This window comes from Papio anubis, chromosome 11 (genome assembly GCF_008728515.1).
Source record: "Papio anubis isolate 15944 chromosome 11, Panubis1.0, whole genome shotgun sequence".
Lineage (NCBI taxonomy): Eukaryota > Metazoa > Chordata > Mammalia > Primates > Cercopithecidae > Papio > Papio anubis.
In genome coordinates this window covers 33398410-33470498 of record NC_044986.1, presented here as the reverse complement: position 1 = coordinate 33470498, position 72089 = coordinate 33398410, and the positions used below count along the sequence as shown (strand labels likewise).

The 72089-nt window shown below is 40.6% G+C and overlaps 1 protein-coding gene across 6 annotated transcripts; it reads right to left on the bottom strand.

The window, feature by feature from the left end:
* Window positions 1-11794: 11794 nt before the first annotated feature.
* On the bottom strand, window positions 11795-71185 carry ERLIN1 (ER lipid raft associated 1). 6 transcript variants are annotated; one of them, XR_002524405.1, is made up of 13 exons: window positions 71067-71185; window positions 70623-70746; window positions 68851-68932; window positions 64318-64364; window positions 63260-63321; window positions 61029-61154; window positions 58984-59057; window positions 51412-51470; window positions 48373-48464; window positions 40513-40602; window positions 39577-39656; window positions 18449-18609; window positions 11795-11829 (listed from the first exon to the last, which is right to left on the bottom strand). XR_002524405.1 is itself a non-coding variant. In XM_017944203.3 (13 exons), exons 2-12 carry the CDS (start codon window positions 70733-70735, stop codon window positions 28687-28689), a joined length of 990 nt encoding a protein of 329 aa, XP_017799692.3. In that variant the 5' UTR covers window positions 70736-70746; window positions 71067-71185; the 3' UTR covers window positions 18523-18609; window positions 28660-28686. The 6 variants fall into 6 exon arrangements, 5 of the variants coding, with proteins under 5 accessions (XP_009213408.1, XP_017799692.3, XP_003904166.1 ...); XM_017944203.3 differs by lacking the exon at window positions 11795-11829 and adding an exon at window positions 28660-28851 and having other exon boundaries at window positions 18523-18609; XM_009215144.4 differs by lacking the exon at window positions 11795-11829 and having other exon boundaries at window positions 18425-18609.
* Window positions 71186-72089: the final 904 nt, after the last annotated feature.

The following is a 72089-nucleotide window of genomic DNA, read 5'->3' as shown; positions in this document are numbered from 1 at the left end:
CAGGAAAAATGAAGGCTGGGTCAGGTATGTCCTCAGCCTCCTGGCTTAATTGGTTGTTCTCCTGTAGAGGCGAGGAGAGGACCTGGGTAGCAGGGATTCTGACTTATTCCACATTACCTGGCAATGCTGCTGTTGAGGGGAAATGTTTAATCCTCACTCTAGTGGGGCCATCTTCCTTGTCAGCTTCACCCACTCTCCTGCATGTTTTGTGAAAATGGCAAACACCATTTTGTTGAGCAATACAAACACTGGCTTCCTACAGGCGTATCTCTGAGCATGTGCTTGAGATAATCCAGCGACTACAATTTCATTTTTGAATTTCAATTCAAAATTATATTAGAGCTAAAAGTCCCCTTTGGGGAATTTGGTCCATTTTCAAAGTAGGAAAATAGAAGTCTGCAAGATGAAATAACTTGCTTGAGGTCACACAGTCAAGTACTGGCAGGCTGGGGATGAGAAGCCAGCATGGAACCCATGTGTCCTCCATTCCATTAGCGCTCACTCCTGGGCAAGCATCTCATATATAAAATGTGGGGTTCAGAAGCTCCTCTCCATTTTTAAACTGAAATGAAAGCCTTTGAGTTCTTAAAGGCCTCTCTGCTTATCAGCATCATTAGACATAATTCTGACCTATAAAAGCAAAACCACAATGAATGGCCCTTTGCATGATGTTCTACGAAGCAGCCAAGAGAAAACGAAGCATCAGGTGGAAGTTAGACTTGACACGAAACCACGTCTATGTCTAACTTTTCCCCCTTCCTGTCCTGTTTCTCTCATCCACATACATACAAGTTTCTCCTGATTGCTTTGCCTTGATAAATCACTCATACAAATGTCTGTTTCAGGCTCTGCAACTAGGAAACTTGCTCTGAATTGACTCCTAGCTGCTCTCTCTGAATCCACAGTTGATAGCTCCAATTCACGTCACAAATATGATCATTATTTACACAAGGCTTAGATCCTGGAAATAATTTACATTGCTACTGGGATAAAAAGGAAACATTGCTATGGCCTCCCAGGTCTTTGGCAGAGGTCTGGCTGCTGACCTCCTGCTGTTCTGGTCTGAGTCACGCTGGCTTTCTTTCTCCCCCTCTTATTCCCAGCTTTCTTCTGCCTTGGGGCCTTTGCACATCTGGTTCCCCTGCTTGGTGTATTTTTCTCTGCCATCTTCACACCACTGATCCCCACTTACTCTTCAGCTCTTAGTTCAATCACTGCCCATGGAGGGATGTACCCAGTGGGCCTTGGGTTAGAAGTCCCTCCTGGCTCACATTAGTTCCTGCCACATCCTCCCATAGCAGCTTGTACTCCCTCTCTTAGCATTTCATTGTTATCGCTTGTTTGAATGATCTTTGCATTAGACTATAAGCTCCATGAAGGCAAGGACTGTATTATTATTAATCTTCTCTTTTATTAGCTTAACATTCTGACGAACTGTATCATTACTAATTAATAAGTAAATTTCTTTTATTGTGCACCTGTAATGTTCCATGCATGCACTAGTTGTTAGTAATACACACTGTGGGAAATTGACACTGTCCCAGGCCTCTGGGAGTATAGAGTATAGTGGAGAATATAGAAGTAAATTAAATAATATTTCATTAAACAGTGACAAGTGCTATGAAAGACAATTGCAAGGTATTATTATTATTATTACTAGTTCTTTTTTGAGACAGAGTCTTGCTCTGTTGCCCAGGCTGGAGTGCAGTGGTGCTGTCATGGCTCACTGTAGCCTCAACCTCCTGGGCTCAAGCAATCCTACCACCTTAGCCTCCTGTGTAGCTCAGACTACAGGCATGCTCCCCCATGCCTAGATAATTTTTTTGGTACTTTTTGTAGAGACGGGGTTTTGCCATGTTGCCCGGGGTGGTCTCAAACTCCTGGGCTCAAGCAATTTGCCCACCTCAGCCTCCCAAAGTGCTAGGATTACAGGCATGCACCACTGCACCTGGCCAGTATTACTATTTAAAAAAATTTTTTTCATTGCCAGTATTGGGAGATAATTTGTAGGGTATTATCTGACTCATCATTTTATTCCCTTTACCAAGCAAGTCTGATGCACAATGGATGCTAAATAAAAATTGTGAAGGATTAAATAAACAACCTGGCTATGGTTTTTTTTCTCCTTCCCAGATTCACATCTAGTCTTCTGAGAGTCCATCAGAATGAATAGTACATTTTCATGTACCTCCTCAGTAAGTAGAATGATTTTAAGTGCCTTAACTGATTCCAAGGAAATCTGTGAGAAGTAACTGCAAAATCCTGGCAAGATTTCTGCCTTAGACAGAGTTTCTAAAGGAACCAGCCCTCCGGGAGCTTAAGGTTAAACAGGTTATTATGAATTAAATGTTTGCTATAATTTGCATATATATGATATAATTGAGTGGTAGTTTTCTTTCATTTATGTATATTTAGGGGAATTTTATATAAATAATGCTAATTTTACAGAGCTCAAAGTATAATTTTCAGATTCTGAGTTGTTACATGTGTTTATACATTAGCATGTTTTTCTTCTGTCCAGCTGGTGTTTAATGCTCAATTGTATTCTAAGGACCGGTGACTGTGCTATAGTTGTTGTTCGATACATTTAACAACACCTATGATTAATGTATAATGTATTTGCTTTAGAATCCTTTATCCAGGGCCAGTTTCAAACAACAAAATTGTTTCTATGTGAAAACGTAATCAACTTTTTATAATGTATTGATCTATGACATGCTATCTGAGAAGGCATTATGGCTAAAGTGGCTATGGCCTGGCACAGTGGCTCACACCTATAATCCCAGCACTCTGGGAGGCTGAGGTAAAATAATCACTTGTGGCCAGCCTGGGCAACATAGTCAGACCCCATCTCTACAGAAAAATTAGCCAGGTGTAGTTATGTATGCCTATAGTCCCAGCTTCTTCGGAGGCTGAGGTGGGAGGATCGCTTGAGCCCAGGAGTTCAAGGCTAAAGTGAGCTCTAATCATACCACTGCATTCCAGGCTGGGTGCCAGAGCATCACCCTAATTCTAAAAGAAAAGAGAAAAAGAAAAGGAAAAAAATGACTTTTTTTTTTTTTTTTTTTTTTGAGACGGAGTCTCACTCTGTTGCCAGGCTGCTGGAGTGCAGTGGCACCATCTTGGCTCACTGCAACCTCCAACTCCCTGGTTCAAGCTGTTCTCCTGCCTCAGCCTCCTGACTAGCTGGGATTACAGGCACGTGCCACAATGCCCAACTAATTTTTTTTGTATTTTTAGTAGAGACAAGGTTTCACCATGTTGGCCAGGATGGTCTTGATCTCCTGACCTCGTGATCTGCCCACCTCAGCCTCCCAAAGTGCTGGGATTTCAGGCATGAGCCACCGCGCCTGGCAATAAGTGCTATATAAGCGTAAATGATCTATAGAGAAAATGCATGTGTTTTACACACTCCCAGATAAACATATGTTCAGAAACAAATTGTGTGTGTGTGTGTGTGTGTATAATATATATCACTCAGCTCATCTGAAATATATATTGAAAATATTTAGGCCAGGCACAGTGGCTCATGCTTGTAATCCTAGCACTTTGGGAGGCCGAGGTGAGTGGATCACCTTAGGTCATGAGTTTGAAACCAACCTGGCCAACAAGGTAAAATCTCATCTCTACTAAAAATACAAAAATTAGTTGGGTATGGTGGCGGGCACCTGTAATCCCAGCTACTTGGGAGGCTGAGGCAGGAGAATCACTTGAACCCAGGAGGTGGAGGTTGCAGTGAGCCAAGATGGTGCCACTGCACTCCAGCCTGGGTGACAGAGTGAGACCTATCTCAATAAATAAATAAATAAATAAATAAGCAAGCAAGCAATCCTGGGCACGGTGGCTCTTGCCTATAATCTCAGCACTTTGGGAGGCCAAGGCAGGCAGTGCCTGTAATCCCCGCTACTCAGGAGGCTGAGGAAAGAGAATTGCCTGAAGCCGGGAGGCAGAGGTTGCAGTGAGCTGAGTTCATACACCTGCATTCTAGCCTGGGCAACACAGCAAGACCCCATCTCACAAAAAAAAAAAAAAAGAGTTTACTTTTTTTTTGGTTGAGATGGAGTCTCGCTCTGTGGCCCAGGTTGGAGTGCAATGTCACAATCTCGGCTCACTGCAACCTCCGCCTCCTGGGTTCAAGTGATTCTCCTGCTTCAGCCTCCCGAGTAGCTGGGATTACAGGCGCCCGCCACTGCGCCTGGCTAATTTTTTGTATTTTTAGTAGAGATGGGGTGTCACTATGTTGGCCAGGCTGGTCTTGAACTCCTGACCTCAGGTGATCCACCCGCCTCGGCTTCCAAAAGTGCTGGGATTGTAGGCATGAGCCACCGTGCCTGGCCTCTTTTTTTTTTTTTTTTTTTTTTTACACAGCTCCTTGTGGAGCATGGCTAACTCATAAGCAGTATGCCCAGAATTGGCCTTAAAATTTTCATTTAACCCATCAGGGAGAGGAATGTCTCATTCTTGTACTGGAAACACTCCTTGAAGAGGAAGGAGCAGGTAAACTGCAGGGAGCAGAGGCAAGGATGAACGTGGAGTTAAAGGGCTGAGCTGATGTGAGAAAATAGCGGCCCCCACATTTATAATTTAATCATCTTGCATCAGGATTTGAAGACCTGGGCTTCCCTCCTGTCAGATTTATATAGAGAGTTCATTTTCCTCTAAACTTCTCCAGTCTAGGATGTAATAATAAATATAGTACTAGTATTATATTATAGCATAGGATATGAATTGCTGTGTAGTATTATACTATACTGCTAATAACATTATTATATGGATGCTATAATCGTAATCATAGCAACAACTAATATTATGGAGCATTTATGATATGTTGGATACTGTGTAAATGTTTTACATACTGTATTATTTCATCTTCATTCTGAGGTTTGGTTTTTAGCCCCTCATTTTTAGATGAGCAGAATGCATCTTAGAAAAGTCAATTTGGACCGGGCATGGTGGCTCACGCCTGTAATCCCAGTACTTTGGAAGGCCGAGGCAGGGGGATTGCCTGAGGTCAGGAGTTCGAGACCAGCCTGGCTAACATGGTGAAACTCCGTCTCTACTAAAAATATAAAAATTAGCTGGGCATGTTGGCAAGCGCCTGTAGTCCTAGCTACTTGGGAGGCAGGAGAATCGCTTGAACCTGGGAGGCAGAGGTTGTGGTGAGCTGAGATGGCAATACCGCACTCCAGCCTGGTGACAGAGCGAGACTCCACCTCAAAAAAAAAAAAAAAAAAAAAAAGGAGAGAAGTTAATTTGTCAGGCCGGTTGGCAGTGGCTCACACCTGTAATCCCAGCACTTTGGGAGGGCAAGGCAGGCGGATCACCTGAGGTCAGGAGTCCAAGACCAGCCTGACCAACATGGAGAAACCCCCTCTCTACTAAAAATACAAAATTAGCTGGGTGTGGTGGTGCATGGCAGTAATCCCAGCTACTTGGGAGGCTGAGGCAGGAGAATCGCTTGAACCCGGGAGGCGGAGGTTGTGGTGAGCTGAGATCTCACCATTGCACTCCAGCCTGGGCAACAAGAGTGAAACTCCGTCAAAGAAAGGAAGGGAAAGGAAGGGAAAGGGAGGGGAGGGGAAGAGAGGAGTGGGGAAGGAGGGAGGGAGGGAGGGAGGAAGGAAGGTTAAAATTTGTCCAAAAAAGCAAACAATAAAAATTTAAAAACTTTTAAAAGGTCGAAACAGAAAAGTTAGTTTGTCCAAATTTACACATCTGGTAAGTGCTGAAGTTGGGAAATGAATCCAGACAAAAGGATTCCAGGGTTAGGGTTACGAATAGCTTTGGAGATCATCTTCCTCCCATCCCTTTACTCCTTGCTCCCTCCGTGATTCCGTGATGGAGAGAGCAGATCTTGGGTAATCATAACGTCACTTCCCAGGGAGGAGTGTGGACGGGGTGGTGTGTGTAAGAAGTTCCCGTGTCCCCAAGGGCACGGTCAAGGGAATTCTCCCTCTGCTTTTCTGAGTTCCTCCACCCGGCCCTGGGCTCCCTCCTGCACCCTCTCCTCTCTCTCTCTCTCTCTCTCTCTATATATATATATATATATATATATATATATTTTTTTTTTTTTTTTTTTTTGGATTTGAGTTTGGCTCTGTTGCCTGTGGCTGAGTGCAGGTGGGAGTGCCTTCGGTTTCACTGTAAGCTCAGCCTGGTTCACGCTATCTCCTTCTGCCTCCAGCCTCCCAAGTAGCTGGGGACTACAGGCCACCACTACACCCGGCTAATTTTTTTTTTTTTTTTTTTTTTTTTGTATTTTTAGTAGAGACGGGGTTTCACCGTGTTAGCCAGGATGGTCTCCATCTCTTGACCTTGTGATCCGCCCGCCTTGGCCTCCCAAAGTGCTGGGATTACAAGCTTGAGCCACCGCGCCCGGCCTCCTCAATGTTTTTCTTCCCATCCCAGAGTTGCTCAGGATCATAACAGGGAGAAGCGTCGCGATTGTTTCCACTTCTCTCCGTTACTGAAAAGCAGTCCTAGGAGAGAAGCAATGAGCAAAAAAGTACTTTGTATCATAGAGCTCAGCTGTCCCTCAAGTTTCCAGTGCCCCTTATCAGGGATTAAGAGCTGGGAATTTAACAGCGGATCTGTGGTTTGGGCTGAAATGTTAGTTATAAAGAAAATAAAATCCAAGTTCTGGTCAAAGGAGGCAGAGAAGGTGGAACTGGACAAGGGGGATGGTTGGCAGGTGGAGAAAATTCCCAAGAATGGAAGGGACCTCTGTCTAGTTTTGTTAAGAAGAAAAAAAAAAAATGTTGAAAGTGGTATATGATCTCACAAACCCACTTCCTGGGTTTCTTTTTTTTAAACCTTTAATCTCTTTCTAACTTCTGCTTTAGTTCAGTTCTATATGTGATTTTTCTCTATTAGAGGATAAGCAACTTTGAAGCAAATCAATATGGGGTTTATGTTTCTATAGTCCTCAGAATTTACTATAGCTAATGTTACCCTCATCTGAAAAAGAAGAAACAGTGGAGCAAAGGAATACTTATTTCTTCCTTTGAACAATATATCCTAAATTTCCTATTTCTATTTTTTTCTTTCTTTTAAAATTGTAAATAAATTTTTTTAAAGTTGTACTTTTTTTGGGAGACAGGGTCTCACTCTGTCACTCAGGCTGGAGTGCAGTGGTGCCATCATGGCTTACTGCAGCCTTGACCTTCTGGGCTCAAATGATCCTCCTGTCTCAGCCTCCCAAGTAACCAAGACTACAGGCACACGCCACCACACCTGGCTAATTTTTGCAGAGACGGGGTCTCACTATTGGCCCATGCTGGTCTCAAAATCCTGGACTCAATCCTACCTCAGCCTCCCAAAGTGCTGGGATTACAGGTGTGAGCCACTGCGGTGGGGCCTCCTATTTCTCTTAATGCACCATCAATATCTAGTGCTCTCAAATCCAAATCTTAGGGGCATCTTCTCATCCTTCTTGCCCTTCACCTTACATATTTGCCTTTGCTAAGTTTTATTGATTGATTCCATCTCCAAAATGTCATTCTCATCTTTCCCTTCCTGCCAATCCATACTACACCACTATACTTCAGGTTCTAACATTTTCAGAAATCTAAAAAGTTACACTTGTCTCAGACAGGTTTCCTCTCTCAGCCCTCTAACTCCACAGAGTTGCCAGATTATTCAAAACCAAATTACAGGAACAACACTGATGTCTTTAAAAACTCAGCCTTTCCGCCATCACTGCATCTCTCTCAACTCCCACTCTGTGCGTGATGGGCCAAGTACAGCTGTTCACTAAACTCATCTGCGCTGTTTTGCGTCCTCATTTTGCTCATTCTTTCCCTTGTGCGTACAGTTGTGCTCTTGCTCTTTTTGCTTGAGTTTCTAGCTATCACTTTAAGAGCCATCTCAAAAACCTTCTCTTTGAAGTCTTTCCTGTACTTCTCCACTGGAGGTAATCTCTCCTTTAACTTTACTTTGTAATGCTTTAATGCAATTTATATTTCTCCCTTGTTTTAATTATTTGTTTACTTGTGCAATTCCTTATTCTAGATTTTGATCTCCTATAACCTAGTATGAGGTTACAGGATTGGCTCACCCCTCCAGATACTTCCTGTGACACATGATAGTCTCTTACCTTCCACATAGAAGATGTTCAATACATAATTTTTAAAATATTCATCCCTAACCCCGTCTCTACTAAAAATAACAAAAAAAATTAGCCACGCATGGTGGTGCATGCCTATAGTGCCAGCTACTCGGGAGGCTGAGGCAGGGAAATTGCTTGAACCTGGGAGGCGGAGGTTGCAGTGAGCTGAGATTGCACCACTGCACTCCAGCCAGGTCAACAGAGTGAGACTCTGTCTCAAAAAAAAAAAAAAAAAAAAAAAATCATCCCACATCTACAAAATTGGCAAGCACTTAAAAATTATAGTACCCAGAGAAATCAAGCTTGTGGTAAATTTGATGCATTCATTTGGTCACTTTGCATATCACTATATATTTTGGAAATTAAAGCAACATTTACAGCAAAAACCATTAAAATTATCTTTAATCCATTAATTGCTGTCTTAAGAATTTATACAAAGAAATAATTCAGGCCGGGCGCGGTGGCTCATGCCTGTAATCCCAGCATTTTGGGAGGCCAAGGTGGGTGGATCACAAGGTCAGGAGATCGAGACCATCCTGGCTAACATGGTAAAACCCCGTCTCTACAAAAAATACAAAAAAATTAGGCGGGTGTGGTAGCAGGCATCTGTGGTCCCAGCTACTTGGGAGGCTGAGGCAGGAAAATGGTGTGAACCTGGGAGGCAGAGCTTACAGTGAGTTGAGATTGCGCCTCTGCACACCTGCCTGGGCGACAGAGCAAGACTCCGTCTCAAAAAAAAAAAAAAAAAAAAAGAGAAATAATTCAACAAAAGGTATAAGATGTACACTACAATGCTATTATCAATCAAGGAGAATGACTGAAGCAAGTCTCAAATCATTCCAGCAGGTTTATTTGCCCAAGTTAAGGAGGTGTGCGCAGGAGACAGGTCTATGCCTTTCTCCAAAGATGATTTTGAGGGCTTCAGTATTTAAAAGGGAAAGAGCAGTGTATTCGTCTGTTTTCACACTGCTATAAAGAGCTATCTAAGACTGGGTAATTTATAAAGAAAAGAGGTTTAATTGACTCACAGTTCCACACAGCAGGGGAGGCCTCAGGAAACTTACAATCATGGTGGAAGGCAAAGGGGAAGCAAGGCACATCTTACATAGTGGCAGGAGAGACAGAGCAAAAGGGGAAGTGCCATACTTTTAAACCATCAGTTCTTGTGAGAACTCACTCACTATCACAAGAACAGCAAGGGGGAAATTCGCCCCCGTGATCCAATCACCTCCCATCAGGCCCCTCCCCTGACAGGTGTTACAATTGGACATAAGATTTAGGTGGGGACACAGAGCCAAACCATATCAGGTGGGATATTCAGAAATACACAATTTTCATGTGGGGGGAACAGGGGAAAATAGTCATTCATGCCTTCATCTGGCTCAGTGAAACTGTATTTTTACATAAGATAATGTAGACAACAGGTCAGAGGAGACAATCAGATATGCATTTGTCTCAGGTAGGCACAGGGATGTGATTATTTGAGTTCTGTCCTGTGTCTACCATCTGTGAAGATAAGCTATCAGTTTACATTGCCATGGTGAATTTTAACAGAAACGCTTTAGGGTAAAGACCTTGGAACCCATAAGGAATTTCCTCGTGGGCAGAATGTGAGGGAGGGATGTAGCTGTTCATCTTTGTAGCTATCTTATTTAGGAACCAAAATGGGAGGCAGTTCCCAGCTTGACATTTCCCTTTGGCTTAGAGAGTTTGGGGTCCCAGGATTTATTTTCCTTTCACACCATCAATACTAATTTAAGAAATCTGTGAACAATCTAAGTTCTAATAATTGGGTAACAGTTTGCATTGTTATAATAAACCAATATTAGGAAAACTTAACCAACTATGAAAATGATAATTATGAAAACTATGTAGAAATATCAGAAATGTTAATAACATTTTAGAAGAAATCAGTATGCAAAAATTTCTGGGCTAGACATGGTGGCTCACACCTGTAATTTCAGCAATTTGTGAGGCTGAGGCGGGCAAATTCCTTGAGCCCAGGAGTTTAAGACCAGTCTGAGCAACATAGTGAGACCCTGTCTCTAATCAAAAAAAAAAAAAAAAAAAGAAAGAAAAGAAAAAATGTCTGTATACTATAAATACAACTGTGTAAAATATGCATGTATATGGACAATATCTGGGAGACAGTAAATAAAAATAAAAATAAATGTGTTAGTGTGTTGAGGCAATATGCTTAGTGGTATGGGCTCTTGAACTAAGCAAACTACATTCAAATCTTATCTCCAACACTTTTTTCTTTGGGCAAGTTACTTAACTTTTGTTTGTTGGTTTGATTGTTTTTGAGACAGGGTCTCACTCTGTCACCCAGGGTGGAGTGCTACAGTGTGATCTCGGCTCACTGCAGCCTCAACCTCCCGGGTTCAGGTGATTCTCCCATCTCAGCCTCTCGAGTAGCTGAGGCTATAGGCACACACCACCACGCCCAGCTATTTATTTATATACTTATTTATTTATTTATTGTAGTTTTTAGCAGAGACAGGGTCTCACCACGTTGACCAGCCTGCTCTCAAACTCCTGGGCTCAAGCCATCTGCCCAAGTCAGCCTCCCAAAGTGCTGGGATTACAGGTGTGAGCCACTGAGCCCGGCCTGTTCAACTTTGATTGCCCCAATAACTTCATATGAAGAATGAAAACAAAAAGTAGTATCTTCCTCATGGGACTACTGTGTTGACTAAATATGATAATGCATGCAAAATCCTTAGTAAAATATCTGGCACATAAAAGGTACTCTTAAATGTTAGCTGTCATAATAATAATGAGAATTGTTATTTTTTCAAACTCCTGAGATCAAATGATCCCAAATTCCAAAGTGCTGGGATTACAGGTGTGAGCCACCACTCCTGGCCTGAAAATTGTTAGATGTGGTTGGAGGAGTATTTTTCTCCTCATTTTTTTTTTTTTAGAGATGGGGGGCTCACTATCTAGGCCAAGCTAGTCTCGAACTCCTGGCCTCATGTGATCCTTCCACCTCAGCCTGCCAAAGTGCTGGTATTATAGATGTGAGCCACTGTGTAGCCCTACCTCCTTTTATTAAAGAGATATAGTCTCACTCTGTCGCCCAGGCTGGAGTGCAGTGGTATAACCCTAGCTTACTGCAGCCTTCAGCTCCTGGGCTCAAGCAATCCTCCCACCTTAGCCCCCCGAGTAGCTGGGATACAGGTGCATGGCACCATACCCAGTTATTTTTAAAATGTTTTGTAGAGAAAAGGTCTTGCTATGTCACCCAGGCTGGTCTTGAACTCCTGGGGTCAAGCACTCCTCCCATCTCAGCCTCTCAAAGTTCTGAAATTATAGGAGTGAGCCACTGTGCTTGGCCTAAATATTTAAAACCGAGGAAACTCAATCCAGGGAACTGGCATAAAGGAGATGGAAGCACTGAGAGGCCACATCAGGGGCAGCAAGCCAACCTGGTGATTATTAGCAGCGGAAAGTGGCCACCACCGCCCAGTGGAGGCACGAAAGGAGGAGTTGGCATCCTTGGAGCTCAGGGGCTGGGTTACCTGACAAGAGCTGGAACCAAAGCAGGACAGCCTGAAGGAGCTGGAGCTGCAGGGGATATACAGCCTTGGAGGAGATGCCAGCCCTGGCCTCCTCTCTCCTCCACTCCTCACTCTCTTGCCATTGCCTCCCTTTGGTTGATCCTACCAGAAGACAGCTGGTAAAGGAGTGTAGGAAGTCCAGTCTGCAGCACCCTAAAACTGTTGAAGAACAAGGGCCCATGTGAGACAGGAGAGAAATGGAGGTCAAGCCCAGAGAAAAATGGATCATCCCTGAGGGAGACGGCATTACCCAAGAGGTCAGATTCTCAGGCAGGTGAGATGCTGCAGGACCTAGGGCACAGATGGAGCTTCTCCCTGTCAGGAGAAGGTACACTTTTTCAGTTGCAATTAGAGGAAAAAAGGAGAATACGGGTGTAGAGGCAGCTAGACCTATAGATAAAATGTTGAAGAGGAGAGAAGGTTCCTTGGTGATGCCTCTATTTTTTTTTGAGACAGAGTCTTTCTCTGTTGCCCAGGTTGGAGTGCAGTGGCGCGATCTTGGCTCACTGCAACATTTGCCTCCCAGGTTCAAGCGGTTTTCCTGCCTCAGCCTCCCAAGTAGCTGGGATTACAGGCATGAGCCACTGTGCCCAGCCCAGACTACAGCTTTGATGCCCTTTGTCCAACCGATTAAGCCTTTTTGCCCCATAGGGCAAGTAGGAGAGACAACTGTGCCTGGAATCGGGGGAGTTCCAGCAGTGGCCACTCTTCTTCCCCAGCAAGCACCATGGCAAGCCTCTCAGGGTTGTCCCTGATCGTCCCAGTGGGAGTCTGGTAGTGCGCACAGAGGAAAGGGCTACGAGAGGAGATAAGCCTCTTCTGTTTCCTTAGGTTTGTTCTCCTGCCTAGGGCTTCACATATTCTTGCCAGCCCTCACTTGGCCGTTAGCAATTCATGAAACATTTTTAGCTGAATCACCTTATACTGTGCGAGGGTGCTATTTTTCCCAGGCCAGCACGTGTTCCAGCCCTGTGTCACCTGTCTTTCCTAGCAGGAAAAACCTAATTCAGGTTACACCTTTCCCTGAATCCTCAGTTCTCTGATGAATTCAAGAAAAGTTAATTTACTGTTGAGGTTTTTTTTTTTCTTGTATGGGTAGAGCAATGCTCTTCTAGCTTTTTACTTCTCCAAGCTAAAACTGGAAGTCCTCAAATTATATTTCTTGTAATACTTATAAATATTAAAGGTTTTCTGCTTGAGCTGGGTGCAGTGGCTCATGCCTGTAATTCCAACACTCTGTGAGGTTGAGGTGGGAGGACAGCCTGAGGCCAGGAGTTTGAGACCAGCCTCAGCAATATAGTGAGACAGCAGCTCTAGAAATAATAATAAAAAATTAGCCAGGTGTGGTGGCACGTGCTTATAGTCCCAGCTCCTCAGGAGGCTGAGGTGGGAGCACGGCTTGAGGCCAGGAGGCCAGGGCCACAGTGAGCCATGATTGCACCACTGCAGCAGGGGGCAATAAAGCAAGACCCCATCCCAAAAGACAAAAGAAAACAAAGTTTTCTGCCCATGGAAAGAATATTTTATCCAAATGTAATAGTAGTTTCAATGAGAAAGTCATTCCGCCATTCGTTGTGCATGGGAGCAGAAGTCCTCCCATTCATTCTTCATCCCACTGCAGCCCAGCTCTGCCCTCTCTCTACTGACATGGCTCCTGCTAAGGATGTGAACACTACCTGCTTGGCCAAATCCACACCTATGGTCCATGAACCCAGCTGACAACTCTTCTTCCTTGGCTTCTGAGTCTCCCCGTCTCCTGGTGTCCTTCCCACCGCTGGGGCTGGTGTTTCCTAGGCTGCTCAGAGGGCCCCTTCATCTGCCTGGCAGCAGTATCCCCTGTCCCTCCTGCTCTCCTGCAGTGTGGACACCACCTACCCATCAAGAGGAGAGGCCTTACTCCTGTCACCGTGAATTTGGGTTGGCTGTTGGGAGTTGCTTGCAATGAATAGACGGTGGCCATACATTCTGAGGTTTGGTAGGCAGAAGCTTCGTAGCCTCTGCCTCGCTCTCTAGATGTCCCCTAGGAGGCTCCCTCCTGGGTTCCAGGCACCAAGCCATGAGGTGGGCAGGCCATGAAAATGCTCGGGTTGATGCTCCCAGCTGACCTCAGCTTTGAGGTCATCCCCGCTCAGAAGCCAGACTTGTAAGTGAAGAAGCCTCAGTAGGATTCCAGCCCTCAGCTATTTGAATCCATGCAGCTGTTCAGGGTGGAAAAAAATTGAATGTCTGCTGAGGCCCCAGGCTTAGTGGATCAGGGAAAAGCCATTTGCACTACCCCGTTTAGACTCCTGATCCACAGAACTTACGAGGACAAAAAATGCCAGTTGCTTTACATCACGGAGTTTGGGGAGGTTTGTCACATAACAAGAGATACCTGGAAGGCTCTCCCGTGTCTCCTCACTCTTTATGGAGAAACTTGTGAATATATATGTATACATTTAAAATATATTTATTTAGCTGGGCGCAGCGGCTCACACCTGTAATCCCAGCTCTTTGGGAGGCTGAGGCAGGGGGGCCACTTGAGTCCTGGGGTTCGAGACCAGTGTAGGCAATATGGTGAAACCCCGTCTCTACTAAAAATACAAAAATTTGCTGGGCATGGTGCCTGTAGTCCCAGCTACTCGAGAGTCTGAGGTCGGAGGATCACCTGATGGTGCCACTACACTCCAGCCATGGTGACCCTGTCTCAAAAATAAAATTTATTTATTTATGTAACATATACTTGTATATCCTATATTTATATTATGGTTATTAATATATAATATTTATAATATTTATATATTACAAATTGTAAATTTATGCTATATTATGTATTTATGTAAATATATCTATTTTTAAGTATATTTACTTCTCTCATACCTGCGTCCCTGTAATTCTGGTGCTTTTCGAGGAAGCAATGCCCTCCACACCCCAGTGTGTCTGTGTGAGTGCGTGGATGGGATGCATCATTGCATAAAGGGTTGTTCCTATTTATGTAAACCAGATTCTCCCATAGGTCTCTACAATTTATATGTCAATAAATACTACTAGATTCCTTTCCAAAAATGTTATAGTATCTGTGCTCCCTCAGGTAAGGCATGAGGGGCTGTTTATCGGTGCCTCTAAGAACACTAAGTTATTTTAAACTTTGCATTTCAGTGAATGAACAATAGCATTTAATATTGGTATGTGACTCAAATGAATAAAATAAAGTAAGAGTTTGATCTGTTGCCATCTGTCAATGAGATAAAAATGTAAAGATTAAGAAATGAGACCAGGCGCAGTGGCTCACGCCTGAAATCCCAGCATTTTGGGAGGCTGAGGCGGGCGGATCACGAGGTCAGGAGATCGAGACCATCCTGGCTAACATGGTAAAACCCTGTCTCTGCTAAAAATACAAAAAATTAGCCAGGCGTGGTGGCGGGCGCCTGTAGTCCCAGCTACTCCAGAGGCTGAGGCAGGAGAATGGTGTGAACCCAGGAGGCGGAGCTTGCAGTGAGCCGAGATTGCACCACTGCACTCCAGCCTGGGCGACAGAGCGAGACTCCGTCTCAAAAACAAAAAAAAAAAGAAAAGAAAAGAAATAAGAGGTCGGGCATAGTGGCTCACACCTGTAATCCCAGCTCTTTGGGAGGCCAAGGTAGGAAGATTGTTTGAGCCCAGGAGTTCAAGACCAGCCTGGGCAACATAGTGAGACCCAATCTCAACTTAAAAAAAAAAGAAATGAGGCAAAATATCGAGTCAATAGTTACCAGGAAAGGTTTCAACAACTTGATTAGTTAGATATATATTCCAGGAATATGGAGCACTATGTTATAGCTGTTTAAAGATGTCAGAAAACAGGGCAGGCATGGTGACTCATGCCTGTAATCCCTGCACTTTGGGAGGCCAAGGCAGCAGGACTGCTTGAGCTCTGGAGTTCAAGAGCAGCCTGGACAACATAGTAAGACCCCATTTCTACAAAAATTAGCCAGGTGTGGTGGCACTTGCCTTTAGTCCCAGCTACTTGGGAGGCTGAGGCAGGAGGATTTCTTGAGCCTAGGACTGTGATACCAGCCTGATCAATATAACAAGAGCCTGTCTCTTAAATAAATAAATAAATAAATAACAAAAAATAATAAAGATCTTAGAAAGCTATTTAGTATTTTAGCAGTTATTCCATTTACTAAGGTATTATTTATTGAATTGTTTCCCCCCAAAATAATGTTGGTGCCCTGACCCCCAGTATCTGTGAATGTGAACTTATTTGGAAACAGGATCTTTACAGAGGTCAGGTTGAAACGAGGTCACAGGTGGGCCCTAAGCCAATATGACTGTCCTTATAAAACAGGGACATTTGGGCACAGAGACAGACATGCACACGGAGAGAATGTCACATGAACATGAAAGCAGAGCTCAGGGTGATGCCCCTACAAGCCAAGGAACTCCAAAAATTGCCAGAAAGCCATCAGGAGCTAAGGCAGAGGCATGGAACAGCTCTCAGAAGAAACCAAGGGTGCCGACACCTTGATCTCAGATTTCCAGCCTCCTAAACTGTGACACAATCAGGTTCTGTTGTTCTGAGCTGCCAAATTTTTGATACTTTGTTATGGCTGCCCTAGGGAACTAATAGAGAAGGAAAACTGAAATATCAATGAATGGCACTTTTCTCTGTTATTTTCTAAAATAGAAAGGTTAGTGGAAGGAAGGGCTGAATTATCTATTCCCATTACAGGCTAGTAAGGAGTGGTAACAAGAATTTTATGGAAAGTTTGGAAACCCATTTTTTCAGAGTTACCAAAACTGCGAGTTTTAGACCAACAATTTTCCCCAGCTTCAGCGCAATCCAGCCCCGTGGCCTCCATCTCCAGTTTTAAAATTAATATAAAAGGTCATGCACACCCAATATAATCAACTTGTTTTTCAAAAAGGGAGGTTGTAGAAGGAGAGCTTGGTTACTTCTTCTTTTTTTTTATTTCTTTTTCTTTTTTCGTAAACTCAGTGGTAAGAATTGGTTGCTTCTTTAGTAAACAAATGTACCTTGATCTTATGTGAGAGAGACCAAAACTCACTTCTCTTGTAGCACTAAATACACTGCATTGTATTTAACTAACGATTCATAAATATGCTTTGAAAGAATTTAGTTTCTACTTTTCCAGGACTTGCAATTTTATAATTTTAAGTGGTTTGGAGGAGACTTTCAGACTGTCCTAAATTTTTTTTATTGTGTGTTACTTGATACATCTAAAGGAATATATGTAACACATCTAAATTTTGAAGCATAACAACAAAAGGAATTATTTGTGAGCCTATTATCCAACTGAAGAACTAAAACATGGCTGGTACCATTATAGCTCCCTGTGCGTGACACCCCTGATTTGACCCTCCCTCCTCTCCATTCCCCTAGTGCCCAGGCTATCATTGAAAGCACAGTTATTTTTATGTCTAGTCATTGTCTTCTGTTGTGGCCACGGTGCCACTGCATCCTGTATGTTGTGGGAAACTATACCCCAAGCATGACTGCTCCAGCTCCCTCAACCCTGAGACCTCTGGGTAACAATTCTTATTTCAAAGGTTATCAGATTGTTTTCATCTCAATTAGATTCACAGCATTAACTTGCAGGATACTTGAGGTCTGTTTCTGATGTTCATCTCAGTGGAGCTACCAGAGCATCTGTTGTCATATAATTAAACAAACAAACATATTATATATATTTTGTTCATAGTTTGTGGGAGCTTCTAAACCCTTGGAATTTCCTGAGTGTTAGAAGTGTCATTGGTAGGCTGGGCGCAGTGGCTCACACCTGTAATCCCAGCACTTTGAGAGGCCAAGGCAGGTGGATCACTTGAGGCCAGGAGTTTGAGACCAGCCTGGCCAACATGGTGAAACTCTGTCTACTAAAAATACAAAAATTAGCATGGGGGCAGATGCCTGTAATCCCAGCTACTTGGGAGGCTGAGGTAGGAGAATCACTTGAACCTGGGAGGTGGAGGTTGCAGTGAGCGAGAGTCCATCTCAAAAAAAAAGTGTCTTTGGAATATAGTGGATCCCTGGGATCACACCTGAGTATGTGCCAATGAGATGACTCAGGTGGACTCCAGGATAGTTTTAAGATGGAGGCCAGCCATGCCAGAAAGACCAGCCATATGTTTAGAGGGTTTGGGCTTTGAGCCAAGTGATATCAGCCTGAACTCTCAACCTCCATGGAGGAGAGGAGGCTGGAGACTGAGTTCATGAGTTCAATGACATGGCCAATGATTCGATCAATCATGCCCATGTAATGAGGCCCTAGTAAAAACTCTGGGCACTGAGGCTCAGGTGAGCTTCCTGGTTGCTGAATACATTAGTGGGTCACGGGGGGTAACACATTATGTTTCCAAGGTGGAGGATACAGAAGCTCTGCATTTGAGAGCCTCCCAGGCCTCACCTTATGGGATTCTTTATTTGTATCCTTTATAGAATAAAACTGTAAGTATAGCACCTTCCTGAGTCCTGTGAGTTGTTCTAGCAAATTATCATACCTGAAAGGGTCATGGGAAACCCTGATTTGTTTTAGTTAGTTGATCAGAAATATGGGTGACCTGGGGACCCTTGAACTTGCAGCTGGCATCTGAGGTGAGGGTAGTCTTTTTGGGGACTGTGTCCTTGATCTGTGGAGTCTATGCTAACTCTGGGTAGTTACTGTCAGAATTGCATTGCAGTATGGTAGCATCTAGTCAGTTGCTTAGTGCAGAACAGACACCGTTGAATTAGTTGATCAAAATTTTTTGCTAAATATTCAGGTGCAAAAGAAAACCTGTATTTTGATTTGAAACATACCGTATCTTTTCTGGGCATCAACAATAATTGGAATATGTCCTCTGCCAAGGGATTTATCACCCTGATCAATCAGAGCTTCCTTCACTGCTTCATATCCATGGAAGACCATGGTGGGCCAGGATCCAAAGTACAGGGTGTAAACAGAGCCGTACTCTGGCCAGCTGGAAAGAGATGCAAGCATCTGTGTAAGTGCTAGCGTGAAATCTGTTGAAGGTTTGGGGAGAAATTAAGTAATAATTATACATGTGGCTTAGCCTTTGCTCCATCAGTTCCATTTTAGGAGTTCAACCTGAGGTATCGACATGCATTCCTTCTTTCCTTCATTTATATATGCAATCACTCAGCAAATATTTACTAAGCATCTATGCTATGTCAGACACTGTGCACAGCCCAGGATTCCTCATGGAAAGTCTGGTGAAAGTGACAGGAAATAAACAGCCAAAAAAACTACATTTGCAATACAAATTGAGCATAATTCTATAAAGTGATAAAGAGTATATTGTGTTGGATGACAAAGGGAGAACTTAATAAAATAGAGAGGTAAGAGAAGGCATTTATGAGGAGGTAGTATTTAAGTTAAAACTAAAGATGAGGAGGAAGCAGCCAGGATAAGGGCTTCAGGGAGAGCTCACTATGCAGGTATAAACTCTTTCAAGGATGATATCCATATATTGGCTGGGCACAGTGGCTCACGCCTGTAAACCTAGCGCTTTGGGAGGCCAAGGTGGGAGGACAGCTTGAGCCCAGGAGTTCAAGACCAGCCTGGGTAACATGGTGAGATCTCATCTCTAAAAAAAAGAAAAAAAACCCAACATATATTTATGGTGGTGTTGTTCAAGGAGGAAAATGTAGTATTAAAGTATCCAATAACTAGGGGTTGGTTTTCAAACTTATTTTACATTCATGCAATTAAATTCAAAGCAGCCACTTGAAATTCATTACAGGAGGTTATATAATGTTATGGAAACATGCCCTCCAGCCCAGGTGACAGAGCGAGTCCTTGTCTCAAAAATAAAACATAAAAATGTGCAAAAGATCTGAAGAGACATGTCACCAACAAAAGATCTACAGATGGTACTACAGCTTGAATGTCCCCTCCAAAACTCAGGCTGAAATTTCATTGCTATGGTAATAGTGTTGAGCGGCAGGACCTTTAACACTTGTGATTAGGTCATGAAGGCATTGCCCTCCTGAAGGAATTCGTGTTGTTGTGGGCTTGGGTTAGTTATCACAGGACTGTACTCCTGATAAAAGGGTGAAGTTCAGTCCTTTTTTGCTGTGTCTCTCGTGTGTGCTTCCTGGCTGCGTGTTATGATACAGCAAGAGGCCCTCACCAGATGTGGCCCCTCAATCTTGGATTTCCCAGCCTCCAGAGCCATGAGCCAAAAAAAAAAACGCTTCATTTCTTTCGAAATTACCCAGTCTGTGGTATTCTATTACCGCAGCAGAAAACAGAATAAGACAGATGGCAAATGAGCATATGAAAATATGCTGTACATCATATATCATTAGGAAATTGCAAATCAAAACATCAATGAGATACCACTACACATCTATTAGAATGGCCAAAATCCAAAACATGGACAACTGCAAATGCTGATGAGGATGTGGGGCTACAGGAACTTTCCTTCATTGCTGGTAGGAATACAAAAAATGAAACTGCCATTTTGGAAGACAATTTGGCAGTTTATTTGTTTTGTTTTGTTTTTCAGACAGGGTCTTGCTCTGTTGCCTGGGTTGGAGTGCAGTGACTTGATCACAGCTCACTGCAGCTTCTAACTCCTGGACACAAGTGATCCTCCCGTCTCAGCCTCCCAAGTAGCTGGGACCACAGGCATGTGCCACCACACTTGGCTAATTTTTAAATTTTTTTTGTAGAGATGGGGTTTTACTATATTGCCCAGGCTTTTCTTGAACCTACGGCCTTAAGCAATCCTCCCACCTCGGCCTCCCAAAGTGTTGGGATTACAGGTATAAAAAACCACACCTGGCCCAGTTTGGCATTTCTTACAAAGTAAGCATACTCTCACCATGTGATCTGCAATCACACTCCTACCCAAAAGAGTTGAAAACTTATGTCTGCACAAAAACTTGCACGTGGATGTTCGGAGCAGCTTTTTTACAATTGAAGCAACTAAGATGTTCTTCGGTAAATACATGAATAACTAAACTGTGGTGCATCCAGATAATGGAATAGTATTCAGTGCTAAAAAGAAATGTGCTATCAAATCAAGAAAAGACAGGGAGGAAACTTAAATGCATATTATTAGGTGAAAGAAGCCAATCTGAAAGGGTGATAAATGGTATGATTCCAACTATATGACATTTTGGAAAAGGCCAAAGTATGGAGACAGCAAAAAAGATCAGTGTTTGCCAGGGCTTGGCAGGAGGGAGGGATAAATAGGCAGAGCACAGGGGATTTTCAAGGCAGGAAACTATTCTGTTTGACACTATAATGGTGGGTACCTGGTCATTACACATTTGTCCAAACTCACAGAATGTACAACATCATGAGAGAACCTAAGTAAACTATTGTCTCTGGGTGATGATGACATGTCAATGCAAGTTCATCAGTTGTAACAAATGGACCCTCTGGTGTGAGAGGTCAGTAGTGGCGGACATGTGTACATATGTAGGGGCAGGAGGTACATGAGGACTCTCTGTATTTTCCACTCAGTTTGGGTGTGAACCTCAAAGTGTTCTAAAAAGTAAAATCTATTTTTTAAAATGTTACCTCTGCTCCCCTTCTCTGCATTATTTTTCTATACAGCATTTATAATACTATGATGCTATATATATATTTATATATATATAACAGGTTGAGTATCCCTAATCCAAAAATCTGAAATCTGAAAAGCTCCAAAATTCAAAACTTTTTGAGTGCCAACATGACGCCACAAGTGGAAATTTCCACACTTTACCTCATGTAATGGATTGCAGTCAAAATGCAATCAAAACTTTGTTTTATGCACAAAATTATTAAAAGCAGTGTATAAAGTTTACCTTCAGGCCCATATAAGATGCATATGAAACATAGATTAATTTCATGTTTAGACCTGGGACCCTTCTCCAAGATATCTCATTATGTAAATGCAAATATTCCAAAATCATGGCCAGGTGCGGTGGCTCACACCTGTAAACCCAGCACTTTGGGAGGCTGAGGCAGGTGGATCACCTGAGGTCAGGAGTTCAAGACCAGCCTGGGCAACATGGTGAAACCCCATCTCTACTAAAAACACAAAAATTAGCCGGATGTGATGGTGCACCTCTGTAATCCCAGCTACTCATGAGGCTGAGGCAGGAGAATCACTTGAACCCAGGAGGCAGAGGTTGCAGTGAGCCAAGATCACATCACTGCACTCCAGCCTGGGTTACAGTGAGACTCTGACACACACACACACACACACACACACACACACTCCAAAATCTTAAAAAAATCTGAAATCTGAAACACTTCTGGTCCCAAACATTTTGATAAGGAATACTTAACATGTGTTGACTTGTTTTGGTTTTGTCTGACTCTCCTTATTAGAATTGTTTAAGTTATACAAGGTCAGGGTTTTTTCCCATCTTTTGTTCATGGCAATGCTCCTAGACTCAAAAGGGCACCCTGTCAAAAAGTATGGCTCATAGAATGTTTATCTAAGAAATTAGGGCTAAGGCTTACCATCAGATAAATGTCCTATACTGCTTCTTGTGTACTAGATAATATGTTTTTGCAATGAATTTATGGAGATAATATCTTTCCCCCAAACAGCACTTCCAAAGGTATGAGTATCAGCCAGGGTAGCCAAGCTGGCTGCATCAGAGCTGGGTGTTGGGGAGAGGAGTGGAGATCACTCTCTAGAGAGGATCACAAAGCCTCCCATGGATCATTTAGTGTAAAATAATAGTAATCATATCCAAGGGCATTTATTACTTTTTTTTTTTTTTAAGCAGAGTCTTGCTCTGTTGCCCAGGCTGGAGTGCAGTGGTGCAATCTTGGCTCACTGCAACCTCCACCTCCCAAGTTCAAGCGATTCTCCTGCCTCAGCCTCCTGAGTAGCTAGGACTACAGGCATGTGCCACCACACCCAGTTAATTTTTGTATTTTTAGTAGAGACTGGGTTTTGCCATATTGTCCAGGCTGGTCTCGAACTCCTGATCTCAGGTAATCCAATTTATTGCATTTTTACATTTCCATGTCTTGCTTTTTGGTGTTATATGCTGGGGGCATTGGAAGCCTTCCAATTGAAGTATGTTCTGACCCCAGGATTTTCTCATTCACTAGAATTCAACCAATATCTCAAGTTAGGTCAACATCCTCACTACCTGCTCTGTAGTGCTCCAGTCCTAAAGCAAGAGGATATCTGTCTTGTACGACAGGAATAAACAACCAAAAGTGGCTCCATGATGTGAAGAACTAAGAAAGGCCCAGGAGAGGCTGCTGGCCCGCAGTGGTCTGAGACGCAGAACCTGGCCTAGAGATGGCCAGCCTCGGAATCAAAGCCCCTTATCTTGGAGAGAGATGCAAGGGCGTCCTTGGGGTTTCGTTGCGGCCTATTCCCAATCACGGGAAGGGGAGTGGGGCCGGGAGAAGCCTTCCCCTGTGTGACTTTTCTTCCACACCAAAAAGAAAATCAGGCAAGTGACACATATTGCAAGAGCCAAGCAGCGAGTTCCAGCAACTCCATTTCACTCCTGGGTGTTAGCAACCATCTGGGTCGCTAGTCAGAAAGCAACAGCTGAGAGAGGAGCAGCTGGAACCAGTCTGTCCCTGCCGGACAAAGGCTGCCCCAGGTTCTTGGACTCGGAAAAAAAATGGAAAGAGGTTTTGAGTTTGTTGACTTTGCTGAAACTTGAGATTAAGAAGATTCAGAAGGGTTCATCTCTTTCCTACCTCTTATTCAGAAACTCTGCAACTTTTCTCTTTGAATTTCTAAGCATCCCCATTATATGTACTTTTTCTTTTCAGCATTGATGATTCATTACATTTAAAACTTCATTTTATTTTTCATAGCTGTCTGAAACTGTTCAAATAATTAACTTCACAAATGGGAGAAAACAGGTCATATATTCTGAGATCTGATTTGGAAAGACACAGCTGTCAAAGTCATCCTCCTCAAACATCGTTTTTCTCACTTCTCTCATCAGTTAGAAGTCTACTGTGTTCTTGACAGTGAATTGAGGTATTTGAAAGAAAAGTGCACATGTCCATCAACAGATACATGGATAAATAAAATGTAGTTATATGCACAATGGAATATTATTCACCCTTAAGGAGGGATGACATTGTAACACATGCTACCCATGGATGAACCTTTAAAACACTATACTAAGTGAAATACGCCAGACAAAAAAGGACAAATATTGTATGATCCTGCTTATATGAGGTATCTTCAATAGGCAAATTCACAGAGCCAGAAGGTAGAATAGTCGTAGGTTACTAGGGGCTGGGAGGAGGAGGAAGGTAGGGAGCTATTGTTTAATAGTCACAGAGTTTCCGTTTGGGATGTTGAAAAATTTCTGAAAATTGATAATAGTGATGGTATTTATTGCCACTACTTGTAGAATTTAAACATGGTGGAAATGGTAAATTTTTTTGTTGTTTACATTTTGCCACAGTAAAGACAAAGAAAACATCTACTAACGTGGTAGTTGAGAAATGTTACCTCATTTTTATTTGCATTTAAAATAATGCCGTTATTGATTTATTTTTTGATTTTTAATAATAGCAAATTCTCCAAGATCCTGAGATTTATTCTTTGAGATAAATCTTACTATTAATGTCTCATGGTCTATACATTATTTTATGGGGAATTAAATCGTTACTATAATACATCTTTTAAAACATCTAAAAAAAAAATCTACTGTGGTTTTCCTACTACTTATTGTAGCAAACACTGAAAATCTCTGCCGCACTAAAATTATTTATTAAATGCTTTCAACTCTGATATTTTTCTCTTATTTCAGAGCCATCCCTCTGTATTTCCCACAGCAGACTATTTACTTCCATTGAGCAGACTTGCTGATTAGCCTGCATTCACGTATCCACTAGCACAAGGACCAGGAGGATTTTTATGTAAAGGGCTTTAGGGCCCATGAGGATAGGAACAGGGCTGAGGATGAGTTTGTGCATGGAGAAAAACCAAGGTAAAGAGAATCAGCTGGGGACCTCACATATATTTGTCTTACTTTTGGTACCTTCCGTGAAACCAACATCCACTGGTGTTTTTGCTGTTTCTGTGAGTATACACTTGCAGACATTTCAGGGAAGTAAATTATTGACTTTGAAATACTGTGAAAAGTTAGAACTTTAATGTTGATTTGGATGTGGAAAGCAGGTGAATAAATAGAGGGAACTGGTAAACACGTTGGGTAAAGGGTACTTTGACAATGACCGAATCATGTCCATCTTCTGCTCAAAACTCTTGAAAGCTGGTTTTTTTTTTTTTTTTTCCTTTTTCCCACATCTTCTTTCCTTTTATTGAAAAACATTTTAGAAAATGTCAGTTAATAAAAAGTAGCAATGAATCAACAGGGATATACTAGTGGAAAACACATTATAAAATTAAAAATGCCATTGGCTTCTTCAATTGATTAAGAGCATACAATGTAACAGAAGGTCTGTTTTAAACAAATTTTCTTTTTTGGGGGGGAAATTTGCATTTTTTAAATTATTACACTTTAAGTTCTAGGGTACATGTGCACAACGTGCAGGTTTGTTACATATGTATACATGTGCCATGTTGGTGTGCTGCACCCATTAACTCGTCATTTACATTAGATATATCTCCTAATGCTATCTGCGCCCCCTGCTCCCGCCACCCCATGACAGGCCCCAGTGTGTGATGTTCCCCTTCCTGTGTCCAAGTCATCTCATTGTTCAAGTCCTACCTATGAACAGGTATTTGGTTTTTGGTTTGGTTTTCTGTCCTTGCGATAGTTTGCTGAGAATGATGGTTTCCAGCTTCATCCATGTCCCTACAAAGGACACGAACTCATCCTTTATTATGGCTGCCTAGTATTCCATGGTGTATATGTGCCACATTTTCTTAATCCAGTCTGTCACTGATGGACATTTGGGTTGGTTCCAAGTCTGCTATTGTGAATAGTGCCACAATAAACATACGTGTGCATGTGTCTTTATAGCAGCATGATTTATAATCCTTTGGGTATATACCCAGTAATGGGATGGCTGGATCAAATGGTATTTCTAGTTCTAGATCCTTGAGGAATCGCCACACTGTTTTCCACAATGGTTGAACTAGTTTACAGTCCCACCAACAGTGTAAAAGTGTTTCTATTTCTCCACATCCTCTCCAGCACCTGTTGTTTCCTGACTTTTTAATGATTGCCATTCTAACTGGTGTGAGATGGTATCTCATTGTGGTTTTGATTTGCATTTCTCTGATGGCCAGTCATGATGAGCATTTTCTCATGTATCTGTTGGCTGCATAAATGTCTTCTTTTGAGAAGTGTCTGTTCATATCCTTTGCCCACTTTTTGATGGGGTTGTTTGATTTTTTCTTGTAAATTTGTTTAAGTTCTTTGTAGATTCTGGATATTAGCCCTTTGTCAGATGGGTAGATTACAAAAATTTTTCTCCCATTCTGTAGGTTGCCTGTTCACTCTGATGGTGGTTTCTTTTGCTGTGCGAAGCTCTTTAGTTTAATTAGATCCCATTTGTCAATTTTGGCTTTTGTTGCCATTGCTTTTGGTGTTTTAGACATGAAGTCCTTGCCCATGCTTATGTCCTGAATGGTATTGCCTAGGTTTTGTTCTAGGGTTTTTATTTTTAAGTCTAACATTTAAGTCTTTTTTTTTTTTTTTTTTTTTTTTTGAGACGGAGTTTTGCTCTGTAGCCCGGGCTGGAGTGCAGTGGCCGGATCTCAGCTCACTGCAAGCTCCGCCTCCAGGGTTCCCGCCATTCTCCTGCCTCAGCCTCCGGAGTAGCTGGGACTACAGGCGCCCGCCACCTCGCCCGGCTAGTTTTTTGTATTTTTAGTAGAGACGGGGTTTCACCGTGTTAGCCAGGATGGTCTCGATCTCCTGACCTCGTGATCCACCCGTCTCGGCCTCCCAAAGTGCTGGGATTACAGGCTTGAGCCACCGCGCCCAGCCTAACATTTAAGTCTTTAATCCATCTTGAATTAATTTTCGTATAAGGAGTAAGGAAAGGATGCAGTTTCAGCTTTCTGCATATGGTTAGCCAGTTTTCCCAGCACCATTTATTAAATAGAGAATCCTTTCCCCATTTCTTGTTTTTGTCAGGTTTGTCAAAGATCAGATGGTTGTAGATATGTGGTATTATTTCTGAGGGCTCTGTTCTGTTCCATCAGTCTATATCTCTGTTTTGGTACTAGTACCATGCTGTTTTGGTTACTGTAGCCTTGTAGTACAGCGTTTTAAACAAATTTTCTAAAGCGATGTATTTTTAAAATTCTCCCCATCCTCTACGTACACACTCACAAAAACAAAAACAATGTGTGAAGGAAACCTGTCATACACAAGAAGTTGTATCCTGAATTCTTCAGGGAAACAGATATTGAAATAGGAATTAAAAAGAGTCAGCAACAGATTAATTATATATATATAGTATTTATTTATATTTTTTATATATTTATATATTTATATATTTTTATATAAATATATAAAATATATGACTATATTATATACAATGTATATTTATATATAAATATATATTTTGTAATATTTTACAATTATATATTTATATATAATATATTCATATATACATATATTTTTATATATTTATATACATTTATATATTTATATACAAATATATAAATATATAAAAATTATATATATTTATGTGTTTATATTTATATATAATATATATATTTATATATATATATTTTTGAGATGGAGTCTCGCTCTGTTGCCCAGGCAGAAGTGCAGTGGCACAATCTCAGCTCTGCAGCCTCTGCCTCCTGGATTCAAGCGATTCTCCTGTCTCAGACTCCCAAATAGCTTGGATTACAGGCACCTGCCACCACACCCAGCTAATTTTTGTATTTTTAATAGAGACAGGGTTTCACCATGTTGGCCAGGCTGGTCTTGATCTCCTGACCTTGTGATCCACCCACCTTGGCCTCCCAAAGTGCTGGGATTACAGGCATGAGCCAGCACGCCTGGCCTAATAATATTTTTAAATTGAGTCTTCAAGTGCTGCGTGACACAAAGCTATACTATATAAAGTACTGCTAGGTACAAAGGAAAAAATCTGTACCGCTTTTAGCAAAAGTGCTTTTCCAGAAAAGCAAATCAAAACAATGTAATCAGCAGACCAAGGAGGCTACAGCCAGACATCAGGGCTACACCTTCTCATATCTTGCTAGAAGATCCTATTTATCCAGAATAAAATTTCAGGACAAAACAGGGACATTTTAAACATTTCTTACTTCACCCATTTAAAATTTTCTGTATTTTCAGCATGATCCAGCAAAAAGAGGGCTGCTGTGAGAACTGGCTATTTTATTTTCTTTCTGTGGTGAGACTGTCATGGAGCCTGGATATTTTAGGCTCTTATACATCCCTGACCAGTGTCCCACCATGGTCAAAAAACTTAGCGATGAAGTTGGTGAACTCGGCTTCCTGCAGCTGCCTTCTTCTTCCATTGAGGAAGGTCAGCTGCCAAATACCAGGATCCACTCCTGCAGGATCCTTCCTGTGCACCACAAGGAAGATGCTCTTCTTATGTGAGCTATAAATGGTCATGGCCGGGCACCGTGGGTCACGCTTGTAATCCCAGTACTTTGGGAGGCCAAGGCGGGCAGATCACTTGAGGCCAGAAGTTCAAGACCAGCCTGGCCAACATGGCGAAACCCCGTCTCTACTAAAAACACAAAAATCAGCCAGGCATGGTGACATGCGCCTATAATCCCAGCTACTCGGGAGGCTGAGGCACAAGAATCACTTGAACCTGGGAGATGGAGGTTGCAGTGAGCCAAGATTGTGGCACTGCACTCCAGCCTGGGTGATACAGCAAGACTCTGACTCAAAAGATAAAAAAAGAACTAAGTGGTCAGAATCCCCATCGTCACAAAATAGGATAGGATGCACATGGCCAAAAAGGGCTTGGACTCTGGAAAGGGTTACATAGAATCCCAAATCAAAGCCACTATGGCAAGGAAACAGGAGTACATTCAGATGATGAGGCAAATGTCAATGAGACCAAAATTCTCCCCCTACTGGTATTTTTCCAGAAGTACCTTTCCGGCAGAATCATCCTGAGTTTTTCATAGCGGATCCATCCCACTTGTCAGTTTTTCCACGCTTCTCATCCGTCTTCCACTTAGCCAACAAGCCACTGAGGCTACTGCTTCCGCCACCACTTCTCCTGCCCTGGGCAGCTGCTGCCATCTTGTCACAAAAAGCTTTGTTTGAAAGGTTTTGTTTCCAACCTTTGGGAAAAACCACCAATGGGTAATAAGACTTAGAAGGCCCACCATGCTCTACCTTGCCCTTCCCCTCTTCTCACACCACCTCTTTGGTCTCAGGTTTCGGTGCTCCCATTCTCACTAATAATGTTGTGCCTATGTTGAATATTTTTTACCATTTCTGGAAGGTTCTTGAACTGAGGTCTTCATGCTATTACTCAGTCCTTTAAAAAAAGTAACAACTTGAGATATAATTCATATGCCATACAATTTATAATTTAAAGTATACAGTTCAATAGTTTTTATTTTTTTTTAATTTTTATTTTTTGAGATGGAGTCTTGCTCTGTCGCCCAGGCTGGAGTGCAGTGGCACGATCCTGGCTCACTGCAACCTCTGCTCCTGGGTTCAAATGATTCTCCTGCCTCAGCCTCCCCCAGTAGCTGGGATTACAGGCGGACGCCACCATGCCCAGCTAATTTTTTTGTATTTTCAGTAGAGACAGGATTTCACCATGTTGGCCGGGCTAGCCTCAAGCTCCTGACCTCAAATGATCTGCCCACTTCAGCCTCCCAACGTGCTGGGATAACAGGCATGAGCCATCGCACCCAGCCTCAATAGTTTTTAGTGTATACAGAATTATGCAACTACCACCAAAATCTAATTTTAATATCTCTTCAGTACCCCAAGAAGAAACCCCATGCCCAGTAGTAGCCACTCAATTCCCTCTCCTTCCAGCCTCAGGCAACCACCAGTCTTTTTGTCCATATAGATGTGTCTATGATGAACATTTAATATAACTAGGACTTGGCTTCTTCCACTTAGCCTAATGTTTTCAAGGCTTATTCGTGTTGTAGCATGCATCAGTACTTCATTCCTTTTTTATAGAATATTCCATCATATGGATATACCACATTTGATTTATCCATTCATCAGGTGATGGACACTTTGGGGTTGTGTCCACTTTCTGGCTACTATGCATAACACTGCTATGAACATTCATGTGCAAGTCTTCGGGTGGACATGTTCCCATTCTTTTGGGTAGATACCCAGAAGTGAGATTGCTGGATCGTATGTTAACTCTCTGTTTAACATTTTGAGAAACTGTAAAATGTTTTCTAAAGCAGTTCCCTCATTTTACATTCCTACCAGCAAATTATGCAGATTCCAATTGCTTCACTTCCTTGCCCACACTAGTTACTGCCTTATTATAGCCATCCTAGTGGGTGTGAAGTGGCTATCTTGTTGCATTCCGCTAATGACTAAAGATGTTGACCATCTTTTTCATGTTTTTATTGACTATTTGTGTATATTGTCTGGAGAATGTCTGTTGAGATCCTTTGCCCATTTTATTAAGTTGTTATTCCCCGATCTTTAACTGGCTTATTCTCTTTCTCATTCTTTATCTTCTCTCTCTTTTTTCAGACCCTACTAGCACTGCATTCCTCCCACTTTGATAAGTTTCTCAAGTGCTTTGGTTAAGGCCTACTTTCCCACCAGACTGTTTTTTGTGGTTTTTTTTTTTTTTTTTTTTTTTGAGACAGAGTCTTACTCTGTCCCCCAGGCTGGAGTGCAGTGGCATGATCTCGGCTCACTGCAACTTCCGCCTCCCGGGTTCAAGTGATTCTCCTGCCTCAGCCTGCCAAGTAGCTGGGACTACAGACACACACCACCATGCCCGGCTAATTTTTGTATTTTTAGTAGAGACGGGGTTTCACCATATTGGCCAGGCTGGTCTCAAACTCCTGACCTTGTGATCCGCCCGCCTCTGCCTCTCAAAGTGCTGTGATTACAGGCATGAGCCACCACGTCCAGCCCGAGACTGTTGATTCTAAGAGAGCAGAGACTATGTCTGTCTTACTCACTGTTGTTCATTACTAGCCCATTACTTTATACATTTTAGGTTTCCTGGCACATATCAGGTACTCAACAAACATCTGTCGAATTGTATTTAATGTGATTTTCACAGTTTCTCTTATGTCAGTAGGGTTGCTGTCTCCATTGAAAAGGTTTTTTTGGGTCATCTCCTCTCTAACCATTTGTGGTCCTGTCTCCTACCAGTTGAGGGTTGTCCCAGAGGCTATTAATTCTTGTGCCTGAGTTGAGCATATGTTTGGACTAACTGCAGCCTCCATAGTGTTGGAGGATCCCTAGGGTGAAAAGCAGTAAGTGCAGCTCATGTGTGAGGTGAGACACAGTCAGAGGAAAGTGAGTTGATGCCTCATGGAACTGTCTACCATGGCCACAGCTGGAATTAGAGGTGGGGTGGAGCGGAATTGTGATAGGGCGCCAGAGGCATCAGACACACCCAGTGTGTCAGAACCTGCCTTATGTGTCTGAAATCCAGTTACAGTTATTGTGCCTATTAAGATGCACACTCTGACAGACTTATATATGGAGAAAACCAAGGCAATTTTGTTTAGGACAAATTGCCTTTCGACCCCTGCATCAACCACTTATGGAATGTGTTTTTAATTCCTGGGAAGGGATGTGACCTTGGCCCAGGGCAGGGGTCTTTAGCTGAGGAAAATTTCTGCAGAGCAACTCTGCTAAAAGCTGTCACCATGAACACTCCCAGCAACTGGGAGAATGAGTGGTTCACATCTGCAAACGGGATCTGGGGGTTGTGCCATCAGCCCTGCACTGTTCACCTCCACTTGCTTTGTAACACAAATAAGGGGAGCTGCTCCCCCAGGCTCCAAAGGGCTGATCTTTCTGGAATCAGCTGTCATACTGCTCAGCTTACTGAGAGCACCTCTGCCAAGCCCTGCAGAGGGCAGAGAAGTCACCCATAGGTCACCACTTCACACATGAACCATCTGATTATCCCTTTTCCTGACCTCGACTGCAGGGCCTACAAATCTCTAAACATCCTCTAAAATCTCCCCTCAATTTAGAGCTTCCATCACCCTAAACGTAATGGCTTCAAAGGCAAATATAAAGGGCTGTGGTAAACTTGGATCTGGAATATGACAGGTTCAAATCCTTTGCCACTCATATTCATGGGATCTTGAGTAATGTAATCTCTCTAGATCTCAGCTACGAAATGAAGTAACAGTAGAGCCTCATAAGGTTTGCAATGGACAGCTCCTCATGCCTCTTGGCACTGCTGAGGCAAGGGGACCCAGTAAACTGCATTTTGAAATGCAATAGCAAGTGCTTCTCCCACTGCCTGGAACACACTCCACCATCACCATTGCTCTCTTCAGCTGGCTGGCTGCCTCCTGTCCATCCTTACAAAAATGTGGCTCCGGTCAGACATTGCTTCCTAGAATCCACAAAGTTGGGCTGATCTTTACCGGTACCCCACAGCACCCAGTGAATACCCTGCTTACTTACCACACTATCACACTTGCCTACTTACTTGCTGTACTGCCCCATCTCTCTCTCTCTCTCTCTCTCTCTCACACACACACACACACAAGGCTATATGGCTTTTTGTTTCCTCAGCAACTAGCACACAGTAGATGCTCAATAAATATTTGTAGGAAGAAAGAAAGGAGACTTTTTTTTTTTTTTGGCATTTTTAGTAGAAACAGGGTTTCACCATGTTAGCCAGGCTGGTCTCAAACTCCTGACCTCAGTTGATTCGCCTGCCTCGGCCTCTCAAAGTGCTGGGATTACAGGCGTGAGCCACCAAGCCCCGCCGGAAGGACACTATTTTTAAAATTAAAAAAAAAAAAAAGTAGAAAAACTGATTGGAAAGACAAGTACTAATTCAGAAGAAATATGGTAAGGGAGACAAGTAAAACATTCTGAGTTACGGTCTATGTCAAAATAGACACTAGAAGTGAGTAATGAATGAACAGTAAATTTGTTTGTTTGTTTGTTTTGAGATGGAGTCTTGCTCTTTTGCCCAGGCTGGAGCGCAGTGGCTCGATCTTGGTTCACTACAACCTCCACCTCCCAGGTTCAAGTGATTCTTCTGCCTCAGCCTCCCGAGTAGCTGGGATTACAGGCATGTGCCACCACAGCTGGCTAATTTTTATATTTTTAGTACAGATGAGGTCTCACCATGTTTATCAGGCTGGTCTTGATCTCCTGACCTCACGATCAGCCTGCCACAGCCTCCCAAAGTGCTGGGATTACAGGCGTGAGCTACTGCGCCTGGCCCAGTAAATTCATTTTAAGTGTTTATACCAGGGCAGAGACCAGGAGAAAGATGAGAAGCTGGCCCAGCTTGTTGGGATGCTCCTGGAGGGCTGTGGTTGGGGTTTAACATCCAGCTAGCTTAGCTCATAGCTGCTGAAGACATTAATCAATGTGTTCTATTATGCAATTGCAGTAGCAGGCACTATGCTCTCTCCACTATGGGAACTTACAGCTACTCAGAGACAGACACATATATTGAATCCTGTAGACAAGGTGAACTAATGCATCCCAGCAATTACCATGTGCAAATCTTTATGCTAGATGCATCAGCATATCCTCCTGAACCCACTGAAGAGTTGCCCTGCAAACATGAGTAAACAGGTTCAGAGATGTTAGGTAACTTCCCATGGTTACACATAAAGTCCTGACATGGACACTGTAGACTCACTTCTAAGTTCTTTTTTCCATGACTCACTTGCCTGATTTACCTGCATGTCATATTCAACTTTTTGTTCTTTCATGCAACAAAGCCATCTCATATGGGCCAGATGCCATCTTAGGCATTAGCAACAGAAACAACAATCCCGCTGAACAGCACAGTTGAGTTGATTCTCGAGGCTGAGCATAGGTCAGACATCAAGCACATAATGAGAGACATGACATTATGTGCTTGATGTCTGTTTTCACAAATGCTAATCTCTGTGAGGGCGTAACTATGTGCGCATAACATGTGGCAGGGGCGGGGAGCATCCAGGATGCTGCTAACTCCAGGCCAAGCAGTTCAAAGTGAACTGAAGCTTACAGTTCAAAGTGAACTGAAGCTTTTACATCTGAAGAAGTGATGCGGACTCATGAGTTGGCCAAGGAAAGTCAGCATTACGAGGGAAGGAAAGTGAACCAGGCAGATGGAACAATGTATGAGATGGGACAGAGAGAAGGTGCATTCAGGGACCTTAGAGAAGGGTGGCTGGAGAGGACAGCAGGGGTCAGATCACAAACTTCGTGTGCACACATTTGAGACTTAATCCCAAAGCGATTAGAAGCCAGTTTCCAATTCACAAAATTCTTTTGCCACAGAAGAGGCAGAAATCACTTCATTTTAATACCTACCAATAGCCTATAGGATGGTCAGTTCAAATTATTTTCAGGTCCACAGCAACTGACATAGGATACTATGGGGTTGATCCCATAAGAACATGAGGAAAGAGCTGCTTTCCCCAAAACTCCCATTACTACTCCCTGCTGGCCCAAGATCACCAGGAAATTGACCCCAGGAGGGAATATAGAACGTTTGGGAAGAGCAGGTCCAACTCTGGCTCTTGCGCCGCTAACATCTTAATAGTGAAGTTGGTTATATTGTGCCATTACACTGCCAGTTATAACTTACACAAATTGTTCTTCCTCTGGCTTGGTTTGTCTCCTCCCCTGCTCGGTGTAGAAGTATTTTTGCTCTCAGGGACGGATCCCAGTAGCCTGATGTTCCATCCTCCCTCCTTACCCCTCTGTTGCAGGCCCTGTCCCACAAAGAATTAGAAGAACATCCCTTGCTAAATTCCAGGAGTCAGCAAAGAGCGGACACCTTGTTTTAAACATTCTGACAGCAGGTAGGCAGTATCCTGGGAAGAGTATAATAAAAGCCTCTAAAGTTAAGTTAAACCAGCAAATAAACTGGCTCCCTAGTTCAAATGTGCAAGACAGCCTTAGGAGCATGTTAAGATGACAGAAAAATGAAGACATGGGAAAAAAAACACAAATCACTGATAGTAAAATAATTTTATTTAGTTTCTTATTTTAAAAAAGGTAGCATTTCAACATATAAATTTAGACTCAAGATTACAGGGTATATTTGCCAAAAGGAACACCCTGAAAGACGGCCAGCCTCAGAGCTGAGAGGGCACAGGGAGGCACACTCCTCACATGTGGAGTTTAAGCAGAAGTGCTTTAAGACTTCACAGCGGCATTTCCCTGTTCCTCAGCCCTGCCTCCAGGGCCATCACTTTGGGGCAACAGCTTTGCTCATGTAACTATAAAACATCTCTAGGAATGAAAGCACAGAGGTCAATGATCCAGATTTTCCACGACAATCATCTGAGGCAACAATTCGACAGGTAAAGAATTTATTTTTATAATTCAAAAGTTCTTTTAAGGAGAACTAAAGAACACAAAATTCATTCATAAAGAGAATTTATAGAATTAAATGAGCAAAAATGAAAAATTATTTTCTCCGTATTACAAATGCCTCTATAGGATAAGGCCCAGGGGAAAGACCCACTCAAATCTGGGCTTTCCTTTCCCAAATAAAGTGTTTGGCACAACCAACAAGCTGTCATGAGACTGACAGGCCTGACAGCTGAAAGGTTTCTAGAAGTGGTCCCATGACTTTTCTGTGGAGCTTCAATATAGTGTACACAAGAGGTGTCTTAAGCTGCACAAACTCAGGCCAAACTACGCAGCACACTGCTCCAGAGAAGTTAAACTGAAGGAAAAAAAAAAGGTCCACATGAAGTAGGTCTCCTATTGCCACAGGTTAACTCTGTTGTTTCTCATGGAAAATTAAATTCACTGGCTGCCCAGGACGTCAGTGGAATCCTGATCTCCTGGGGGAGGTGAGAGCTGGAGAAACAACTTGGATTTAAGCATCTCTGGGCCAGGTGGGAAGGAGACAATGACCAAGGATGCTTTCCAGGTGACTTTTTGTTCCACACTATGTGGGCTCCAGACAAACAATCTTAAGGAGCATCAGTGTGCTTGTGACCATCGCAGCCCTCGGACTTGGGCCTTTAGACAGAGGTGATGGGGCAAATGAATATACCCCAGATCCAGTTTTAAAAATAAAAACTTCCTGCAATTATGATACACAACTGTGCAGCAAATCACTAGGAATTGTATGCTGCTCCTATTTGTGGTTAAAGCCCTATCCCACTCTTGGCCAGTCACAGCCGAAAGGTAACACACAAGGAGGTGGCTGTAGCTAAAAACCAGGCACCTTAGTCAAGCATGGCCTGCGGCAGTGATGCTGACAGTCATCACCCAATGGAGGGAATGCAGGGCCCCAGAGCTTTGGTTCAGAGCAAAGGTTTCATCTCACCCCAAACTTCAAACCAAGCCCTCTGTATCTCTGAGCTTATGAATACAAGAAACTAGTGATTAGGAATCTCTATGAGGAATCTCTGGTTGGGTAGCAAAGCTCAGGTCCCTGCAAGCCACCACCATCCTGTAGGAAAACAGAAAGGTGCAAATCGTATCAAGTAAAAGGTTGCTCAAGTGGAAGATCGTTTCCTGGGGAACTTCAGTGGCCTGGATCTTAATCACATGGATGAAGGCTGGAACTGGATCCCAAAGAAAGGGCCTAGGTCCCAAGTGCAATGAGTCTTCTTGAACTTACCATATCCTTCTCAGTCATCTCTTGAATGGCTGAGCACACATTTCCCTGGGGGACCAATGTAAACATTATTCAACTGATCTCCACTTAGGAAAACACAGCTTGTTATATATTTAGTGTTTAACATTCCAGTGCAGGCAGTATCTTAGCATCAGACTTTCCTCACTCATGAGTAGCAGTTTAGAAAGGAACACATATAGGTTACTTGATAAGACTGTGGCTGAAAAGACCATTTGTGTGTCAGACAGCTGGCTCCATCCTCCAATCAGTGGACTACCCAGGACTATCGCAGGAGAGGCAGAACAGATGAAGTGTAAGTTCCGTGTAAATCTGAAGAGTCCGTATAACCATTGTTCCCACTTAACCCCTCGGGCCACATCTTGATATGGAGAACATTTCCACCTCTTGCATCAACCTGTGCTCTCTTTGTTTTGGATGAGGTTCTCTCCAGAGGGTTCAAGAGCCTCCTTAGAGGGGAGTGAGCTTTCTCTTCCAGTCCTAATATCTGAATATTTCAAAGCACATGAGGAGTCCACGAACATGTTAGGGATGTTGCTGCCAAAATAGATCTTACTGTTGGAAGCAATGGCCTGGTACTTTTTGAGCTCCAGATATTCCGGGGTCAATTTGTGCTGTGTGGGAGCAAACAAGAGCAAAGGCATCAGGATACTCTGGTGCAACAGTCTTCTCTCTCTCTACATACATTTCTCCTGTTGCTCTTCTGAGTATCACGAGTCAAGCCTGAATAATTGCCAATGACCCTCTCTCACTTTGGAGAGTGGCTATCACATTAACAGTTGCGTTCCTGACTTAAAATTCCTTCAATAAGCTCTTGACTTAATGCAAGAGAAGCTGTTCACTTTTTAATAAAAGGATGGGGGAGGTTAGAAAACAATTTGTGATAACTAATGATAATAACTAATAATAATAATAATAACTATGGTGACTTTCATTTCATCTAGTTGAATTCAACCTGGAATTGGTCTGGAGTTTCTGTTGATTGTCTTTCTAAAAAACTTATTTTTATTTTTGTAGAGATGGGGTCTATGTTGCCAGGCTGGTCTCAAACTCCTGGCCTCAAGCAATCCTCCTACCTTGGCCTCCCAAAGTGTCGGAATTAAAGATGGGAGCCGCTGCACCCAGCCTCTTTTTTTTTGGAGATGAGATCTCACTCTGTTGCCCAGGCTGGAATGCAGTGGTTCAATTATAGCTCACTGCTGCAGCCTCCAACTTCTGGGCTCAAGCGATACTCTCATCTTAGCCTCCAGGAAGGCTACAGGAATGAGCCATCATGCCTGGTTCTCTGTTGATTCTCTTGAGAGAGATACACAGATCAATGGATGTGAGCAGAACTTCAAAGGAAGGGCTGGTGCTGCTTTTCTTGAACAAATTCTAGAACTAGAATAAAATCTCAAGAGGTCATCTGATCTGGTCTTTTGCCTTTCCCCAGAAGCTGGATGTTTAAGCTGTCTGTGACAGACAGATATTTGTCCACCACCAGATCTCCCCCTGTCACAGAGTTTTGTTTTGTTTACATCAGTGCCAAGATGTATCTATCTAACCAGAATCTCCCTGGGTTTGATTAAAACTCATTGACCACCAGACCTCCCTCTGTCACAGTGTTTTGTCTAAATCAGGATGCCAAGATTATCTAACCAGAATCTATCTGGGTTTGATTAAAACTCGTCGACCACCAGATCTCCCTCGGTCACAGAGTTGTTTTTTGTTGTTGTTGTTTTTTTTTTGCCTAAATCAGGATGCCAAGATGTCTCTAACCAGAATCTATCTGGGTTTGATTAAAATCCATTTCCACTGTTCCCTGGAACATATGCCTTTCAAAGCCCCTCAGATCCTGCTCTGTGATCCTCTCCTTGAGTCCTGGCCTGTCCCCCAGGCAAAAGTCCATGTTGTCCTTCACAGTCCTATAGCATTTATTTTCCACACTTTGACATCTTTCACTCCCTGGATCTCTATCTTCCCCAGGTGATTCGTGTCCTCTGTCAAAACACTCAAATCAAATCTGGTCATAGTGTACAACCACATTTCTTCCTCAAGCCTTTTTAATATAGGTTAGTATATGAGTCACATTTTTCAAAATGGCATAAAACTACTGCCCCTTTCTGAATAAGGTAGACCTCAATGGCAAGATCTTGAAACTTGTGCCGGATGAGCTTCTCCCATTAGATTTGGACTCCTAGCTTCCTCAACTGGAGTTTCCTGTCATGCCTTTCTTTTGGTCAAATTCCATTCTGTGTCTGTAGAATTGTCTTTCAATGTTACGTTCATTTTAAAATGTATATTGGTTTTCAAAGTACTGACAACTCTCATTCTATCATATCTTATCATTTCTTCTAAATACAGATTATGTTGTTCCTTTCTAAATTGAAAGCCCTGTCTATATCTTAAAACTTGACTCTAATCCTTCAAACTGCATCATCCACTTTAGTAATCTCTTTCTCAACCCTTTTTCTCTTCCAATCTGCTCCACAATAACCTTCTCAGAATACTATCAGAGTTCTAGCTGCCTCTTATATAGCCCCTGCTCACTAGCCCTGTACCCTCTAGCCAGCTTACCCCAGTCCTTACACCAAATTATCACCTACAGATCACCCAACCTCCCTTCTCAAGTTATCCCACATGAAATTCCTCATGACTGGAATAGTTTTTTAAATCCAATAAACAAGGAGTACCCAATGAGGGGCATATGGAAATACGTGCATGTGTGTGTGGCAGTTAAAACAACTGGTGACCATTACTGACATTTAGTAGACAAGGACTAGGGATACAAAATATCCTACAATGCATGAGATGGTCTTCAATGATGAAAAAGTATCTCAACCCCAAATGCCAGGAATGCCTTTGACGAGAAACACTGCTCTAATCAAGCTAAGTATCTACCCAAAAAAACTACCTTATTTGGAAAGCAATTGTAAATAGACTCTACTCTTCTCCTGTCCCTCTTACCTCAGAAGACCTTCAACTTGACTAATTATTGAGCCTTATACAGCAGTACAAATGGATGGATTTATGGCGTTTGGCCTGTGTTTATATACGTTAGCCTTTGTCCTAAGCTTCCCACTTTTATAAGGGACTATATAAAATTCCCTACCCAAGGAATGTGAAATAGTTCTTGCTAACTGACTAATTCTGGAGGATGTCTTGGTCATAACACTTTCTTGACAATGGATAAAATCACTTCTATCATATCAGAGCCCCTGAAAAGAGAAAGCAAAAACCCGACATGCATCATTAGGAAAGTGGCCGGGGAGCCAGTCACCTTGTTTGAGGTGGCATATTTATGTGCAGCATAATATTCAGCATCTGCTTTCGCCTTCTCTCGGGCCAGGAATGCAGCATCTAGCAAATAAAAACAAAGGAAAGGTGTCAATCCATTCCCTCAGCTAGTTAAAAGTCCCTTTCCCCACTGCCTAATATTTTGACTGCTTATTTCACATTGAAAGTTTTAAAAACATATTAGCAGTTTTTGAGTCCCAGTCTCCAGACAGCAACTTCTCCAAGAGGAATACTCTTTTCACTGTCAAATAACTCTCAGCTCATCTGAGCCCACTTGTTTTCTACTCTAAGTTGCTCCTTCTTTCCTCTACCCACTCTCCCACCTCCTATCACTCAAAGCCTCATACTCCACCCAGGTACTAAGCTTCAAGTAAAATAAGTCCAGACATAAAAGCTCTATTTACTGCATTGTCTCTAGCCCCTCCAAATTTGATCGAGAATCAGTCAACAGAGACAGGAAGCAGTAATATATAAACAAATGACTTCAAGACTGAGCTAAGAATATCAACATCTCACTATGTGAAATCAAGGAGTGTGAGGCCCTCCATGAAAACTGTTTTTTCCATTTTATTTTTATTTTGGACAGGTGGAAAAGAAACTGGTGGTGATGATGGGGTTTATTATCTTGTATATTCTTTACAGTTGATTATGGGTAATTTTCAGATCTTGTCTGCCTGAAAATAAAGTGGTAGCTAATAAGCCCCAATTTAAGGAAGAAAAGGAAAGCTGAGCTACCCACAGTCACAAACAAACCCAACAGCTGGATATGTGACAGCAATTAAAAAAAACTGATTCATACTATCAGGACAGCTACTTCCTCCAGACCAGATTATTCCATGGCCTTCTCACCCACCACAATCAAAGGCAGAGAGGAGGCAGTTCAGGACAGTCAGAGCTTCATCCTCTCCCCACAATGTACCTTCGATTTCAGAAATGCGCTTTTCAGTTTCTTTTTCCATCACTTTCTGCTGAAACCGAATTTTTGCCACTTGTGCAATCTTCTCTGCTTCTATAATCACATAACATAAGAAGACACATTCAAAACCATTTCTGCAGTACCTGAGGCACTTCAAACCAGCAGCACACAGTCTAACACTTAATTACAGAAAGTTTTATGTGCTAATTGTTTCACTAAGTTTTATCTAATCAGACTGTAAACTACTCAAAGGAAAAAAGGGAATTTATTTCCTAATTTACTGTTCTATTTTGACAGTGCTAGTTTTGTGGGAAGGAGTAAAAAAGGTTAAAGTGCCAGTCCTTCATGCAACTCTGTAGCAATGGTCCACAAGCTAATGGGAAAAAAAGATACTTTATGAAAGTATCAGAGAACAAAAACAGAGCAACATAAATGCATGGCAATACAGGACAATTAACTAATGTGGCAGGAGAAAGAAAGAATGAATGAGATAAGTTAAACCAAGGAAGGCCTTCTGGAAGTAACCTTAAAGGAAATAATGGATATGACCTAAGAAGACATGCCAGGAAGCACAGAGAAAGACAAGAAGCGCCAGGCATGGTGATTAACGCCTGTAATCTCAGCACTTTGGGAGGCTGAGGCAGGAGGATTTCTGAAGCCCACGAGTTCAAGACCAGCTTGAGCAACATAGTGAGACCTCCATCTCTACAAAAAAATTAAAAAATTAGCCAAGCATGATGATGCATGCCTACAGTCCCAGCTACACAGGAGGCTGAGGCATGAGGATCTCTTGAGCCTGGGAGGTCAAGGCTACAGTGAGCCATGATCATGCCACTGCACTCCAGCCAGGGTGACAGAGTGAGGCCCTGCCTTAAAAACAAAAACAAAAACAAAAACAAGAAAGACAAGAAGGCACAAATGAACAAGTCACAATGAAGAGGTGATACGGAGCCAGCCGACAAGACAACAAAAAATAAGAACAGAAAGAGGGCTAGGAGACCTCTGTCGAGTGACAGGCTAAGGAGCTTAGTTTTACTGTACTCAGGATCTACTGTTAAGCTACCATTAGGGAAATGACATGATGAAAATGGTATCAGAAGAGGAGTATTCCAACTGCTGTAGGGAAATAAAGCAGAAAGCAGGGTGATTCATTTGGGAAGGTGAAAACAAGCACTGGGAGTGAACATGTTGGTGCGGCAAGCAAGTACATGCAGGGGAAATTCAACATCTTTAACAAACCTCTGGCCTACCCAAATGACCCAGGACAAGGAAGAAAGACTCAAATTATACTTTACATTCAATCACTGCTATTCGTAAAGAACATTCTCAATTCTCCTTTTCAGTCAAAGAAGATGGGTATTTTAAGACATCTTATCTCTGACCCCTAGAGAAAGTGCATAACGGAAAGAAAACTTCCAAGCGATTTTTTCTTTCCAGAAAACAGTATGCTTTACGAACTACTCCAGGAAATAATTCCCTCTTTCTCCACCAATGTAAAATCCATCTATATTACACCATCCAAAAACTAAACTACTGTGTTCAATGGGGCTAGAAATTGAACTGTAAGGAGAAACTCAAGATAAAACATGAATAAAAGGTGAGGGATCTGAAGCCTGCAGCTAGAACCCAGAGAATGCTGCCTCAGCCTAGGGGGACTATAGTGGTAATCTCATTTAACAAAGCTCTCTGTCATGTGGGAATAAAATCAATAAAAAGCACAACCAGACTTCTAGAAAAATGGTGCAAAAGGCCAGAGAGAAAACCCTTTATATATCTAACAACATCTTAAAATGCTAGATGAAATTTAGCAAATTTGTTTTTCAATGCATGGCTGAGTTGCAAGAAAGAATGAGAGATCCTCAAGTGACTTAAGCCAAGGGGGAGCCAAGAGCCTGTATGGTGGCGTCCCTGGGGTGGTTATTAGACAAGAAGGGAATGGGACCTGGGTTACTACCCACGCAAGACCAGGAGATGAGGCCTTGTGATGGTAGGACTAAGACCCTTGCATAAAACTGAGACCTCTAGAGGGCTGCAACTCTAATGAAAGAGGAACTAAAACACTCTACCAACCAGCCCAGTTAAGAAGTAACCTTTTCTCTACCTAGCCGCATCACAGTGAAACTGAAGAACACCCAAATACAGAGAGAAACAAGCTAAAAGCAAAAAGAGAAGAAAGGCTGATTACCCAAAAGGAGCAATTAGACTAACAGCATACGTAGTAAATAGGTACAAGAAGCCAAACAAAATTGAAATAATACTGCCATATTGATAAGGAAAAATTAGCTTGCTTTAGAATTGTAGGCTAAATTACCATTCAAGAATGAAATAAAAGCATTTTCAGACCAAGGAGGACTGAAGATAACTTTCACTCCTTAGTCTTCACTGAAAAAAAAATTACTAGAAAAAAAAAATCACCAGAAGCAATGGAGAGGAAAAAAATTACTCAACACAAGTCCAATCAAAATAAATGTTTACTGCAAGGATTAATCATAATGATCATAATCAATGGGAGGATAAAGACAACATGAAACTAAAATACTATGCAATAATAAGATGTAAGACTGGAGGACAGTGATAAGAGTTAAAGCATTCTAAGGTACTGTTCAAAAAGAGGATAGAATGATTAACAACCAGTTATACATTCCAGAAATGGAATGTAAAACTTCCAATCAAGTAAAAGGAAGAAAAGAAAAGAAAATTCAATCAATTCAATACCAATCAGAAAAGGGAAAAAGCAGCAGAGAAAAATGCATGGTAAATAGCACATAATCAAATGATACAAACACATCCAAATATAGCAGTAACCACAATAAATATAAAAAGACTAAACTCACCAGTTAAAAGACAGATTCTCACATTGGATAAGATAACAAAATCCAGCTATATGCTGTTTACAAGAGACACACCTAAAACATAATGACATAGAAAAGTTGAAAGTAAAAGAATGGGAAAAGGTACACCAAGAAAATAACTAACCAAGAAAAATCTGGTATAGCTATATTATCAGGCAAAATAGCTCTTAAGTTAAAAACATATCTAGGGATAAAGGTTATTACAAAACAGAAGCAATTCTCCATGGAGATATAACAATCCTGAATCAGAATGTTCTTAATGATACAGTCTCAAAATATATAAAGAAAAAAATTACAAGTCAACAAACCCATGGTCATAGTGGGAGATTTTAACACATCTTTCTCAGTAATTGATAGCTCAAGAAGGCAAAAATTAGAAGAATAGAGAAGATGTGAACAACACAATTCATAAGCCTGACCAAATGGGTGTATAAAGAAACCTGCATCCAACAACCAGAGAACACAGATTCAATCTTTTCAAGCACACAGACATTTACACAAAAGGACCACGTACAGGTAGGCCACAAAGCAATTTTCAACAAATATTTAAGAATCCATATAACAGGTCTTATTTTCTGACTACAATGTAGTAACACTGGAAATCAACAATAAAAAGGTAGCCCCTCAAAACCTGCTAAACCAAAAATTGAAACATATACTTTTAATAATTCATGAGCCAAAGAAGAAATTAGAAGGAAAAGGTTTTTAAAAAAATTAAAACTGAACACCAATAAACAAAGTACATTTCAAAACCTGTGAAACATAGCTAAAGCAGTACTGAGAAGAAAATTTATAATCCTCCATGTTTCCACTAGAAAAGACTGAAACTTAACTATCCAACTCAAGAAGTTAAAAAAGAACAAATGAATAAGCTAAAAAAAAAAAAAAGATGGAAGGAAATAATTTTTAAAACGTGTAAATAATTAAAACAAAGTAACAGTCAACAAAACCAAAATCAAAAGCCAATTATCTGAAAAGATGAATGAAATAAAACAGACCTCTGGCAAAACTGATTCAGCAAAAGAAAAGGCACAAGCAAACAGTATTAGCAATGAAAAGGGGCACACAGATTTGGTAGAAGTTTTAAAAATCATGAGAGAATTCTACAAACAAATTTATGACCCCAAAGTTGAAATATCAGATGAAATGAATAATTTTCTATGAAAATATAATTACCAAAACTGGCTTAAAAAGAAACATGTATTTGAATAGACCTATACTTAATACAGAAATTAAATCAATAGGTTAAATATTACCACAAAAAGCAAACAAAAATAAAGCAGAAACCTCACAAGACTAAGATGGCTTTTACAAGTTCCACCAGACCTACAAAGATGAAGTTATACAGATCTGATATATAATGATCTGATTTACAACAGAACACAGAAAAGGAAGCCATGCTTTTCAACTCATCTTGGGGACAGTATAACCATGATACCAAAAAACCTGACACTAAAAGTGTAAGAAAATTATAAGCTGATCTCATTTATGAAAATAAAGGTAAAAATTCTAAAGAAATTATCAGCAAACTATATAAAAATGTATATAATGACCTATAAAATGACCAAGTGGATGTTTATCCCAGAAACGCAAAGATAAATCTGTTAATATAATTTATCATACTAACAGCTTTAAAAACATCTCAATATATGTAGAAAAAAATTTCAGGCTGGGCACAGTGGCTCACACCTATAATGCCAGCACTTTTGGAAGACTGAGGCAGGTGGATCACTTGAGCTCAGGAATTCAAGACCAGCCTGGGCAACATGGTGAAAGCCTGTCTCTACAGAAAATACAAAAATTACCTGGGTGTGGTGGCGTGCACTTGTAGTCCCAGCTACTCGAGAGGCTGAGGTGGGAAGATAACTTAAGCCCAGGAGGCTGAGGCTGCAGTGAACTGTGATTATACCATTGTACTCCAGCCTGGGTGACAAAGCGAGACCCTGCCTCAAAAAAATTCTGAAAGTTTTAACAGCCATTCAAAATAAAAGCTCTCAGCAAGCAAAGTACAGATTGAAACTTTATTAACCAGTGTTAAATACAGTAAATGCCACTGGGACTATTTAAAGTTAAGGACAAGAATGCTTGTCACTTTCTTTTCTACACTGTACTAGAAGTCATAGCCTAAAGCAGTAAGATAGGAAGAAATAAAAGGTATGTGACTATAAAGAACAAAAATAAAATTGTACTTCTGTGAAGATAACGACCTATTGTCTGAAGACCATATGATTGTTCATGGGAAATCTAAGCGTCTATTAGAAATAAGAGCATCTTCAGCAATATTGCTAAATAAAAAAATCAACAGCACACTTACACAAAACCAAGTAGAAAATGTGCCTTTAAAAAGTCAATAACAAAAAAACAAAAAGGTATATAAGAACAAATCTTTAATAAATGTGCAAGAACTTTAGAAGAAAATTATGACACTTTTTAAAAGACATCTCTCATAAATGGAGAAATAGATTTATAAGACTCAATATCATAATTTTCTCCAAATTGATGTATACATTCAATGCAATTCCAATCAAAATCTCAACACAATATTTCACAAAACTTAAGGAGCTGGTTCTAAAATTCATGTGGATGAATAAAGGGCCTAGAAGAGTCCAGGATAATTTTAAATATAGTTAGGAAGAGTTAACAGGTAAGAGGAATAGTTACACAACTCACTCTCCACATAGCAAGACTTAACATAAAAGCTACAATAATTAAAACAAAGTAGTATTGAGGAAGGAGAGAGCAAAAAATTGGAAAATAATAGAGATTCTGGCATCAGAACAAATTATGTATAGTATCTTATTATATGATGGATATGGCATTAGAAATAAGTAGAGGAAATAATAAACTATTCAATGAACAGTCTGAGACAATTGGCTTGCCATTTGAAAAAATTAAACTGAATCCCTATGTCATACTCAACATCAAAATAAATTCCAAATGGGTTAAGACTTAAATATGAAAAGCAAAATTTTAAAACTTTTAGAATAAAAGTATTACTTTGGACTAGGGAAAGAATTCTTAAGATAGGAAAAGCACAAAACATAAAGGAAAAGACTAATGAATTTGCCTATACAAAAACTACACATATATGTATATCGAAGACATTGTAAAGTTCAAAGACAAACCACAAATTGAAAGAAGATGTTGGAAATGCATAAATCTGAAAAAGGATTAGTATCCAGAAGATATAAAAAACTCTTAAAAACCAACTCAAAAAAGCAATCAAATAACGGGCTAAGGACAATAGGCAATTCATATAACAACAAAAAAAAGGAAACTTGAATAACCAATAAGCAATATTCAACTTTACTAACAATCAGGGGAATTCAAATTGAAATTATGTGATACCATGTCTTCCATTAAACTGGCATAAATTTTTAAGTCTGATAACTCCAAGGACCGAGAAGGATGTGTGGAAATGGGAATTCAAATATGGCAGCACAGACACTGGAAATCAAATACTGTTGAAGAGACAGTAAAATCAAAGAAGTACTTGAGAGAGCAATTTGTCAATATGTTGAATGTGAAGACATGCTACCCTATGACCCATCAATTCTACTTTGAGATAGCTATTCCAGAGCAGTGCTTCTCAAACTACCTGTGGAAAAGTACCTTACTTTTTTGTGTGTGTATTTCAATTTATGAGGAACCAATAAATTGTAAACTATAACAAAAACAAATTATAGTACTAGAAAAAAGAAATTTAAAACCAAAAACATAAATATATAAGCTCTGATTTTTTATTTTTGATTCAACAGACATAAAACTGCTGTATTAAAATGCTATAAAAACTTCTAAACACTCATTCTCAATTTCTGTACTCATCTCATTGAGGCTTAGAAACGAAAAGCTGGTGATAGGGCACTGGCCCACAACACACATTGAGTAATGCTACTCTACGGAAACTTGCACATGTACACTGTATCCAGGAGGCACTGGATAAGAATGTTATTGTGGTAGTGTTTGTAATAAGGAAAAACTAGAAGCTACTTTATTCATTACAATAAAACTAGGTCTGCTCATAGAACGAAAAATATAGCAGCTAAAAAATAAACGATCTACCATCTCACAGAGAATAAGGATAAAATGCCAAAAAAAGAGGAAAAAACCCTAGATCTACATGTATCAATATGGATAAAATTCAAACAATGTTAGTGAAAATAAGGCAAGTTGTAAAATAAGAGTTTGATATCATTTTTGTAGTTTCGAATAGGTAAAACAATTTTATAAACTGTTACACACTTACAGTAAAAGTATAAAAATATGGACAGAAAGGATATACATCAACTTCAGAATAGAAGCTAATCTGAGAAGAAAAGTCAAGGAGTAGGACCAGCAAACATACAAAGGAGGCTTCAAACAGATACTTAATTTTTTTCTTAAAAAAAAAAAAAAAGATCTGAAGGGAATAAGGCAAAATCTTAAACTTTCATTATATTGTTCTCTGTACATTCCCATATAATTGAATTATTTAATTAAAGATGTCTTATACTTTCAGCATCAACTGAAGGCCAAAGAGGGCAGTCTAATACACAGTGACCTAGAGTGTAAGGGAAGCCATTGTAATCCAAAATGAACTGTAAACAACCCTGCCATGCTTTCATAAACGGCACTATCTATCCAGGTAAAACGAAGTACACGTCAACAACAAGGATGCATACTACAATCTGAAACTTTGGTCAAAAAACTTCCCTATTCTTAATCTGTACAAATGAAAATGCTATCCACAGGCTCAAGTTGCCTATAAACCCTATCCATTCTCCCTGTTCTTCAAAGAGACAACAGTGGCAGCCAACAACATGATGGAGAGCCACAGCACGTCATTAAGTACTGGTCTCACCTACTTTTAAAGGCATTAGAACATCTGAATGTACAGTGGAGATTCCAGAATTCCCTACTACCTATGATGCAACCTTACTGAGTCCCATGATACCCAAAATGAGACTGACAAAGAACAGGACAAACAACAAATGTACTTAGAGACAATCATTTCAGAGAGAAATTCAAGTACCTATAACTGCCTTTTTCCTCTCTGTCTCAGCTTCTTTTTCCACAACCTTTTGTTTCTGTGCAGCTATAAGGAGTTTTGTCTTCTCAGCCTCCCTGTGAAGCAAAATGTTATAAAAATTAGAAATGATTCTCTTATGTGCAGTCACAGCCAGTAATTCTGACCCTATAGTGAGTCGGAGAACCGGTTTTTCAACACGAGCTTTTGGACTCATTAAGGTAGGTTAAGAGAGGTGTTACTTTATTTTTACTTATAGTAAATCTGAGGTTGAAAGCTTCAATGATTTGCCCAAAGTCACCCAGAGATAGGAAAGAAATTTAGTACATTTGAATTTTAGTTTGGCTTTCTTCTCCTAGTTGTATTGTGTAAAGCCTGTGATTTGCAAGAGAATATATCAATACTTCCTTTGCTGTTAGACCTCCAGCTAGTCCATACAGTAGCTCTGTGCCAATTAGAAAATGGCACCAGCCTCTGGGCAGATGCAGTCCCGCAGGTGCATGGTTTGACATGCAGAATGAAGCTGGGTTTCAGCCCCTGCCCTCCTCAGGCGGGCACCCATGTGCAGTGGCCATATTTGTTGCACAGAAGATGTAACGAGGTGGTAGTTATTAGGTAGTAAACTGGGGCTTAGTGTAAGGAGAATTTTCTAAGGCTTCCAGTGTCTAATACAGGTTGAGCATTTCTGATCTGAAAATTTGAAATCCAAAATGCTCCAAAATCTGAAACTTTTTGAGTGCCCACATTATGACACAAGTGGAAAATTCCACACATAAGCACTTAAGGTGAACTTTGTTTCATGCACAAAATTATTTAAAATATTCTATAAAGTTACCTTCAGACTATAGGTGTATATGGGACATAAATAAATATCTGGAAAAAAAAAAAAACTAACCACTATACCAACAAGGAAGAACAAAAATAAATTTTATATTTACACCTGGGTCCCATCCCCAAGATATCTCATTAAGTCTATGCAAATATTCCAAAATCTTTACAAATCCAAAATTTAAAATACTTCTGGTCCCAAGCATTTCGGATAAGGGATACTAAACCCGTAACGGAAACGGCTGGCATTATTACTAAGCATGTACAAGTAGCTACTGGGTAACCACGTGGCAGAAATGGTATACGAAAACACTACTATCAGGTGCAAGGTTATACTGGATCATCTCAAGGTAGCTTTTAATTCTGGAATTCCAATAGTCTATAAAATTAAGAAAGATCCAGAATCATCTGAAAAGTAACTCCAATAGTTTCCCCAAAACACTTCCCCTCAAAGTTTCCCCTCTTTCCTCTGATAACATTGATACACACATCAAATGACAGTCTGCATACTATGATTTATTTGAGAGCAGAAAACACACAATATTCATTTTTCCATCACAGAAGCAATCATATTTAAAGCCTAAGACATGCTGAGCCTTTAATAAAAATTTTTTTTTGAGATGGAGTTTTGTTTTTGTTGCCCAGGTTGGAGTGCAATGGCGTGGTCTCGGCTCAATGAAACCTCCGCCTCCCAGGTTCAAGCGACTCTCCTGCCTCAGCCTCCCAAGTAGCTGGGATTATAGGTGCCTGCCACCATGTCCGGCTAATTTTTGTATTTTTACTAAAGACAGGGTTTCACCGTGTTGGCCAGGCTGGTCTCAAACTCTTGACCTCAGGTGATCCGCTGGCCTCAGCCTCCAGAAGTGCTATGATTATAGGCATGAGCCACCATGCCCCGCCTATAAATATTTTTTAAATAAGTGGATCACATCCATAATCTACCCAGCCTGGCACTCTACAGTTTTAAAAGAAGAGTGTCTTGTCTACAATGAAAAAGAGAAAACAGGCTGGGTGTGGTGACTCACACCTGTAATCCCAGTACTTTGGGAGGCCAAGGCAGGAGGATTGCTTGAGGCCAGGAGTTTGAGACCAGGCTGGGCAACAGGAAAAAACCCTGCCTCTATGAAAAACACAAAATTTAGCCAGGTGTGGTGGCATGCACTGGTAGTCCCAACTACTCAGGAGGCTGAGGTGGGAGGATCGCTTAATCACTTGAGCCTGGGAGTTTGAGACTGCAGTGAGCCGTGACTGTGCCACTGCACTGCAGCCTGGGCAACAGAGTGAGATCCTGTGTCAAAAAAAAAAAAAAAAAAAAAAATTAAGAAAAAGAAATAAAACTCTGTATGAGCTCAGAGAGGTATGAGGGAAAAGAAAAATATAAAAGAAGAAACAAACAATAAAAATATGCATGGTAACGAAAAGGATTCAGAAGTAAATAACCTCATAAAGCAGTATTACTGCTCCTTGGACCTCCAGTATTTATACATCTGTGGTATCTTTGACTTGTGCAAATTTATTTTTCCAGCATCTGTCCCTTTAACATAACAGCCAAATTTCCTGAAGACTTTTATTTCTTCTTTTCAGTACCAGTCATACGAAAACAATATTGCCATTTCAAACACAGTAAGTATTCCCCTAAAAGGGATCCTCTTAGAAACTAATTTCATGTCTTCTCATTCCCAGCCAGCCCTGGATACATAAAAGAGAAGACCATCAGGAGTCAACAGAAGCAAGGCTTCCCTAGAGGCACATTATAAAGAACCAGGTCTAATTTTAGATATACAATCACATACAATGGAAAACCAAACTTTATACCAACAAGATATCTACTCCTACCATTACAACACAGAAACAAAATATGAGCACTCTCTTCAACCCTAACACAGCTTCAGGACTCTTTCCTCTATTAAATATTTAATTCAAGGTACTATTCATATAAAATTATAGCTCCTTAAGCTTCCAACAATAGTTTTACAGCAAACTGCATCTTTAGACACTGACACTTCTCCTGAAATATCCACACATACAGAAGAACACTAATAAGAGTCTAGTGGGAATTAAGACACAAGAGTAGGCAATATTACTAGAGTAAGAGTAAAGAAGATACACACATACTCCACCCCAGAGTGTATTATCTCACATGTTTCCTCTAGACTGGAGTGTTAATATGCAGACAGCCCTGAACAGAAATATTGGGATCCCATGCATATTACTCACATTAACTCAAAATTTCTTCTTATGGCTTCTGGGATTTTGGGTTTTGTAACACGCACAGCCTAAAAAATAAAAGTGAAAAAGCCAAAGTATATTTGAAAGATAAATCTTCAATTAAATCTTCTACAGAAAAGCACCTCAAATGATACTAATCTAACAAAACAACAGCTATAATATAGCGGCCTACTAACACGTTTGGGGATCCCACTGGAACATTTACTTTTCATGCCATCACACCAAGAATCAAAGACAAGCTGCTTCTTACTTCCTACACAATGCCAGATTACAGGAAAAACTAGTCTACCCACTGAGGAAACAATTGCCTTAGGAAAAAGGTTCTCCCTTAAAAGATGTTTTACAAAGGTCGTTAGATACTTTTGCTTTCTTTTTTAACCCTGAAAACCAAAGAAGCCAGGAAGGCAAATTTCCAAGACTGAAATTGTAAAGTCAGAAACAATTAGTCAAATACAAAAACAAACAAAAAATCCCAGTTTGGTGCATGCAATTTAATACAGTGAGTAGTGAGTAAATTAATCTATCACTTTCAACCCCTGCAATCACTCGGTATTTGCTATAAGTAAACAGCACAGTGGCTGAAGGAAAACAAATATCAATTAAAAGCTTATATTCTTTCTTCCTGAACTCTCACTTAGAAGTCTGTCTGTCTTTGTAGAGGCTGTTTACTACACACTTTGTTTCCCTAATGATAGTGTTCTTTGACATAATTAAGATTATCTACCTGGACAGTACTGTTTCTTGAAGGCTGACTTTTCTACATCAAGGACTTGATCTCTCAAAAGCTTTTGATTTTACTAAACATATGATACCCCGCCGCCCCACCTATACTGCAAACACACAAAAAACACTTTGCTGGTCTGAGGAAGTTTTCCTTCTGAAAACTGGCTAACCTTTTAGGTATTATAACAAAGCCTTTAAGCACTTAGTCTTCTTTAAAGGCTTTTAAAACTTTTAAGCAATATAGCATTCCCTACATGAAACAGATGAGTCAAATTTGTAGGTAATTTTGAGGACTATCATAACTAAATATAAGCATTACAGTGGAATGAAATAAGTAGCTGAAGACTGTGTGGAAACACACTGGCAGTGACACATGTGAGGCCTCACGAGACATCCAGAAGACAAATAAAAATTCAGGACCAGATTTTGTGAGATGTCAGATTTCACCTTGTGACTAGCAGACATAAGATCACTTCCAATATGGATTAATATGACTCTGAGGGAAGCACTGTCATACTGCATTTAATTAAGAGACTGGCCACATATCTTTTCAGCCTTATTAAAAGAAGCATAAAGCAGGACTGTCTTTTTTTCTTTCTTTTTCTTTCTTTTTTTTTTTTTTTGAGATGGAGTTTTGCTCTTGCTACCCAGGTTGGAGTGTGGTGGTGCAATCTCAGTTCACTGCAACCTCCACCTCCCAGGTTCAAGCGATTCTCCTGCCTCAGCCTCCCTAGTTGCTGGGATTTCAGGCATGCGCTACCATGCCTGACTAATTTTTGTATTTTTTTTAGTAGAGGTGGGGTTTCACTATGTTGGTCAGGCTGGTCTCGAACTCCTGACCTCAGGTGATCCACCCACCTCGGCCTCGCAAAGTGCTGGGATTACAGGCATGAGCCACCACACCCGGCCAGGACTGTCTTTTGAAGACTCCTATTTTGCTGAATGAGGCTGAAGAACATACTACATTGTGCTTGCCAATCTTGGGCAATCTCACAGATTTTCAAATATGTGAAAACATAAATACTTACTCTACAGATACCATGAGTAAGTTGCATCATAAGAGATTTTAAAAGTAAAATGGGCCGGGCGCGGTGGCTCAAGCCTGTAATCCCAGCACTTTGGGAGGCCGAGATGGGCGAATCACAAGGTCAGGAGATCGAGACCATCCTGGCTAACGCGGTGAAACCCCGTCTCTACTAAAAAATACAAAAAACTAGCCGGGCGAGGTGGCGGGCGCCTGTAGTCCCAGCTACTCGGGAGGCTGAGGCAGGAGAATGGCGTAAACCCGGGAGGCGGAGCTTGTAGTGAGCTGAGATCCGGCCACTGCACTCCAGCCTGGGCGACAGAGCGAGACTCCGTCTCAAAAAAAAAAAAAAAAAAAAAAAAGTAAAATGACAGGAAAGTCCCACTCGAGTATCCCTCTCCCTCACAGGAGAGACAGCTGTTCTCCTGTTTCTTTTGCCTACTAAACCTCCGCTCTTAACCTCAAATAATAAAATAAATAAAATAAAATAATGCCCCCACACCACTCACATACACAGAGTGAATGAAGGAAAAAAAAATGGCTAATGAAATGAATATATGTGTTGAAACTAACCCCTGGGTTTTAAGCATATATTATAAATAAAAAGTCAGTCTAAAATATTGTCACTCCCTTAAATAACATAGGAAAAAAAATCAAAGATGACCATTTTCATCATTCTAATTTGCCAGAGTAGTTTTTCAAGAGGAAAAATGGGATATAAATATATGGAAAGGAAAAAAATAAAATGACTGTTAACAGAGAATGTTCATTCAACAATAAATATTTATCAGGTACCTACTCTGTGTCAAGTGCTATTTGTTGCAGGAATTGTGGATAGAGCAGTGAACAAGGTAAGGCTGCTCTCATGTAATTTAACCCAAAAATTACTAGAAGGCAGTGAATTCAAGCTGTAGACATACGATAAATCTACCAAGAACCAATCACATTCCTCAATGATTGAACGGCATTAAAATACATTAAATCCACTGGTATTAATTTAACTTAGGATATGAGTTTCTCCCCCAAATCAGAAATTCTTTTATTATTTTTTTTGAGATGGAGTCTCACTTTGTCGCCCAGGCTGGAGTACAGTGGCGCGATGTCGGCTCACTGCAAGCTCCGCCTCCCGGGTTCACGCCATTCTCCTGCCCCAGGCTCCTGAGTAGCTGGGACTACAGGCGCCCGCCACCACACCCACCCGGCTAATTTTTTGTATTTTCGGTAGAGACAGGGTTTCACCCTGTTAGCCAGGATGGTCTCGATCTCCTGACCTCGTGATCCGCCTGCCTTGGCCTTACAAAGTGTTGGGATTACAGGCGTAAGCCACCGCGCCTGGCCCAAATCAGAAATTCTAAAAACCAGAAAGGCTGATATGATAAAGTAAAGCCATAAACTATGTTTCTATTTTTAACTTATATTGGAGGATTGCGTGAAGCCAGGAGTTTGAGACCATCCTGGGCAACACAGCGAGGGCCCATCTCTACAAAAAATTAAAAAATTAGCCAGATGTGGTGGTGTGTGCCTGTACTCCTAGCTACTTGGGAGGCTAAGGCAGGAGGATCACTTGAGCCCAGGAGTTCAAGACTGCAGTGAGCTATGATCATGCCACTGCACTCCAGCCTGGGCAACAGAGGGAGACCCTGTCTCAAAACAAAACAACACAACACAACATGTATATGACTACTTAGGTGCCTGATACAGCTTAAAAATATCGATAATGAAAACTTATCTGGAAGATTAAGCTGGCAGAAACAGCAAAGGCCATTATTTTTTAAAAGATGATGTTTCTTGCCAGATTTTAAAATAAAAAGTTGAACTATCACAACCATATGGTAATGTGTTAAAAATAACAAAGCTCAAACACAGACTTGGAATTCTTAAAATGCATTTCAACTATTGTAAAAAAAAAAAAAACATTTATAACAAGACAAAAGCAACCAAAGGAGCTCATCTCTTCTCAGGATATGCTTAAGTTATTGCAAAATATAAAAATTATTTAAAAAATTTTTAAACCCTAAAACAATGAAGATCTTCTCTACCACTTTAAGAATGTATAACAAAACTACATTTTTTCACCCAATAACTTTTTACAAAAACAAATGAATGTAAGTAAATTCAAAAGATCCTTCTGGCTGTTGTGCAGAAAATGAAGTAGACAAAGGTAAAAGTGAAAGTGGGGAAAGAAGACAGGCAGTTACTGCTACTGCACATGTCAAGGTAAGAGTTGGTAGCTTGGCTTGAGATGACGGTAAAGATGGAGGTGTGGTCAGTTTTATTAATACATGGATTTTGGTGGTGGAATCTGCATGACACAGGGACTAATTAGATGCTGAGGGTGAGACGACTGTCAAAGACGCCTCCTACACTTCTAGACTGGCTTGAGGGGAAGGAGTTACCATTAACTGACAAGATGAAAAAAACAGGAGAAAATCTGATTTGACGAGAAAACACCAAGGACTCAATAACTAATGAAAGAGTAGGAATGGGAAGATCAATGGAACAGAACTAAGTTCAGAAAAAGACTCTAGTATATAATGGAATGTAGTATGTAACATAAAAACTATTTCAAATAATGAGGAAGATGGAAAAATAAACTATTCAGTAATTACTGCTGTTACCCAATTTGGGGTTGAAGGGATGGAGTTGAAGGCCTTCCTTGCAACTGAGATCAAAATGGGTTCCAGATGAATTAAAAGATTTAAATCTAAGAATACAACTGTAAAAGCAGATACAATTTTTGTAATTTCTAATTTTAATTCCTATACTTTTAAGGTGGTGAAAGGCTTTTAAAACATGCCAGCTCAGCAACACACCATAAAGACAAAATCGCTGAAATTACTATGTAAAAGATGAAAACTTCAACGTTATCAGCAAGGCAAAAACAAAGTTAAACAACAAAGAAAAAACTGGAAGAAAATGTTTCCTATAAATATAAAAAAGAGCTACAATAACTAACATATGAAAAATAGTTTATTTTTAAAAACGAATTCTACCCCTCTCAAAGGGTAAGGTTCAAAAACAAGTTATCTATATACAAATGCTATTTATTTACTTACTTATAGAGAGGGTTTTGCTCTGTTGCCCAGACAACAGTACAGCATGAACACAGCTCACTGCAGCCTCAACCTGCTGTGTTCAAGTCATCCTCCCACCTCAGCCTCCCAAGTAGCTGGGCCTACAGGCACATGCCACCGTATCCACCTAATTTTTTTAAAAAAATTTTTGTGGAGAAGGGGTTGCCCAGGCTGACCTCAAACTCCTGGGCTCAAGGGAGCTTCCCACCTCAGCCTCCCAAAGTGGTGGGATTACAGATGTGAGCCGCTATGCCCAGTCAAAAATAGCTTATTAAAAATCAGTTAGAAAAACCTTAACTAAAAAAAAAGAGCAAAACCAACAATTTATAAATGAAATAAAAATGGCTGATAACCTAAGGTATTCAACTTCAATAATTAATACAAAATAACAGACTAATTTTCTCCAAAAGGATTAAAAGAGAAAGGGAAAGCTTGCATCTGCTAATTATTTGGGTACAATCATGCAATCAAATGTGTTAAAAAACTACAGCTTACCAACACTGCTAATGAGAGGGTGGGAGCTGCTAAAATTTTTCTAAAAGGTGATTTGGTAGTATGTATCAATAAGTCCCCAAACAGGGAATACACTTTGATCACCAATCCCACTTCAAGAATTTATTGTAAGACAGGGATTTAAAAAGATGTACAGAATATGTAAGCTTGGTCATTTCAATATGTATATAATAGTAAAAAATTTGAAACCATAGAGATTCACTAAATATAACCATTAAAAGTAACGATTTACCAAACCTATATTTTTGTTTTGGAAAGATGTTCATAGACAATGTTAGTGAAAAAAGCAGGTATGGTATGATTCTGCTTTAGTTGACCATGTATGCATTTATATCTACAAACATTTGTTCATATATATGAAGAGTCAGAAAAGATACAACAAATGATGTTATCCCCGCTTAATAAGATTACTGGTGAATTTCATTTTATTCTTCATCATTTTCCTAGTATCTAACTTCTTTCTACAACATATATAACATGTGTGTATAAAAATTCCAAATTTATACAGAACAAATCAGTAAGCAAGAAAACAATCCAACAGAACACTGGGCAAAAGATATGAACAGGCGATCAACAGAAGAGAGTATAAATGACCAATAACTATATCAAAAGATGTTCAATCTCATTAATAACCAAAGGAATGCAAACACCCATCCATATGGTAACGATCAGTATGTCTGATTGCTTCCAATGTTGGTGAGTTCATGGGTCACAATTACTTGCACATATTGCTGTTAAGAATGTAGATTCGTACAGTCAGTTTGAAAGATAATTTGTACATACAGGAACATGTGTCATGAATGTTCATTACACTATTGTTTAATAGCAAAAAACTGGGAACAGAAAAATGGCTAATATAAGGCAAGGAATTCTAAACAGCCGTTGAATAAGCTAGATCTCTGAGTAACACCCTGGGCAGAATCTAAGAAGAGCTGACCTTCACATTCACTATCTTTAAAATCAAAAAGCTACTCCAGCTACAACTGACTTGAACAACTCAGAGGACTTTCCAAAGTTACCTCTGGATATTTCAAACTACCCCTTAACTCTGGTGGCTCACCTTCAGGTGCCTGTCTGAGATAATGACATTGCATGAATGAGGCCATGAGAAAAACCCCACCTATCTTTTGAGTCTGGTTTATGAGGAAGCACAAACACATACAATCACAGTGAGTGCACACTCTCAGTAGCAGTGGCACTGAGTGTAAAGAATTGAGAGACATGTGATAAGCTTTAGCTGCAGTAATGTTCATCACAACAATCAACAATCAACTGGTCTCCTAGAGCCCCTGTAAAAGGACACTAGAGAAGCCTCAATACCACTTCTTAGGTTATCTAGATTCAGAGCAGTGGCTTTCGAATGTTATTGACTGTGGACACAGTGAGAAACACATTTTGCACTGACACCCAATATAAACACCTACACCCCCAGACTGTGAAACACAAGTTTCACAGAATATTTAAATTTACTACATGCCATTTCTTTTCTTATTCTATTTCATTTTATTTAAAATGCTGTTCATGGCTCACTAAAGTTGATTTAAAACCCACAATCTGAAAACACAGTGACTCAAAAAAAAGCAGGGGTAAAACCTCTCACCATTCTATTTCCCAATGTCACCATCACCACTACCACTAAATTCACCTGCTACCTTGCTTTTACTAGGGCTCTCCCTCCCACTTGAAATACCTTTCTCATTCTTCCCCCATTTAAATCCAATTAATTTTTCCAAACCTACTTAAAATCTCAACTCAATCATAGCCCTCTCCTAGACACGCTGTCTTCCAATGTTCTCTTACTCTTACAGCAATAATCATTCAATAGATTTATCTGTCAATTAATACGTTGTGATAACTATTCTGTCCAGAATTGTTCAAATCTTACACTTGAACTCTCTTTCCATAATCTTACTGAGGGCAGGGATTATGCTTACACTGATTTATAACCATTACTGTATCTTAGTGCTTCATACATGGCAGAAATATAAATTTGACTTCCTTGTAAGAGCCTCAGCTTATCAGTTCCCTCTAGGAGTTCACAAATGTCACCCATAATAAGCTACGAGAGTATTTTATTTTGGCAGAGATCTGAAGTCAAATTGAGAAAGGTATTCTATAAATCACCACAGCATCCCAAATAATTGCTGAATAAACAATCCAATGAAAGGAGGAACAAACTCAAAACTCTCAAAATCCCCAGAGAACTTCCCTAGGAAAAGAACTTACCTGTATGGTGAGACCTGGGGCCATGAGGTTTAAGTCTTTCTGCAGAGCTTGCTTCAGGTTTTCATCTATTTGATCTGTTTTTTAAGCCAAGAACAACAGATCTCATGATACTCAATTTTTTTTTTACATTGTATTCACGAAACAAAACTAATCACTATTAGACCTAAAGTTTCCACAGTACTATTCTTTTACAGAGCTTAAACTGCCTTTTCTTCTCTTTTGTGTGGGGAAAAAAATTGTGAGGAATTATTTAATAAATTAAGGAAGATGACAAGCAGATAGTCTGTTTATCCAATAAGTTCACCCACTAAATGTGCTACTTAACTATGGATAAGCTTATTTACTGGGTAACTTATTAGACTTATTTACTGGATAAACAACTACTGGGTAAAATATGTTGATCTAATAAATGGAGAAGCTGGATCTCTAGTATCTTAATTCAGGGCTCTTACTCAATATGTATCCTGATTATCAAAGAAAAGCAAATTTCTACCTTCAGTAAATCTTTACTTGAATTCCCATGTAACTAAACTTCATTTCCATGGATCTCAGCCTTACTGTTATTTTGGATTTAAAGAGAGAGAGAAAGAGAGAGACAGAGAGAAAAGCTCACAGAAAAGTATTTGAAGTACACACAGCATGAACACTTGGGCTTGTAACTATGCACTTTCTCTTCACCTCAATGGTACTTCAGCTATTTAAATGATTGCTGGTGAGACAAAGCAGGACCCATCAGTTTTCTCACATGCCACTGCAGTGGTTGACAATCACCAAAGAGGACTCAATTGATAGATTTTAAATTGATTACTCTTGCTTATTCCTTCATCTTAGAAATTCACTAAAAATTTCAGGAGGGAAAAGTGAGCTACCAACAGCAACAACTCATTGCCTGGTCAGAATTTCCACTATCATAAATGAAAAGCTAAGTTGTACAGAAGTGAGTTAAGAAAGCAGGGCTGATACTGCGATCCTTAGGAAGGCCTTTTGCAAACTGGTCCTTGTTTGGAACCTAGGAACTTGGATTTGTGGAAGGGTCCCACCATCCCTAGAGCTAATACAACTGACTTGCTGTGAACTGTTTATACAATGTGGTTTATGCCAAACACCTGCATTCCTTCTAGGAGTCTGGAATTTTGTTATGTGGTAGGCAGAGGGTGCCTATATAACCAGCCCCCAGTGAAAACCCTAGGCAATGAGTCTCTAATGAGCTTCCCTAGTAGACAACATTTGACATGTGTTGTCATAGCTTGTTGCTGTGGGAATTAGGCACATGTTTGACTCTTGGAAGCCTGCACCTGCTTTCCTCTGCACTTTGCTGATGTGCCTTTTCCTCTCGCTGATTTTGCTTTGTACCCTTTGGCTATAATAAATCTTAGCTGTGACCACAACTATATGCTGAGTCGTGTCAGTCTCCTACCAAATCATCAGAAATGGGAGCCTCAAGACACAGGTTTCTAAATTTTTCAAATTATCTATTAAAATAGTAACAAAGCTATTTTCAGTAAGTTATTACAGTAAAAACAGAATATAGTCTGTGAGTAGTTTTTCCAATCTCTACCAAATTATACAAAAATTTTTAAACTTAAGATAAAATTTTTTTTTTTTTTTTTTTTTTTTGAGACGGAGTCTGGCTCTGTTGCCCGGGCTGGAGTGCAGTGGCCGGATCTCAGCTCACTGCAAGCTCCGCCCCCCGGGTCTACGCCATTCTCCTGCCTCAGCCTCCCGAGTAGCTGGGACCACAGGCGCCCGCCGCCTCGCCCGGCTAGTTTTTTGTATTTTTTTAGTAGAGACGGGGTTTCACCGTGTTCGTCAGGATGGTCTCGATCTCCTGACCTCGTGATCCGCCCGTCTCGGCCTCCCAAAGTGCTGGGATTACAGGCTTGAGCCACCGCGCCCGGCCTAGATAAAAAATATTTTAAAGACAATTGCTCTATGATAAATTCAGAACAAATGCTTAAATAGCACTAAGGTTTACCAATATCTCAATAAGTTGAACTAGATTTCCAGTTGGCTATTTACATATTTAAAAGAATTAAGACACTTACCAAACAATTCAATGTAAACTTCCTGAAGTGTGTGGGCACTGCAGAACTGGTTCAGCTCATGGTGGATTTTATTGAAGATTAAAGTCTTGTCATAATCTGCAGTATAGTTCTTCACGATATCAAACACTGAAGGAGAGGTACAACCCATGTTTGTTTTACCCAACAATGACTCAGGTACCTTCAAATTCAGCCAGGGTCAAAGTCAGGGTGATATACTACACCCGAGGAAAAGTGCCAACAAAATAGTGAAACCAAAAACCACAACTAACAAATCTTGATGTGTTGCTTGTGCTCAATTTTCCAAATACCCTTGTATTTGCAATACTAATACCAAACACCTGCTGGTTAGCCCATCAAACAGGTGCTAACTTTAAAGTTCATACTAAAAAGCATACATTAGTTTGGAGGTAATAAGGAACTATCAAAGTTTTCAAGCAAGGGCATGACAGCCAGATTTACACTTTGGCCAGCAGTGTGAAGATGAACTGAGAGGCATAGAGATCAGAGGCAGGGAAAGCATAAGGCAATTACTGCAAAAGTTTAGCTAAGAGGTAAAGAGAGACTAAGCAAACTGAGGAACAGTAGAAATAAAAGAAGAAAGCAGCTGCAAAAGACCATTTTTTAAAAGGCAATTTTTTAAAGCTGTTAAAAAAGACACCAGGCTAGAAGGGAAAGGAGCAAATACTAACTGAGCTGGGCTTTATCTCAGGTAATTTACATAAATTAGCACTAAAGTCTCCTAAATTTGCATATCAGGAAACTAAGAACCAGAGAATTTTAGAAATGCCCCAAAAGGTACATACTAGACCATGTCAGAACCTGTTCTCTATCTATAAAAACATGCTGCTTTCTACTTCTGTCTTCAGATCCAAGAATCTGCTCCACTGGCCTTCCCATGTGGGATATTAGATGCAACTGGATTTCAAATCACAGCCGGGCGCGGCAGCTCATGCCTGTAATCCCAGCACTTTGGGAGACGGAGGCAGGTGGATCATTTGAGTCAGGAGTTCAAGATCATCCTGGCCAACATGGTGAAACCCTGTCTCTACTGAAAATACAAAAATTAGCCTGGTGTGGTGGCGCACACCTGTAGTCCCAGCTACTAGGGAGGCTGAGGCAGGAGAATTGCATGAACCCAAAAGGCAGAGGTCCCACTGAGCTGAGATCATGCCACTGCACTCCAGCACTCCAGCCTGGGTGTCAGAGCAAGACTCCATCTCAAAAAAGAAAAAAAATTAATGGACAGGCCATTAATAAATACTTAATACCTAAATCATTTGCTTGATCATTTCCCAAATGAATTATATCTAATAGTTTCCTATTTAATCTCTGGCTAAAGAATCATCAGTCCCTTCCCTTTTTCAATCATAATCCATTCCATTGATTTGTGATCAAGGAAAGGAGATGAAAAAAACGACAAGGAAAATGCTTAATATCTGAAAAATATAATCCAAATACACTTGACAGTAATACACCTGGCTCTCTACTCTGAAATCTTTTCACTATTTGTGCCTGTACTGGTGATGTGAAATTTATTATGACCTTACATTCCAATATATTCTTTTTTAGGTCTGTATTATGTCTTCTCAAGTACAATTAAAACCCCTGAAGGCAAAGGCTCTAATTTCATCTTTTTAAATTGTTCTTGCCAAACACAATATTCTGTATATACTAGACATACCAGTTTTATTAACAAGCATGCATCTAAAACGGCATATCTTTCTTCACAGCTTCTAATTAAGTTTTTGATTACAACAGTATATACCCACCCCATTTCTGTAGGTTTTCATCTTTTACCAAGAAAATGCTTTCCCCACACTGAAGGCTTTCACACTGCTTTGCAAATCACAGCAAATATCAACTAGAAAATACTTCTCTTTGATGGCAAATCAGTGTGGGCCAAGGAATTATCAGTTACAGATTTCTAACACCTAAGGAAATTATCTCTCATCCTGACTGGATAAAATACTACTTTCCTACTCTAGAAATAACCAATGACCATCTTGCTCTTAGAAACACTAAGCTCAGGGAAAAGTAACTTATACAGTTGCATAAAGTCACCTCTGTCCAGAACTTCTGACCTATTTTTGCCTCTATTCCCCAGAAATTTATTAATCAGTGATCAATGAAGTCATAAAACTTTCAAAGTACCCCTCTATTCCTCAAAGAATCTCTCAGCTATAAAGCCTCTGGCTATAACTATGAAAACCACAGACAGATGGGTAACATACCTGCATAAGGAGCCAACATATTAACCACTTCTATTCGGTCAATATAGATCATGACCCCACCACTAAAAACAAAGAAACGAAAGTGTGAACTACTAAAGGCAATCCATAAAATAAAGTTATAGACCTGTGGAGAAGCTGATAATCAAACATATTATTATTCACTTAAACACAGAGAGAATTCATTTCCCTTTACATAGCATTTCTGCCCCTCTATAGGTGTCAATGTCTTCTGTACACTTGTAATAGTCATTTAAAATAAGTAATTTAAAAAATACCTTGAACTTCACATTCTTCTTTTGATACAATTCAATGCAGTGATTATACCCTAGAAATAATTTGGACCCTGCTTGCCTTTCTTTCCCTAAACCTCTTTAGGACAGCAATTCTCAAAGTGAGGTCTTCAGACCAGTAGTATCAGCATCACACAGGAACTTTTATAGTTAGAAATGAAAATTCTCAGGCCTCACTCCAGACCTACTGAATCAGAAACTCTAAATTAGATGGCATTTAACACTACAGATGAGAAGAAGGTGGGATGATTAATTTTAAATTATGTTTTATTAAGCATCTATTCTGGGCCAAGTACTGGTTAGGCACTTTCATATACAGTAATTCTAATCCTTACAATAACTCTGCAAGGTCGATTTTACTGCCTTTTATAAATGAGGAAACTAAGCTTTAAAGTGTCAATAAAGGAATCTGTTGGGGAAAGAGGTATATAGAAACTGTCTGTACTTTTTGCTCAATTTCACTATGAACCTAAAACTGCTGTAAAAAATAAAGTCTTTAAAAAATAGTCAATAAAGCAGATGCAGCAGTGCTAATACAGTTAGGTCTACTTGCTCTAAAACTCCAGTTTTTTTCAATAATACCCTAACGGTTCTTAAGATGGAAAAGCTCCTATTTGGAGACAGGCCTTTGCTCAAACAATGCTCAAATCAGAAATCCCCTTGGGTTCACTATCATGCCTATTTGAGAGATGTCTAAGTGATCATAGGTGTAGAAACAGAAACTCCATCTGAACTAAAGGGAGGCTGGTAGGCAAAGAGAAAGCTTACCTTGTTCCACAAGGCACATTTTTAACTTCATCAGTTTGTAGTGTCGTCTAGGGAGTAAAAGATATCTCATCAACATTCAAGAAACACATTGTCAAAAAACTACTGGTGCCAGAGGCAAATCTCTGGAGAGCTGCTGACAGTAAGTACAGCAGAGTTCCATCACAATTTCAGTTCCCAAAGATTAGCTTTCAGAATAGTCATTTCTTTCTGTATTCTAGTAGAAATGAAAGACTTGAGACAGAAAATATTTTACAACAATTTTTTTTCTTTTTTTTTTTTGAGACAGAGTCTTACTTTGTCACCCAGACTGGAGTGCAGTGGTACAATCTTGGCTCACTGCAACCTCTGCCTCCTGGGTTCAAGCGATTCTTGTGCCTCAGCCTCCCAAGTAGCTGGAATTACAGGCATGCACCATCACGCTCAGCTAATTTTTGTATTTTTAGTAAAGACGACGTTTCACCATGTTGGTCAGGCTGGTCTCGAACTCCTGACCTCAAATGATCCACCCACCTTGGCCTCCCAAAGTGCTGGGATTACAGGAGTGAGCCACTGTGCCCAGCCTACAGTGAATGTCTGAATCAAGACGCACTGGGAAAGGTTCAATGTTCAATCTGCTAATAAGTAGAAAGGACTCTTCCAGAGTCCCTTATCTGCCTGGAGCTGGCCAGGGGTCGTAAACAACACAGCTTGCTCACATAGATACTCTGGCTAGGACTTGTGCTCTGAACTTTGATTCCACTGCTAATACTACTATTTATGTTGAAGATAAAAGAGATTATATGCATACAAGTACTCTAAGACTCAAAGCTGCCCTTGAACCCAACAGCAACCTTTCTTCTCTAAAGCTGTGGTCAACATTTCAGTTTAGTACCTAGTGATCTCTCACATGTCTTATTCAGTTTCCTTTTTAATAGAAGTGCTACCACGAGTACTGCTTCCTCCTGGTGAACTAACAATCTGGTACTTAATTGCTTTGCCCATGTCACACCTTTGTTCAGATCCAGAATGAATGACCTCCTGCTGTACTCTAAGGCCTCAAATAGGTCAGCACCTAATGAGCACATTCTAGACACACTGCATCTTATCAAGCACAAAGCAAAGGAAAAAGGAAGCACAGTCCCCGTTTCCAAAGAGTTCACAATCCAGTACAATGCAATCCATCAACACGTACAAAAAAAACAAACCAAAACAAAACCAAAAACACAGATTATAAACTGAACTGTTAAGTGGTAAATTACAGAAAGTTAAAAAAACAGTAGTTTGAAAAGCTCTCTGAGGTGAAGGATTTACAAGCCAGGTCTAGAGTGGGAGAAATAAGAACAGATGAGGCAGAGGAACATCTTAAGCTCAATAAATATCCTACCGAAATACACACAGTTGAAGAAGACAATACATATATAGGCGAACGAAAGTAGATAGGCTTGCCTGGAGCAGAAGGGGCAATTTGGATGAGAGATGAAATTCTGACAAGAGACCACGGTGATATTAGATAGCGGGCCCTGAATGCTGGCTGGGGAGTTTGGGCTCTCTCTAGTTCACCTTATATACAGTCACAAAACGAACCATTCAAAAATATGTTTACTTAATTCCTTTTCTCATATGTGATGTATTCTCATTCTCCATCTTATATGGAGGTAAGAAAACCAGCTGGGAGGCTAAATAATTAATTTATTTAGATTAATTGAGTAAAGGCCATGAAATGAAAGCTGTCAATCCAGACATAATAGAGGAGGAATCTGACACTTGGTTGATATAAAATTTCAGGAGGGGAAAAAATAAAAAATAACTCTTAGGTTGAGAGATTAGAATGATAGTTAACATTGGCGGTAACTCTAGGTAAAGTTAGGGGGATTGATGAAGAGACAAATTCTATTTATTTCCTTTAAAACATTAATTCAATTTCCATATTCCACACCAACTTTACATACACATTCCTATTTAAACCAAAAGGATATTCTCTAGCCAATTTTCAAACTGAGAAGAACTAGAAAAGAGTTCAAACATTAGCCTGTTTAACACCCTCTCTTTATGTACTTTTATATTTCTTTTATGTCCTCTTAAAAATTACTTTCCCAGTATGACAGAACATTTATTTAAAAAGTGAATCTATGACTACTTTATGAAGGCTGAAGGTTTTCATATAATTTCTCTATTACTTTTTCTTCTTACATCATATATGGAATTTCACATTTATATACATTCCTTTCAATTGCCAAGTTTGTTAAACCATTTATTTGAACTATGTCTTCTAATATGTTCCAAAAATTCCTAAAAATAAATTTGTCTTACTCTCCTATGAACCTTTTTTTTTTTTTTTTTTTTTTTTTTGAGATGGAGTCTTGCTCTGTCGCCCAGGCTGGAGTGCAAGGGTGCAATCTCGGCTCACCGCAACCTCGGTCTCCCAGGTTCAAGCAATCTCCTGCCTCAGCCTCCCAAGCAGCTGGGATTACAGGCACGCACCACCACACCCAGCTAATTTTTGTATTTTTGTAGAGATAGAGTTTGACCAGGTTGGTCAGGCTGGTCTTGAACTCCTGACCTCAAGTGATCTGCCTGCTTCGGCCTCCCAAAGTGCTGGGATTACAGGCATGAGCCGCCACACCCGGCCAAGAACACTTTTAAAATATGGTTTTATTAATATAATTATTTCCTAGAATGTTACTGTTTTACACATAAAGAACATTCCTATTTAGTCACACTGGCTGGCTGTAGCATGTAAAACTTTTTTGTAGATGCAAAGTATTTTAGTTTACACTGAAGTCTGTACTAATTTCATTTACATCTCTTATGATAGTTTATTACTAATATATACACACACACTATATATTTGTTATATATATACACAATTAAACTCTCAAATCTGTTTACTATTATCTATATCTCCTTTATTTATATTTTTGCATCCGTATGACTTAAACATACTAAGCATTCAAGCAGAGACAGATCTACCTGGCTTTGAACAAAATCTATTTGTTAGAGTCTTGATTTTTTTTCTTTAAGAGATGGAGTTTCCCCATGTTGCCCAGACAGGTCTCAAACTCCTAGGCTCAAGCAATCCACCTGCTTCAGCCTCCCAAAGTGCTGGCATTACAGGTGTGAGCCACTGTGCCCGGCCTTAGAGTCTTGATTTGTAAGGGCCTAATGCTACCATTGCTAACATTATTATAGATTGTTTGGGCTACTCATGAGGTCACGTAATTAAAACTCCTCCTTTCACAAAAAGTCTATAACAGTTAACCAATTTTTCCAAAGTCATGCCACCAACTGGTGGCAACGCCACGTCCCCACGTTCACTACACCACATTGCTTCCTGAGAAATCAGCTCAATTTAACAACTTCCACCATAAATAGAAAGCCAGAAATACAAATGTGTTACAACTCCTGTCTTTAGAAAACTGGAGCCTTTCTGGAAAGAAAACACACAAAAAAACTTAGCAAACAATGCAAAGACAACAATATTAAAGAAAATAAGGCAAAGGGCCAAAATTTACAATACAGACTTTAAGAGCTACAGATCAGAAGAGGAAGAATCTGGGACAAGCCTTCAAAAGCCTGGCAAGATTTAGACAGAAGAGAAGGAATGGAGAGTGAGATGGTAGATAAAGAAGTGATGGCATGAACCAAGGAAAGAATGGGTAAAATAAATATGGAACAACATAAGGAAATCAGTCTGACTAGGGGAAGAATACATTTCACTTCAATAGACACAATTTTTTCCCTAAGCCATCTAAAACAGGACAGGAAGAAAACCTGGGGGATTTAAGAATTTATAATTAAACTCACTTAGCAGGAAGCCTAGACATAAGATTACAAGATTAAATAACATAGAATTTTCCTGAGTCCTGAAAAATTAGCAGCAGATGGCAGACAAACTTCTGAATCCAAAGATTTATGATCACACTGGGCTTGCAAAAGTGGTCACAGTCTAATCCTGGTTTTGTCATCTTGTTACATTGAAAGATACTTATTTTATTGTCTCCCATGGCCAAGACACTTTTCAACGATCAGACACTTATTTCAAATATCCTGAGATGCCATCAAAATATAACATTCACTAAGATTCCACATAAAATTGTGCTTAATATACCAGGCAAAAAAACATGAGGCAGAAAAGCTGTGTATAAAAATTTTGATCCTCCATGTTAACAGTAGCCCAGGAGCCTGCCTCTGTGGAAACCAAACACTGTTCTAAATCACATAATCAAATCACTGGTTTGTATGTCTAGTTGTGTTCCTAATTCTTACTTTTATTGCGATAGCAGCAACAAAAAATTTGCTACATATCACGATATAGATGGTAGAAGTCAGTCCTTCCAAGCTACCTGGTTCATACCTTTAATTCATTTCAAGTAAGTGAGGTGGTTTAACATAGTAACTTGTGTTGTAACAACTGTACTCTGAACGTTAACTCCTGCATTTAAGTAAATACCACCATCTGCTTAAGCAATAAGGAAATCTATCTCCACCCAGAAGTGTGGTAACTCCTGTCACACCTGTCTATCTGGTATGGGGGCTTCCCTAGGAATCACTCACCTGCACAGATCTGAATGTAGTAATGAAAGGCAACATGATATGATAGCCTGGTCCACTGGGGCTAGTTAGTAAAGCTCCTCCCCTGCAAAAAGATGTTTCAATTTGACAAAATTATAAAAACAAAAATTATCTTTCTAAATCTAAAATGCTATAATAAATACTCACTCTTGCTCATGCTGCTGACCTACCAAAGCCTCACTAATATGAATTACTCATAATGAACAACTGCTTAAAATACCTCCACACCTAAAAAGGCAAAAAGATCAAATTAAACTGCCAATGTTACACCTTGTTTCATAAGCTCAACCAACCGTACCTCTGCGTCTCCAGCACTGCTCTCGGGTTCAAAGGATTCTCCTCGGTCTTTAACCTTCTGAGAAATATTTGTTTAAAAAATTTTAATGGCTTTCAAAAGAGGTACATTAACTGTACATAACAAAAGCCAAATCAAAATATATAATACATTTAATCACCAGGTTGAAAAAAGGCAATGCAAACTTTGAAGAGAAAATTTCTGAGGCTTATAGTTCTTTCAATCTATCTGCAAGGTAATTAAAATACTGGGAACATAAAATTTCTATATAAAAACAAAAAAAATTAGCATGAAAAGATGAAGAGTGACAAGACTATATAAACAGGTTAAGGGCTTGTTCACCAAATCCTGGAATGCGAAAACTATGAAAGCAAGCCCTGGAAATTATAAAAAGGAGGCATTTGGAGAGCAAATAAAACAAAGAAGTCCTATTTTGCACCTTGTAAATTCACAGAACTTAGCTTCCTGTCTTGAAAATATAAACACGTTTGCTAAGTCATAATAACAAGAAAAGATGAACTGTTTGAGGTTCATCACTAATTCTTTGAGTCATTCTTTGAAATGTCCTTTCTCTGGTTTTACTGCCAGAAAGACAATGCTAAACTGGAAGGAAATCTGGACTAATCTGTAATTTCTTATGCTAGAGCTCCATCTGCTAAGATATACCATTAAAATTGTTCTTTTTCTAGGATTCAGGATGGATCTGAAAATAGAAATATCAGTTTTGAGGGATAGTGGAAGCAAGCAAAAAGTTGACCCTCTTTTTGAATACACCATTATCCCAATTTCTTCACAAACTGGCCTCTCTCTTACTAGTCTACATCAAAAGGAACTTGTGGTAATTAGGCTGAAGGAAAAGCTATGAGAGCTCCACAAGAAAGCAACAGCTCCCACACCACTCCTGTCCCCAACTTGAACAGAAACAGTAAAGGGGGAGGAGAATGGCCCATCAGTGTTACGCTTATGTCCCTGTATGTCCAGGGATATAACCACTATCATGGTCATCATGGTGTTACAAGACGTAACTAGACACTGGAAGCTTTTAAATGAAAAAGTCTAAGAAACAATCATAAAGAGAACCAAATTTTCTATACAGCATAGTCTACAGAGGCAAACTAAAGTCTGTACAGTTGGACGAACTATAATTTATCCATCTCTTCAGTTAGAGGCAGAATGACTACTTTCTTTCTTCCTTCTTCATTTTTCCACAAATAATTTGAGTTTGCTGTGTATAGGAATAACCGTAGGGAGACTTAATCTCTGCAACAAAACGAACATAGCACTAAAACTGTCCAACATCTGGACGGTGTTCCGTAAAAGCCCGCTTCGACCCCCGTGCTTTCCCTAGAGATGGGACATGCGCCCCCGAACGCTGCAGAGGGAACAACTTCCCAGATTCCACTCCGGAGTACCCTTTTAACGTTCTCTAGAGCCCTGACTGACTGCACAAGCCGCTCACCTGTAGTACACAGCCAGGTGGCCTTCCTCAATCTTGTGGATGGAGGCGTAGAGCAGGACAACCACCAACCCCACCACTGCAGCCACCAGGACCCGGGCTTGAGTCATATTCATCCTCGTTCCTCCTGGGAGCGGGAGAAAAGCACCCTCAGTCCCGTGAGTGACAGGTCCACCCCCTCCAGCTTCCACCCTCTCCCTTCGGAAGCTTGGCGCTCTCTCGCAGGCTGAGCCGCGGAGTCCAGTGCCCCAGTCCCCTCATTCTTCCCTTCTGCCGGAGCCCGCTGACCCCTTGCCAACTCCTCCGCCCCTAGAGGCCAGTGGGCCGCCCCTGCTCGGTGAGCTTCCTGACACTCTCTCTCCCAAGGGTCGCTCCCAGGTGGAAGGCACTGAGAACGAGCCCAGCCGCAGGCTCGCGAGGAAAGTCGACCCCTCGGCCGCGCCTCACCGATCAGTGACGCATCGCCCCCGCCCGCACGTGCACCCGACTCCCGGGCCAAGCCAACCGCCGCCAACAGCCGGCCCCGCCTACTCGCCCAGTACTGCGGCTGCGCGGAGACGCACACGGCGTAGCCCCGGCCCGCGACTAGTGAGACGGGAAGCGCATGGGACAAAATTCTCCTAGCCGCGGACCGCGCAGGGTTTTTGGAGGCAAGTCGCTGTTTTTCGGTATGCTGCTGGTTAACTGCTGCGGAAGAGGACAGCCGGGGATCTGGAGTGAGCAGCGAAGCAGATAAAAGGAAAGGGCTTTTCGGACAAGGGACTGGTTGGTTTGTTCTTGTGCAGAGAACCCACTCGGTCATTCTCAAGCGGTAGCTGTTTGGTTTATTTGTCCTTTTGCAGTGTATGAGGAGCCCCACTGTGTAACACGCACGTACTTCCAGCACAGATCCTGCACTTCAGGAGCAACTAAACTTGTTGCAAATAAAGTGCTGTCAAAGTTCAGAAGAGGAAGACACTACGTATAACTGCATCATTCTCTCGTTTTTTAAGTGTTCCTATTATGTGCCAGAATGCTGGTCCAGTGAGGGCTTTATGAAGGCCATCCAGACAACAGGAACAGAATTGCTAAGCACATGGGGCGGGAGGCAGAGGGAATCCTCCAGGGAGACAAGAGTAAGTACTTCAGTTTCCTTGAAGGCTTGTGTGATGGAAAGGAGTGCTATGGTAGGGGTCACTACATATTCTGTTCGTTTTAAATTCTAAACCATGGGCACATATTGCCAAAAATAAAAAAGGGAAGGAAAAAGGTATAGGTGGGAGATAGATGAATACAAGAGAAATCAAGGGCATTCATGGTTTAAGCCTTGAAAGGCTAGAGGTGGAACTATAACTATAGTTATAACTGGACAAGGTGGACTAGGGTTATAAAGACCTTTACAGTCCCCGTAAAGACTGACGGGGTGGGGGTGTGTGTGGGTTGCGGGATGAAACTGTTCCACCTCGGCTCATCAGGCATTCTCACAGGGAG

Coding starts and splice junctions, on each gene's coding strand:
- ERLIN1 (XM_003904117.4), bottom strand. CDS start 70,735: ATGAATATGACTCAAGCCCGGGTCCTGGTGGCTGCAGTGGTGGGGTTG. Junction 63,322..64,317: donor AATGTGCCTTGTGGAACAAG/GTAAGCTTTCTC, acceptor CTTTGTTTTTAG/TGGTGGGGTCATGATCTATA. Junction 51,471..58,983: donor CCCCAGGTCTCACCATACAG/GTAAGTTCTTTT, acceptor TTTATTTTTTAG/GCTGTGCGTGTTACAAAACC.